The 72,089-nt window shown below is 37.0% G+C and overlaps 4 pseudogenes; 3 read left to right on the top strand and 1 right to left on the bottom strand.

Annotated features, from left to right (window-relative positions):
- Positions 1 to 25,107: 25,107 nt before the first annotated feature.
- Positions 25,108 to 26,839, bottom strand: LOC145117608 (UDP-glycosyltransferase 89B2 pseudogene; annotated as a pseudogene).
- Positions 26,840 to 32,241: 5,402 nt separating this feature from the next.
- LOC145114763 (flavonol 3-O-glucosyltransferase UGT89B1 pseudogene) lies at positions 32,242 to 33,713 on the top strand (annotated as a pseudogene).
- Positions 33,714 to 33,853: 140 nt separating this feature from the next.
- Positions 33,854 to 38,336, top strand: LOC145114764 (flavonol 3-O-glucosyltransferase UGT89B1-like; annotated as a pseudogene).
- A 1,263-nt stretch (positions 38,337 to 39,599) lies between these two features.
- LOC145114765 (uncharacterized) lies at positions 39,600 to 42,418 on the top strand (annotated as a pseudogene).
- The last annotated feature ends 29,671 nt before the right edge of the window (positions 42,419 to 72,089 follow it).

Raw genomic sequence — 72,089 nt, 5'->3', positions numbered from 1 at the left:
GAGATGCACTCCAGGTGCTCGATAAAATGCCTGAGAGAAGAGCAACTCCTACCTAATATGGGAGCAAACAATCACACCTTAGACTGAAATTCGTACCGGACAGTTGCATCTAACGATGCTTACGATCTAGTTTTGTATACTGGTTTAAGCATCTTAGCAAGTGAATGTATTGTGTTGAGCCATTTAATAAATACACATATATAAGGTAGGGAAGTAAAATGTAAATTGGTAAAAAGGTTCAATATTTGGCTTTGGTTGGGAGGCATGCGTACTGTATACAGAGTAGCAATAGAGAATTTAGTTAATTTTTTCTATATCTCTTTTGCATTCTTTGATTTCAATGATATCTTTGTGCATTTATTTAAAGAGTTTTACAATGATTATTTAAAGGGTTTTACAATGATGGTTATATAATTTGGAATGATGAGGACGGATATTAGGAGCATTTTCTTTTGTTGTGCATCATTAAATTATGATTTGTTATTGTAATGATGTTAGACATCCTGATATTATTTTAAATATTTCTTTTCGCATGACTTATCAATCTAATATTATGTATTCGCTCATTCTTGTTCAATCTAATGTTGTATATTTACACATTCTTGTTCTATTAAATGCAGCATGTCAGATAGAAGTGGTAAGGGCAAGGGAAAGGGTAAGGGTAAGGGACCAAACCGTAGCTCCGTGTTGTTCCTGTTCTTCATAGGCCATCCTCTGGCGATAGTGGAGCTCCACGACACCAAACTTCGCGTACACATGTCACACGAGAGAGAGGATCTGGAGTTTCAGACTCGAATAGAAGGAGTGTTATTAACCAACAAACAGGTGTGCCTGATCCAGTTGCGGATATGGTAGGGGTGATTCATAGCACACTCAACCCACATGGGGTTTCCATAATTGGAGGACAAGGCGAGGAGCACGCCGATTACTACTATGATCAGGACTTTGATGTCGACATGATGAGGCAATCCTCGCCACGTGTGCCGAATACACCGCATACGCCACATTCGACCGGTCATGGCTCTACCGTGGGTGCTTCACATGAGTCTACATTGCCATTTATCACCCGAAATGGCTACGCGTTAGTGATTTTATCTTTTATATTTATGATTATTGATGTTATGATTATACTTATATATATATATATATATATATATATATATATATATATGTATTGTAGGTTTGGTGATTCTCGTGTCCATAGGGCAATTATGAATATATTCTGGGAGAAACTAGATCACCCGTGGCCTGTCTTTTCAAAGATCCCATTGGAGTTACGCACACAGATGTTTGAGCGTTTCCGGGTAATATATTAAATATTTATTAATATATCTTATCCTCATTTGTTTTATTTTGGATATTTGACATAACATTTTTTTCTTCAGACTTTGTATCGGTCGTCTCCGATAGAACAGGAAAGAGGATCTACCAAGGCTTTGAGAATATTTTAGAGGAGCGGTACCGTGACCGGATAAGGGACAAAATTTGTATCGGTAATTACCAAAGAGTTTTATAGCGGAGTGGAAGACCTCTGACCTCTACAGCTTCGGCGTGAGTTCGAAACTCGCAAGCGCATTTTAATTGTGATTTTCTTGTTCCGTTTTTTTCATATACAAAGAATTTACAGATCAACCACTTAGCGTCTTTTTCCCCTTTGTGTCTCCCGCTACTGCCTTCGTCGAGACCCCCCTTTCTTCCTTTTTGACGATTGCCGGAGCCTTCTTCTCGGCGTTTCCGCCGTCGGCATTGGCGTAGGTCGCTGCCCTTCTTAGCTCCGGTCACCCACACTCCTTCTCGATTTGTTCTTCTCCAACTAAGGTAAACCCTAGATTTTTTTAATACAAATTGAAGCAAAGACGAGTATGAACATCAATAGCTCACTATATGATCTCGATTTCTCTACCCCTCTTAGTTCTTTGACCCTTTCTCTACATGCTGTTCCTTGTTTATTTAATTGGATGTACCATAATAAACATGCTGGTGAAAAAAGGAAGGAATGTGAGCGATGCACTCCAGGTGCTCGATAAAATGCCTGAGAGAAGAGCAACTCCTACCTAATATGGGAGCAAACAATCACAACTTAGACTGAAATTTGTACCGGACAGTTGCATTTTACGATGCTTATGATCTAGTTTTGTATACTGGTTTAAGCTTCTTAGCAAGGGAATGTATTGTGTTGAGCCATTTAATAAATACACATATATAAGGTAGGGAAGTAAAATGTAAATTGGTAAAAAGGTTCAATATTTGGCTTTGGTTGGGAGGCATGCGTACTGTATACACAGTAGCAATGGAGAATTTAGTTAATTTTTTCTATAACTCTTTTGCATTCTTTGATTTCAATGATGTCTTTGTGCACTTATTTAAAGGGTTTTACAATGATGGTTATATAATTTGGAATGATGAGGAAGGATATTAGGAGCAGTTTCTTTTTTTGTGCATCATTCAATTATGCTTTGTTGTTGTAATGATGTTAGACATCCTGATATTATTTTAAATATTTCTTTTCGCTTGACTTATCAATCTAATATTATGTATTTGCTCATTCTTGTTCAATCTAATGTTGTATGTTTACACATTCTTGTTCAATTAAATGCAGCATGTCAGATAGAAGTGGTAAGGGCAAGGGAAAGGGTATGGGTAAGGGGCCAAACCGTAGCTTCGTGCCTGTTCGTGTTCCTCGTAGGCCATCCTCTGGCGATAGTAGAGCTCCACGACACCAAACTTCACGTACACATGTCACACGAGAGATAGGATCTGGAGTTGCAGGCTTGAATAGAAGGAGTGCTATAAATCAACAAACAGGTGTGGCTGATCCACTTGCGGATATGGTAGGGGTGATTCATAGCACACTCAACCCACATGGGGTTTCCATTATTGGAGGACAAGGCGAGGAGCACGCCGATTACTATTATGATCAGGACTTTGATGTCGACATGATGAGGCAATCCTCGCCACGTGTGCCGAATACGCCGCATACGCCACATTCGACTGGTCATGGCTCTACCATGGGTGCTTCACATGAGTCTACATTGCCATTTATCACCTGAAACGACTACACGTAAGTGTTTTTATATTTTATATTTATGATTATTGATGTTATGATTATACTTATATATATATATATATATATATATATATATATATATATATATATATATATATATATATATATATATATATATTCTAGGTTTGGTGATTCTCGTGTCCATAGGGCAATTATGAATATATTCTGGGAGAAACTAGATCACCCGTGGCCTGTCTTTTCAAAGATTCCATTGGAGTTTACGCACACAGATGTTTGAGCGTTTCCGGGTAATATATTAAATATTTATTAATATATCTTATGCTCATTTATTTTATTTTGGATACTTGACTTAAGATTTTTTTCTTCAGACTTTGTATCGGTGGTCTCCGACAGAAGAGGAGAGGATCTACCAAGACTTTGAGAATATTTTGAAGGAGCGCTATCGTGACCGGATGAGGGACAGACTTTGTATAGGTAATTACTGACGTATTTCCGACGAACCTGTCTAACTTTCGACATTTCGAGCATCATACGTCGTTTTTTCCGCTTTGTTTTTCTCACACATATATTATACATCAATTACTATATATTTACAAGATTATAGCTAATATAAATATACGAATATCCGTGCACACTATCAGAGCCCCGCTAAAGATCTTATGCTTTAACATCTAATACATATTAATACATGGGATCCCGATGGTGTATACGGTTGTATGTACTAAATTTACTATAATTTGTTCAATGTGTATTAATTGGATTATAACAAATGTGTAAGAAAATATATAGCGATAAAAACCATGTTTGGTCCCCGAAAACTTGAAAATTAGAATTGAAACGACGGTCCCGAAGGTGTACATGAGTGTATGTATGTGTATCTTAGCTATAATTTATAAAATATGTAGTTATTGATCTAGTATATGTGTGTGAGAAAAAGAAAGCGGAAAAAACGACGTATGGTGCTCGAAATGTCGAAAATTAGAACAGTTTTGTCGGAAATCCGTCGGTAATTACCGACGGATTTGCGATGGCTGCTAATATTCCGTCGCTATTCCGTCGGTAATTACCCATGAATTTCCGACGGACCTGTCTAACTTTCGACATTTCGAGCACCATACATCGTTTTTTCCGCTTTGTTTTTCTCACAGATATATTATACATCAATTACTATATATTTACAAAATTATAGCTAATATACATATGCGAACATCCGTGCACACTATCGGAGCCCAGCTAAAGATCTTATGCTTTAAGATCTAATACATGGGATCCCGATGGTGTATACAGTTGTATGTACTAAATTTACTATAATTTGTTCAATGTGTATTAATTGGATTATAATAAATGTGTAAGAAAATATATAGCGATAAAAACCATGTTTGGTCCTCGAAAACTTGAAAATTAGAATTGAAACGCCGGTCCCGACGGTGTACATGGGTGTATGTATGTGTATCTTAGCTATAATTTATAAAATTTGTAGTTATTGATGTATTATATGTGTGTGATAAAAAGAAAGCGGAAAAAATGACGTATGGTGCTCGAAATGTCGGAAATTAGAACAGTTCTGTCGGAAATCCGTCGATAATTACCGACGGATTAGCGACTGTTGTTAATATTTCGTCGCTAATCCGTCGGTAATTACCGACGGATTTCCGACGGACTTGTCTAACTTTCGACATTTCGAACATCATACGTCGTTTTTTCCGCTTTGTTTTTCTCACACATATATTATACATCAATTACTACGTATTTCCGAAATAAAATAAAATATTATTAAATATAACTATGAAAAAAAGACAAATTTTTAGAAACTTTTTAAATATAACTACGAGAAATAAAATAAAATATTATTAATTAAAAGAATTTGAAATATAATTAAGAAATAAGATTTGAGAATATTTGAATTTTCATTTATTAGTGTTATGAATTAGAAAATATAATTAAGACAAAATATGATTCGATCGTTTTGTAATTATTAATTAATTTGCTAATGGAAACAATACCTGTGTATAAGATAACAAATATCTTAAAAGGAGAATGGTAAACCAAAGAGTCTTATAGTGGAGTGGTAGACCTTTGACCTCTATAGCTTTGGTGTGAGTTCGAAACTCGCAAGCGCGTTTTAATTGTGATTTTCTAGTTCCATTTTCTTCATATTCAAAGACTTCACAGATCAAACATTTAGCGTCTTTTTCCCCTTTGTGTCTCCCGCTACTGCCTTCGTCGACTGGAGACCCCCTTTCTTCCTTTTTAGCGATCGTCGGAGCTTTCTTCTCGGCGCTGCCGCCGTCGACATTGGCATAGGTCGCCGCCTTTCTTATTTCCGGTCACCCACACTCTTGCTCGATTTGTTATTCTCTAACGAAGGTAAACCCTAGATTTTTTTAATACAAATTGATATGTTTAGTTTTTTTTACTATTTCAGGTACTAATTGTCCAAATTAAAGTGGTGGTGCCTGCTAAACTAATTTTAGCTGGAATGATCATCACTGTTGATATGTAATGTGTTTAAAGCAAAAGATTGTTAAAAGGTTTGTAGGAAGCATAAAACATTACTCTATGGAGGGGAGACATCGATAAAGCAAGGAAGAGCTGAAAGTTACTAACGAGAAGCTAAAAAAACTGAAGAAAATATGCAAAAATCGCAAAGTTTATGATCTTGAAGTTCTTAGACTTTCAAAATGTACCCTGTCCTTCTGATGAAGATGAAGATCCTATATGTGAGGATAAGACGCATCTATCAGATCCCGATCCTTAGTCAAGATCTTTCTTTAAAGTTTGGTATTATTTTTCACATCTACTTTACTTATTAGTGATTTTATTGTTAGTCTATTATAATTAATCGTTTTAAGTTTTATGTATTCTAATGTATATACTGGTAGTTATAAAATCTACATGGGAAATAAAACTTGTTCCGTTTTCAACTATTATTATTGTCGAATATCAATCTTAGATATTAAATATTAGTCCTATAAATGACATATCAGAGACCAAACATATCAGTCATAGTAATGTTTTTCAGTCTCAAAAACATCATATCCGGGACTAAAGCACATTCTATCTGAGACTAATATTCTGTCCTTGATAATTCGGATCTAGATGAATTTTAACAGAGACTAATTGATATATCATCAAGGATTGATATCTAGTCCCTAAAGGATAGTATCAAGGACTAATATAACATAAAATGTGACCTGAAGGAAAGATGTTGGAAACAAATGGGATAATATCAAAGACTAATATTTAGTCCTTGAAAGATAGTATTAGGGATTGATATTTTATAAATGATGACCCAAAAGAAACATATTGGAGACTCAATAAGATTGTATAAGGGAGTGATGTTCAGTCCCTAAAAGATAACATCAAGGACTGATATTACATAAATCCAGGGACCCAAAGGAAATATATCAAAGACTGACCGAGATAGTATTAGAGGCTGATTTTCAGTCTCTGATACTAAGACGTATCAGGGACTTTCAGTCCTGGATACATAAAAGCTTGATTATCTAAGACTAGATCTCGGGGACTGGCTGGGGACTAGTGAAATCAGTCCCTGATGCGCATCAAAGACTGATTATTAATCAACAGAGACTGATTTTGTCAGTCTTTGATACCCTTTTTTCTTGTAGTGGGGTATGAACATCAATACCTCACTATATGATTCGATTTCTCAACCCCTCTTAGTTCTTTGACCCTTTCTCTACATGTTGTTCCTTGTTTATTTAATTGGATGTACCATAATAAACATGCTGGTGAAAAAAGGAAGGAATGTGAGCGATACACTCCAGGTGCTAGATAAAATGCCTGAGAGAAGAGCACCTTAGACTGAAATTCGTACCGGACAGTTGCATCTAACGATGCTTACGATCTAGTTTTGTATACTGGTTTAAGCTTCTTAGCAAGTGAATGTATTGTGTTGATCCATTTAATAAATACACATATATAAGGTAGGGAAGTAAAATGTAAACGAGTAAAAAGGTTCAATATTTGGCTTTGGTTGGGAGGCATGCGTAATGTATACACAGTAGCAATGGAGAATTTAGTTAATTTTTTCTATAACTCTTTTGCATTCTTTGATTTCAATGATGTCTTTGTGCACTTATTTAAAGGGTTTTACAATGATTATTGAAAGGGTTTTACAACGATGGTTATATAATTTGGAATGATGAGGACGGTAATTAGGAGCATTTTCTTTTGTTGTGCATCATTAAATTATGCTTTGTTGTTGTAATGATGTGCATCATTAAATTATGTTGTGTTGTTGTAATGATGTTAGACATCCTGATATTATTTTAAATATTTCTTTTCGCATGACTTATCAATCTAATATTATGTATTTGCTCATTCTTGTTCAATATAATGTTGTATATTTACACATTCTTGTTCTATTAAATGCAGCATGTCAGATAGAAGTGGTAATGGCAAGGGAAAGGGTATGGGTAAGGGACCAAACTGTAGCTCCGTGCCTGTTCCTTTTCCTCGTAGGCCATCCTCTGGCGATAGTGGAGCTCCACGACACAAAACTTCACGTACACATGTCACACGAGAGATAGGATCGGGAGTTGCAGGCTCGAATAGAAGGGGTGCTATTAACCAACAAACAAATATGGATGATCCACTTGCGGATATGGTAGGGGTGATTTATAGCACACTCAACCCACATGGGGTTTCCATTTTTGGAGGACAAGGCAAGGAGCACGCCGATTACTACTATGATCAAGACTTTGATGTCGACATTATGAGGAGATCCTCGCCACGTGTGCCGAATACGCTGCATACGCCACATTCGATGGCTCTACCGTGGGTGCTTCACATGAGTCTACATTGCCATTTATCACCCGAAACGGCTACGCGTAAGTGTTTTTATCTTTTATATTTATGATTATTGATGTTATGATTATATATATATATATATATATATATATATATATATATATATATATATATATATATATATATACGGCTACGCGTAAGTGTTTTTATCTTTTATATTTATGATTATTGATGTTATGATTATACTTTTATATATATATATATATATATATATATATATATATATATATATATATCAATATTGCAGGTTTGGTGATTTTCGTGTCCATAGGGCAATTATGAATATATTCTGGGAGAAACTAGATCACCCGTGGCCAGTTTTTTCAAAGATCCCATTGCAGTTACGCACACAGATGTTTGAGCGTTTCCGGGTAATATATTAAATATTTATTAATATATCTTATGCTCATTTGTTTTATTTTGGATATTTGAATTAACATTTTTTTCTTCAGACTTTGTATCGGTGGTATCCGACAGAAGAGGAGAGGATCTACCAAGGCTTTGAGAATATTTTGAAGAAGCGCGACCGTGACCGGATGAGGGACGTTAGGGATGTTTCATTCGTTTTAGCAGAACAAGGTGGCCACTAGATCGAATATGTGAATGAATCTTTTCACATCTTAGAAAATTCCATCCCGAATACATCCCAGAGAATATTTGGAAAAACTTTTGTGCTGTAAGGGATTCAATACATTATTTTTGTTTTTGTTGATTTTTATTCCTTGTTATATTATTATAGATATATTTTATTTACAGTATTGGAACACTCATAAGTGGAAAAACATATCTGCATGTGTGAAGAAAGACCACAACACTCCCGATGCTAATTGGAAAACTAGGAGGCATACAGGCGGGAGCATTGGAAATGTTGACCATTGCAGGAAACTGGTAAGTAATTGAAATTATAAAGCTTACTAATCTACTTTTCTTAACATTAACTACAATTATATTGTGTCATTTATGTAGAAAGTGTTATTTAGGTAAAAGTCTCCTTAACAGGAGACGTGTGTATTGCAGAAATATATATATGAAACAATATTACAAAGTTACAAGAGGGCCCCTAAAGTATAGAAAATATACAAAACAGCTATAACTAACACTCCCTTTCAGTTTGAGCATGGGGTTTATAAATGTTTAAAGTGTTCCGAAAATCTATAAATAACTGAGTAGGAAGACCCTTTGTAAATATATCTGCAAACTGGTGTGCTGAAGGCACGTGCAACACACGCACATGTCCGATAGCAACACGTTCCTTAACAAAATGTAAATCTATTTCAACATGCTTGGTGCGTTGATGTTGTACTGGGTTAGAAGATAAATACATGGCACTCACATTATCGCAGAACACAACCGTTGCTTTAGATAATAGGAAAGACAACTCAAGGAGAAGATTGCGAAGCCAAGAGGCTTCAGCAACCACATTAGCCACCCCACGGTACTCAGCTTCAGCTGAGGAGTGAGAGACAACATGTTGTCGTTTGGAGGACCAAGAAACGAGATTGTTACCAAGATAAACACAGAAACCAGAAGTAGACCGACGAGTATGAGGACATCCGGCCCAATCGGCATCAGAGTAAGACACCAAGCAATCAGTAGATGAAGGCTAGAGAAAGAGACCATGAGACAACATACCTTGAAGGTAATGAAGGATACGTTTCAGAGCAAGGAGGTGAGGTTCACGGGGATCATGCATGAAAAGACAGATTTGCTGAACAGCATAGGCTATATCAGGACGAGTGAACGTGAGATACTGAAGTGCTCCAGCAAGGCTCCGATAGAGAGTTGGATCCGAGACAGGAGTACCAGCAGGGGAAAGTTTGGATTTGGTGTCTGAAGGGGTGTTGGTCGGGTTGCAGTCGGACATGTCAGCATGAGAGAGAATATCCCTAGCAAAGGAGGACTGAGAGAGAAACAAGCCCTTGGAAGATCGAGTAGCAGAGATCCCGAAGAAAAAGGAGAGAGAACCTAAGTCAGACATTGGAAACTCAGAGGAAAGACGAGTGATGATACGAGAGATAAGAGCAGAAGAAGATGCAGTCAAAATAATATCATCAACATAAAGAAGAAGGTAGATCTGATCAGATCCTGAATGATAGGTAAAGAGTGAAGAGTCAGAGCGACTGCTGATAAAACCAAGGGAGGTGACGAAGACGGAAAAACGTTGGTACCAGGCTCGAGGAGCCTGTTTAAGACCATAAAGTGCTTTCCTTAAGCGACACACGTGATGCGGAAGAGAATGATGAACATAGCCAGGTGGTTGCTGATGGGTTTTGAGCATTCTAACACTTCTTAAGTGTACATGCAACCCTAATAACCTTGGATCTATGTTTGTCTAATAATCATGCAAAGTTGAATTCCAAGGTTATATTCCTATCTAGCATACATGGGGAACATTTTTAACTTGAATGAAAGATAGAATAACTTACCTTGTTGTTGATTATGATCCTTGAAACCTTGTGAGCCTAGCACCCCAAGTGTGATGCCTCAAATGCTTCACACAACACCAAATGCAAAGGAGTAAACTTTGAGAGAATCTTACACTTGCAAAATCGGCTCTAGCCCTCTTGTTTCTTAGTGTATCCGATTTTGGTGGAGAATAGGTTTCTTATATAGTGTTGACACATCTAGGGTTACACCATGTAAACCCTAATGTGTCATGACTCTTCATTTCAATGACCCATGGGTTTGTAACTCCCATGGAGCATCCTATGGGTGGAACCCAACTTGATAATCCATGGAGCCTCTTAGCCCACTATATAAGATATGGAAGATTTACATAATCTACCCATATATTTAATTAGTTATCTTTTGATCACTTAATTAATTCTAAATTAATTCTTGATCAAACTAATTAAATAATATTATTAATATATTAGAACTTATAATATATTAATAAACCATAAGTGTTATTTCTCTCATTTTAGTTTATCCAATTGCATGGTGCCATGCAACCCAAATGGACCATGTCGGGTCGGGTCAAGTACATACCAGAAATAGTTATGGACTTAGACACCTTATCCAACAGTCTCCCACTTGGATAAGTCTAATAACTATAACGACAACGGCGCCAAAAACTTGATGTGTGTAAAACCAACAAGTTTTAATCCTACTAACTTAAACACAAAGACGAACACACGAAAGGCAGTGTACCTATCGATTAGCAGTTTAGTTCAGGTAAGTAGGGTATCGAACACAGGGAACGGTAAACAATTAAAAGAAATGCTAATATTATCTAAATAAAACAAGTAATAGAAAGGGGGTTTCTCTAGTTTTGCAAGACTAGAAACTTAAACAACTAATACTTAGACTACTTAACTAAAAACTAGATAAGCAAAGATTCAACTAAATTCAATAACGAAGGGAACTTCTGTTTAGTTCAACTCAATTGATCCTATGGTTGATATTATGGTAATAGTGCAATGGATTAATTCTTCTATTGGCTACCGATTCAAGTGATTAGATTCACGTTCGCTGCACTAATCCTTAGAGAACAAACTAACTCAAACAGTGGCCAGTTGTCTAATTTAATTCAATTCACTAGGTTATTTATTCGGGTTAATTTAGACTTGTAATGGTTAACTAATTTGGTCCTTTAGTTAACCTCTTGTTGATGGTCATCACACAAGCTCATACATGAATTTACCTATTTTTCTATTAATTCTAGTTTCACAGTCGCTAATCTTAGTCATATAATAAAGTGGTCACATAAATTATATGAGGTAGCAATTAAGAGATGTTCATGCTTCTTAATTATCTTCCTACTAACAGAAAAACAGTTATCATTCACACATAAGGTTCTTTAACAAGCTAGAATCAACAAAATCACCAATATTAAATTAATCCTACCATAAAATCAAACCATAATCACAAAATCATCTATCCTAAACAGAAGTTATGAGTTTTTAGCTCATATCTACAGCAAATAACAAACTAAAAACATAATCTAATGATTGAAACATGGTTTATGCAAAAGATTAAGATAAAAGTAGTGTGTTATTGCCTTTGATCTTCTTCCAATTTGATATCTAGGTTGAAATCTCGAAAACCACAGCTTCTAAGACCCCTTCTGGCCTCCAAAAATCGTCCTAAACTTCCCCCATTCGTTAGGGTTCGAATGAGAAGCGTTTCTATATATATATTCTGAAAACAGGGGCTACTCGGCCAGTCCAGTGACCTACTCGCCGAGTCCATCACTTAAAATCCCGTGTACGGCAAGTCAGCGCGTCTTTATCTTCTCGAATCTTCGATGCGACTCACCGAGTAGTCGACCCTACTCGCCGAGTACCTTGTGTTTTTAGCATTTTCTCAAAACATGAAAGTCGTCCGAAATTGTGTCTAGTTTTCAGAACATTTTGAATCTTGTCAATCGGAGTTACGGTTCATGAAATATGGCCAAAACACTGATGAGGGGTCAAGCTGCCCAGCAACATCCTTCTTTCTTCAAAATCCAAGATCCAAGCTTCCAATCGCTAGTTCCGCTTCCTTTTCCACCCGAGCATGTCTTTTATTGCTGAAATTGAAATATTAAGCTAATTAAGTACCTTTTGTCCATAAAATGATATAAAATCAACAATAATTAATAAGATAATGAATGATTTCTATGACTAAATAAGCCCATATCATAGCTCTTTCAAGGTCTCTCGGAACTGAGAAGATGATGATAAGCCATTTAAGATAAGTGATCATATAATCCTCTGTTCTAGATATCAGCCGGACAAATACATGGAACAATGTCTTAATTATTGTCCAGCAGTTTGTTTCCCGATTTCCGATTTGTTTGACAAAGAACTTAATTGAACACATCAACTTAGTTCTGACCGGGCCCGGTACATAGGTCAAAACAAAATCATCGAGGGGCCCAGATATCAGCTTCTAATCCAAGAAGGAATAGATAAACTTCGACTCATATGTTTGTTCTACCACTCATTGAATTATACACAAAAGCACGTTTTATAACATCGAGTTACCAATGCGTTAACGTACAATCAATGCATAAGCAACTCATAAGTAACAAATCATATCTCTAGGTTTGAAGACTTATATGATATTACCGTCTCACGATCACTCGAGATAAATTCCATGAAGTGATTCCAGTGAGCGTGGGTTGATTCCAATGCTCAGAACTTATGAGCACTCATGAGTGTTGTAGCCATGTCCAACAACTTAGACCTCTGCAACCAATCATGACAGTCTTGATTCATACCTACTTCCGACATATGACCGACTGTGGAGGTTCGAATAATATGATATACCAAACATAATTATTCTGGAAGTCAAAACATGCAAAAGAAATATAGTAAACGATCGACAAGAGATAGCAACACTTTACTCATAAATAAAACACCTTTTTATTCATCATCTAATGTCGATTACACTTTACAAATTTCAAGGTTATCTAACTACTAAATATAATATTATCCTTCAGCCCTATGCTCCGAGCATGCTGGAGATGCTTAACCCGAGTCAGTCCCTTCGTGAGGGGATCTGCTGGATTCTCATCCGATGATACCCTCTTTGCCACGAGGAGTCCTTCTTCTATTCGATGTCTGATGAAATGGTATTTCCTGTCGATGTGTCTGGATCTCCCGTGATCTCTTGGTTCCTTGGCTAAGGCAACTGCACTTTCACTATCACAGAAAATTTCCATTGGCTCTTTAATAGCTGGTACAACTCCAAGGTCTCCAATGAAGTTCTTCAGCCATATCGCCTCCTTTGCTGCCTCGCTAGCTGCTATATACTCTGATTCGCAAGTTGAATCAGCCACTGTCTCTTGCTTGGAACTCTTCCAAGAAATTGCTCCTCCATTTAAGGTAAAGACCCAGCCTGACTGAGAGCGGAAATTATCCCTATCAGTCTGAAAGCTAGCATCATTCTACCCTACAACTCTCAAGTCTTCACTCCCACCGAGGGTAAGGACCCAGTCCTTAGTCCTCTGTAGGTACTTGAGGATATTCTTTACCGCAGTCCAGTGTGCCTTGCCAGGGTTCTCCTGATACCTGCTAACCATGCTCAAAGCAAAGGCTACATCAGGTCGAGTACACGTCATAGCATACATGATCGAGCCCACAGCCGAAGCATAAGGTATTCGACTCATTTCTGCTATCTCAACCTCAGTACTAGGACTTTGTGTCTTACTCAATCTGGCATTACTCTGGATAGGTAACTCTCCTTTCTTGGAGTCCTGCATGCCGAATCTCTTCAACACCTTATCCAAGTAAGTACTCTGACTAAGTCCAATTAGTCTTTTACTCCGGTCTCTTAAGATACTTATCCCTAGAATATAGGCAGCTTCTCCTAGGTCCTTCATAGAGAAACACTTCCCAAGCCAGGACTTAACTTCCTGCAGAGTTGGGATGTCATTTCCTATGAGTAGTATGTCATCCACATACAATACCAAAAAGCTAACTATACTCCCACTAGCCTTGACATATACACAAGATTCTTCTTCACTCCTAGAAAAGCCAAATTCCTTGACTTTCTCATCAAAGCAAAGATTCCATCTGCGAGGTGCTTGCTTTAACCCATAAATGGATTTCTCAAGCTTACACACTCTATTAGGGTACTCTGTGTTGACAAAACCCTCTGGCTGACTCATGTAAACATCCTCAGCCAACTTTCCATTAAGGAAAGCGGTTTTGACATCCATTTGCCATATTTCATAGTCATGAAATGCGGCTATGGCTAACAGAATCCTAATAGACTTAATCTTGGCCACTGGATAAAAGGTCTCATCATAATCAACTCCCGGAGTTTGTGAGAAACCTTTTGCAACCAGTCGTGCCTTATAAGTGTGTACATTACCATCCATGTCGGTCTTCTTCTTGAAGATCCATTTGCACCCTACAGTCTTACGACCTGGTACATTCTCAACCAAGTTCCAAACTTGATTGTCATACATGGACTGTATCTCGCTGTCCATTGCCTCTTTCCACTTGGCTGACTCAGGGCCTGCCATGGCTTCCGCGTAACTGTTAGGTTCATCCAGACCTATCAGTGTCTCATCACTGATAAGTGTATCACCTTCCGCAGTAATATGGAATCCATAGTAATGCTCAGGTGCATTCCTAACCCTTGTGGAACGCCTCAGAGGTACAGACTTGTCAATTGGCTCAACAGAAGTTTCCTCCTCAAGTTGAGTGCTAGGGTTTGAAGTTCCTTCACCACTTGACTCTTGAATTTCTTCAAGGTCAACTTGCCTCCCACTGTCTCCTTGGCTTATGAACTCTCTCTCTCGAAAGAACGCCCTCCTAGCTACAAAGACCACATTCTCACTAGGTCTGTAGAAGAGGTAACCAAAGGATTTCTGTGGGTAGCCGATGAAAATACACCTCTCACTTCGAGGTTCGAGCTTATCATGAGTCTCGCGTCTCACGAAAGCCTCGCAACCCTAAATCTTAATGTGGTCTAGTTTGGGTACTTTACCAGTCCACATCTCATGAGGAGTTTTGGCAACTTTCTTTGTGGGAACTAGATTAAGGATATGGGCGGCAGTCTCTAAGGCATACCCCCAAAATAAGATTGGTAGCGAAGCTCGACTCATCATGGAACGAACCATATCCAACAAGGTTCGATTACGCCTCTCAGCTACACCATTCAACTGCGGTGTCCTGGGAGGTGTCAATTGTGAGACAATCCCACATTCCCTAAGATAGTCGAGGAACTCTGAACTAAGATACTCACCACCTCGATCGGATCGAAGCATCTTAATGTTCCTGCCCAATTGATTCTCGACTTCCTGTTTAAACTCTTTAAACCTCTCAAAAGTCTCTGACTTATGCTTGATTAAGTAGACATATCCATATCTACTGTAATCATCAGTAAAAGTCAAATAATAACGATTAGCATCCCTTGTGGCATGTTTGAAGGGCCCACACACATCCGTGTGTATAAGATCCAACAAACCTTCACCCCTCTCACAAGAACCTGTGAAGGGTGACTTTGTCATTTTTCCAAGTAAGCATGATTCGCAACTATCATCTGACTTTAGGTCAAATGACTCCAAAACTCCATCCTTTTGGAGTTGGCCTATGCGTTTCTTGCTTATATGTCCAAGACGACAATGCCATAATGATGCTTTATCCAAGTTATTATCATTAATAGAATCAATACACAATACATTATTTCCTAAGTTATCAACCACAGATACAGTTTCATACACACCATCACAAGGTAATGCTTTAAAATAAAGAACATTATTAAAGAAAGCATTAATCGAACCAACTTCATTATCAAATGAAAAGGTGAAACCTTGTTTATACAATGCATGAAAGGAAATAATATTTCTTGCCATTTCTAGCGAATAACAACATTTATTCAAATCTAAACTAAACCCACTACTTAGCGATAAAGTATAAACTCTAATCTTGGTGACAGGTAAAGCTTTCCTATTCCCCATGATTAAGTTTATTCTTCCATGCTCCACATTCTCACTTCTTCATAGTCCCTGCAAATCAGAACAGATATGAATACCACAACCGGTATCAAGGACCCAAAAGTTAGAATGGGGTGAGTTATTAGATAAGATAGTGTAAATACCTGCATGGTTGGGTTTAACTTTCCCATCCTTCACATCTTGCTGGTACTTTGGGCAGTTCCGCTTCCAATGTGACTTTTCATGGCAATAGAAGCATTCAGCCTCTTTAGGGTCAGAAGAAGGAGTGACAAAACCTTTCTTGGTTCCACTTGAAGAAGAGCCATCAAGGGTCTAGCCTTGGTACCCTTCGAAGAGCTCTTCCTCTTCTTCCCTCTACCTTTCCCGATTGCCAAAACCGGGGCGGAGTTTGGAGTAGGAGTGTTAACAACCGACTTACCCTTAAGACCTGTTTCTGCGGTCTTGAGGAGTCCCTGAAGTTTGCTGAGTGTGACCTCTTCCTTATTCATGTGATATGTCATGCGGAATTGATCATATCACGATGGTAAGGAGTGCAAAATGATATCTATTGCAAGCTCCTCAGGGAAGTTCACATTAAGCTTCAGCAACCGATCCACATACCTTTGCATTTTCTGCATGTGGCTCGTGACGGATTCCCCGTCCTTCATCATGGTTGTTATGATAGAGCATATGATTTCATACCTCTCTTGTCGTGCACTTTGATGGTATCTTTCCATCAGATCTTGGTGCATTTCAAAATAGTAGAAGTCCTCATAGGACTTTTGGAGTTCCGCTGTCATGGTGGCCAACATGATGCATGCCACTTTTGTGGCATCCCTTTCATGTGCCCGGAAGTCAGCGATCTCCTGGGGAGTTGCAGTGGTCTCATCAATCTCCTTAAGCTCCTTGTCAAGGACATATTCTTTGCCCTCGTAGCGGGTAATCATCCTGATGTTTCTGATCCATTCATTGAAGTTGGATCCATCAAAAGTGACTTTCCCACACAAGTTCATAAGGGTAAAGGAGCCATTAGGATTAGAGCCAGAAGCAGCATTGTTTGAAGACATCTGAAAGAAGAGAACAAGATTAGTTTAGATATTAAGAGAGTCCTTAATAAAACACTCAAATGTAATATTAAGGCTAGGATCCAATCACAATATATTATAACTTAGAAGAGGTATGCCGTAATCCAAGCTATAACATATTTGAAAGGTAGGTGAATGACGATTCACCAATTTCCACCATGAAAAACGAAATATAAATATTAGGTTTTTAATTGGTTCTTAGAAATTCCTAGATTCTTTTGAGATTCAATGAACTTTTCAAAGGCATGTTTCAATCTCGAGTGTGCCCTCCAAGTTTTGTGACTGGGATACCGAGGATCACAAAACGAGGTGTGAAGTAACCATGCAAATCACTTGGTACCCTCAAGGTTTATCACTCAATCGATGTGCCGGTAAACCACACACGCTCCACCGATGCTATGGTAAACCTTAAGTCACCCTTTACCTACCTTGTTAAGTCCAAGTTAGTGTGCCGGTTAACCACACACGCTCCACCAACGACTTAAACAAAGTGTAAAGTGTAATTTCATGGATTAGCACCTTATTCACATTTTCCTAAAGTAACTAAGATTGGGAATTTAATAAAAGCATTTAGTTACTTTATAATATTCATCATACTTTTAATGAGAATTTATAAGTCCTTGTCTTACCCGTTCGGCTAACGACCCTCCACCGATCAAGGAAGCGGTGGGTGAGAGTGGACACCCATTAAGTTGCCATTTTATAGGCAACAACCTTATACCCCCCTTATAGACCGGCTTTGTGAATGAGGCGTACTAGCGGTAAGACGGCTTGTTGTTATACATATATATATTAGTAACTTATAATATTATAAAGTATAAGGGTTGAATTTTAACTTTTAAAATTCTAAGGGTTGGAACTAAAGTTTTAATCAAGACTTTACATGTTCCAAAACTTGAGGGCAAGTTTTGTAAACTTCCAAAACTTTTCATTTCTTATAACTTATGAATTAATTGAGTAATAAAAATGAAGACTCTTCATTTTTATAACTCTTGTGTTCTTTTAATGGCTTTAATAAAAGTGAGACTTTTGGTTTTCCATAACTTGAGGACAAGTTATGGACTCCATTAAAACACATTATGATCATGAATTAAACTACCATGAAGGTTACAAACAATTCCTATGATCATCTAATCTTCATAAGTTCAAGAACATGAATATGAACACTTTCAAGAATCAAAAATTACACTTAAAAAAAACTTGTAATTTAACGATTTTTTTTCAAGCTGTTTACACACAAAAAAAAAACAACAAACAAACCTAGGCTCTGATACCACTGATGGGTTTTGAGCATTCTAACACTTCTTAAGTGTACATGCAACCCTAATAACCTTGGATCTATGTTTGTCTAATAATCATGCAAAGTTGAATTCCAAGGTTATATTCCTATCTAGCATACATGGGGAACATTTTTAACTTGAATGAAAGATAGAATAACTTACCTTGTTGTTGATTATGATCCTTGAAACCTTGTGAGCCTAGCACCCCAAGTGTGATGCCTCAAATGCTTCACACAACACCAAATGCAAAGGAGTAAACTTTGAGAGAATCTTACACTTGCAAAATCGGCTCTAGCCCTCTTGTTTCTTAGTGTATCCGATTTTGGTGGAGAATGGGTATCTTATATAGTGTTGACACATCTAGGGTTACACCATGTAAACCCTAATGTGTCATGACTCTTCATTTCCATGACCCATGGGTTTGTAACTCCCATGGAGCATCCTATGGGTGGAACCCAACTTGATAATCCATGGAGCCTCTTAGCCCACTATATAAGATATGGAAGATTTACATAATCTACCCATATATTTAATTAGTTATCTTTTGATCACTTAATTAATTCTAAATTAATTCTTGATCAAACTAATTAAATAATATCATTAATATATTAGAACTTATAATATATTAATAAACCATAAGTGTTATTTCTCTCATTTTAGTTTATCCAATTGCATGGTGCCATGCAACCCAAATGGACCATGCCGGGTCGGGTCAAGTACATACCAGAAATAGTTATGGACTTAGACACCTTATCCAACAGTTGCTTCATATAAACTTCCTCAGATAAGTCACCATGAAGGAAGGCATTTTTAACATCGAGTTGGTGAATAGGCCAGTGTTTTGAGACAACAATACTGAGAACAGTACGGATGGTTGCAGGTTTGACAACGGGGCTAAAAGTGTCATCAAAGTCGAGACCAGGAAGTTGAGAGAATCCTTGTGCAACAAGGCGACCTTTGTAGCGATCAAGATGACCTTTACTGTCAAACTTGTGACGATATAGCCAACGACAACCAACAATGTTAGCATGAGGGGGATGAGGAACAAGATCCCAAGTGTGGTTGGCCATGAGAGCAGACATCTCAGAGTCCATGGCAGATTTCCAGTTCGGGTCACAAAGGGCCTGGGCAGTGGACCGAGGTATGGGAGATATGTCGGAAGTAGCCGAGAGATTGAAGATTTGTTTAGGTCTGAGAGAACCTGTACGCGAACGAGTAACCATGGGGTGAGTAGGAGGGGGTTGAGAAGAGGAAGGGTGAGGGGTGGGGGAGGTATCACCAACTAAGCCACTACTACTAGGAGAGTCGGAGGTGGACGGAGTCACAGAGGGTGATCCAGGGACAGACAGAGAGGGATCGGTGGCGGGAAGGTCTTCTGAAATGAAATGATCATAGTCAGATTCATCAGGCTTATTGTGAAAATCCGTAAAAAGGAAGTGATCTTCATCAAAGATGACATGACGAGAGATAAGGACACGTTGGGTGATGAGATCAAGGCAGCGATGACCACGATGATCGGGGGAGGGACCAAGATAAATATAGGCAGAAGAGCGAGGAGATAGTTTATGTTGGGACGTGGAGGAAAGATTTGGATAACAAATACATCTAAAAACACGGAGATGATCATAAGTTGGAAAAGATCCAAAGAGGAGCTCGAAGGGAGTCTTGAAAGAGAGAGTGGAGGTGGGAAGAAGATTGACCGTATGAACAGCCGTGAGAAGGGCCTCGACCCAGAATTTGGGAGGAAGAGAGGCTTGGAACAAGAAAGTGCGTACAATGTTGTTGATTGTGCGAATGACGCGTTCAACTTTTCCATTTTGTTGCGACGTATAAGGGCAAGAGAAACGCATTTTAATGCCATTAGAGGAAAAGAAGGAGAGTAAAGATTGATTGTTAAATTCACGACCATTATCACACTGAAAAAGTTTGATGACATATTGAAATTGAGTTTTGACATAAGCAAGAAATTTAGTAAAGACATCATACACATCAGATTTATCGCGTAAAGGAAAAACCCATAAGAAATGTGTAAAATCATCCAGAAACAATATATAATATTTGAAACCACTCATACTAGTTATTGGAGATGTCCATAAATCTGAATGAACTAATTCAAACATATGAGAAGTCTTAGTTGTGGAAGAAGAAAAAGGTAAGCGATAATGCTTCCCAAGCTGACAAGCATGACAGGTGGGAAGCTTATTATTACTACTAGTGATAAATTTACGAGAATGTAAAAAATTCAAAATGGAAGAGCCGGGATGTCCAAGACGACGATGCCAGGTAGGAAGAGAAACAGCGAGACAACTTGTAGCAGGAGATGGGGTGGGAAGCGGAGGAAGAATAGGACAAAGATCACCGACACTGTCACATCGTTGAATAAAGGTACCTGTTTTAAAGTCCTTCACACTGAAACCAAAAGGGTCAAATGTAACAGAAACAGAATTATCAGTAGTGAATTGACGAACAGAGACGAGGTTTTTAATAATTTTGTTTGAAACAAGAACATTATTTAAAGCCAGGCGATTGTGAGAATGCGGTAAAAAGTGTAACCAATGTGAGAAACAGGTAGTACATCACCATTTCCAACCATTATAGGTCTAGACCTACACGGTATTAGAGAAAGCATGTTACCGAAATTAAAGGACATGTGAGAGGTTGCCCCGGAGTCCATGTAGTAGTTGTTGTCAGAAGGAGGCTGAACAGACATTGCTTGAAACACCGAGGCTAGATCTGTGTACTGCTGAGGAGTAGACTGAGCATGGCCACTAAAGGAAGGAGCTCCAGGAGTTTGGTTCGGCTGATAGGCATTTAGCTGATGCTGAACAAATGGTTGCGGGGGCAGCTGATAGGGCTGCTGCTGGAGGCCGGAACCGAGTACAGAAGCAGCAGTTGGATGGCCAAGAGGCTGCTGAAAACCATGAAGCTGCGAAGGCAGCAAGCTCATGGGCGGGCCCTGCGCAAGGTGATGTTGCTGCAAAGAGGGGCTGAAATGTTGGGTGTTTGGCAGAGGTGGCTGAAGCAAAGTTGTGGAGCCAGCAAGACCGAAGGCAGCAGCTTGTTGTGAGGCCGGAAAGTGTCCAAGAACACCTGCAAAGTTAGTATTATCACGAGAGTTCCCGGGAGAGATTTGCTTCGAGTTGCTTTTTGCATTGTTACGGTTCTTTGTCCACCTATTTTTAGATTTGCCCGAGTTGTTGGAGGATGCATAAAGGGCGGAACTTTGAGACACCGAATGATTAATAAGGTGATCGGATGCCGCCTCACGAGATTCATGCAATAAGAGCATATTTTTAGCTTCAAGAAACGAGGGAAAAGGCTTCGTGTTTGTAATGACATCAACAATACTATGATATGAGGGCGGTAATTGCCTCAAAATTTGCATAACTAGTTCAATGTCAGTTATAGTAGAATCAACATCCTTGAGATCATCAGCAAGATTCTTGAGGGTGTGACAGAATTCGGTAATAGAACTGGAACCCTTCTTAGTATTGCGAAATTAATCTTGTAATTGCAACATACGTGACATCTTGTTGTTCCGAAAAAAACTCATCCAAATTGTCCCAAAGATCTTTAGCGGTACAATCATCGCTAGAGATAATCCGCAACAAACCGGGATCACAGGTGCTATAGAACCATGATTTGATACGAGCATCAACGGAATACCACTCTTCATCATCTTCACTTGTGGGAAGAGATTTTCCATTTATGTGACCATAACACAACGTACCCAGACACATATTGGAAAATATTTGACGCCAAAGTTTATATCTTGACCCATCAACATTAAGTTTGAAGCTAAATTGGTTGTACACATTTGTTAGAGTGCACACAAGACTTAATTTGGAGGGAGATGGGGTCGAAGATGAGGCCGGAATAGACATGGAACTAATACCTTAGGCAGCAAGGAAGAACCAAGATGGACTATTGCGAAGAGGGCAGGGACTGCCACGGTGCAGCAACCTGTCGACAGGAGGCAGAACAAGGGAGCCACAATCACACTGTAATCACCAAGAAGATCAGCAGCAACGTGTAGGAGACTTGAGATGTAATCAGTGTAGAACATTGATTTGGTTTGACAGGGAAGAAGCAATGCAGCGGAGAAGAGCGTGATTTCCCAGAAAAAAAAACGTTCACACGGTATGTGGGGAATGAAACCCTAGCTCTTATACCATGTTATTTAGGTAAAAGTCTCCTTAACAGGAGGCGTATGTATTGCAGAAATATATATATATATATATATATATATATATATATATATATATATATATGAAACAATATTACAAAGTTACAAGAGGGCCCCTAAAGTATAGAAAATATACAAAACAGCTATAACTAACAGAAAGAAGCAACAGGTAAAGATCCATCATGGTTGGATCTATTTATGAAGATCCGTCTTGATAAGGAATCGAAGTAAAGATATTTTGAAGGTGATCATTCCAATTTGCACTTTTGCTCAGAGACTGCACGTCAGACACATGTAAGTTAACTTTATCATTTCTATATTTTGACAGTCTCAATTTTTGTTATAATCACAATGATGTTATTTTGGTAAATTATAGGATGCATATATGAGGGGACTGATTGAGAAATATGGAGATGATCCCACAAAGCATGTGGACAATGTTGATGTATGGAACATGTCACAGTTGCACAGAAAGGGACCCACAAGGGTCGCATATATGGGATTGGGACTGCCGATAGTCAGTTTTTGTTTACGGGGGCTCACATTATGTGCAAAATGAAGAGGCATGTTGTTTTTATTAGTACATTACTTTAATGAATAAAAAGTATAGTATGTTATTATTAGTACATTGCTATAATGGATAAAAAGTGTAGTATGTTGTTATTATGAGTACTTTGATTACTATAATGGGTAAAAAGTCAAAGTATGTTGTTATTTTGTGTATTTTCTATAATGGACAAAAAGTATAGTATGTTGTTATTTTGAGTATTTGATTGCTATAAGGGGTAAAAAAGTCAAAGTATGTTGTTATTATGAATATGTTGCTATAATGGACAAAAAGTATAGTATGTTGTTAATATGGATTAAATTGATTGCTATAATGGATAAAAAAAACTCAAAGTAAGTTGTTATTATGAGTATGTTGCTATAATGGACAAAAAGTATAGCATGTTATAATGAGTACTTTGATTGCTATAATGGATAAAAAATGAAAATATGTTGTTATCATAAGTACATTGCTATAATGGTTTTATTAACTATTTATGTTTGTCTTACCATTTTTAGGTAGAAAGATTGCGCAATGAAATGGCTAGCATGCGTGAAGCTGAAGCACAAAAGGAAGCACGGGACGCACAAAGGGAATTGAAAATGGAGGAGATGTGAAAAAAGCATGCCTTGCTTGAAGCACAAATGACATAGTTTTTCAAGCAAAACAATTTCTCCGGAAATCCGCCACAAGGAAATTAGTTTATGTTTCTAATCTAAAAAATTGGTAATCGTATTTTGTGACACTTTTTAGTTATGTTCAGTAATCCCATCCGGAGTATGATGTTTAATTAGGTATTTTGGAATACTAATTAGTGTATTGTTACGGTTAATTAAATATGGTAATCGTATGTGGTGATCACATTTTGTGACAGTTTATCGTATTTCTTTTTTATGTATTCACTTTGGTTTACATTTTGCATTATGTGGAAAAAAATTTGGATTTTTTTTTATTTTTAATTATTTTTTATTTTTAAAAAATCATTTTACCGACGGAGTAGTGACGGTATAGTCACAAACGAAAAGGTAAGAAAATCCGTCAGTAATCCGTCAGTAACCCGTCACTTACAATTCCGTCGGTAATCCGTCACTTATGGTTCCGTCGGTAATCCGTGACTAAAATTATCCGTCGGTAATCCATTACAAAGAAGTTTCCATCGGTAATCCGTCACAAATAGTATCCGTCGGGACTCTGTCGGTATTGTGTCGTTAATTTGGTCAAAGAGGTCCGACAAATGGCCGTCGCTGTCCGTCGGAAATCCCGTCGGTATTCCATCACAAATAATTACCCATGAGGCTTTTTACGACAAACCGAGTTCCGTCGGAATTCCGTCGGAAATCTTGTAAAGCGACGGATTCCGACGGATATGGCCGTCGGAAATCGACCAGTTTTCTAGTAGTGATTTTGGTTATGGATTGGTGGATGTGACGCCATAGCTCCCTTATTTTTTCTCGTTCTCGATTGCTTTTGAAATACAAAAGGTAAAACCCTAATCCTACAAAGCGAGCACTAAATCGGATTATATTTTTGAAACACACACCCAGAGATGCTTCTTGTGAGATCTTTTTAATGCATATACTGATTGTAGCTTGTACTTTTATAATGTGAATTGTTATGAAAAGGGCGACATGATTCGGTGCAATATTGGCATCGGTGGTGTCGAGATTGTTTTTGTTTGTCATTTAGAAATTTATTTGTTCCGTCTCATATCAATAATGAAAGCTAACTTTACTTCTTTTTGGTTTGGATTATTGCTGTAAGTGATGTGTACAAGTGATTTGTATAAATTCCTGTTGAAAATTTATTAAAGGATTCGTTACACAACACTTGATCTGAAAGAGGTACTAATTAAATTTGTTTTGCCTCCCATTTATCCAGAGAGATGAAGCTTGACCGGGATTGGCATCATGTGCATGAAGGAATCTTGGAGAGATTTATACTATTGGGCTATTGGCTGTTCAGTCTTTTCCTAATGATATTAATGCTCACAAAGTTGGTTGATGAACATATCCAAATCCCTCATGGATGTTCCTTCTTTGACCGCCTTGATGCCTGCTTGGCTCAGTTTCTTAATTTTAACTCGTTCCCGTCTATCACAACTCAGTGACTCATCCAACAACTCAGCCAACTCGACCGAGTCAGGAACATTTTCGGGTCTACCCTCACAAACTCGTTTCCCAACACCCAACTGGTCTACCAATAGCTTCTCATTTGCAAATTGATCCGCACCCAGTGGCCACGTCAGCATCATGACACCTGCTGCAACCCCTTCCAATGTTGAGTTCCACCCGCAATGAGTTACAAACGACCCAACAGCTCGATGTCTGAGTATCACCAACTGTGGGGCCCAACCTTTGACTATCAACCCTCGACCACTCATCCGATCTTCAAATCCACTTGGGATAAACTTCAAATCACTTGTCTTTACACACAATATAAAGTCAACGTTACTGAGTTCAATCGCACTTGTCAATACACTCATTTCATTCTCACTTAATCTCTCTATGCTCCCAAAGCATATATATACAACAGAGTCGTCGGGCTTTTTGTCCAACCACATGAGCAAGTGATCAGGTGGCACTGCACTCGACCCGCCACGTCCCGCCGGGCCATCTTCGTCGGGGAGTAACGGGCCCACGGCCCAAACCCAATCATGCCCAATCTGTTTCTTCATGTGCTCAATATAAACCCCTTCCAAATCTTCAAAAGTGTTATACACAATTCCCCATGCGGTCATATTACCTATCACACCCTTCCTGAAAGATTCGAAATTCGGTTCTCCCTCTTTGTAACTACGCCACAGCGGTGACAACTGCCGCCAAGGAAATTCCGGCGAGTTGGGAATTTCCGGTAAAGAAAGCAAGAAGCTTTCATCTCTGTCACCATTGAGCGCGTTAATCTCCGGTAGATCTCGCCACAACATATGAAAAATGGAAGAACCTAACGCACCTGCAGGAGAAAACACCACACGTCGGATACCTAGGTGGGCGGCGAGTTCATTGGTCCACCCAAGAAAGAAGTCAGAGATGATGGCCACTGGCGGTGAAAGGTGGGATTGAAACCATCGGACGATGGGGTTAAACATTTGTTGGGTGGCAATTACTTTGGCGATAAGGGGATGAGGAGATGGGTGGTGGTCAGGGTCGGGGTCGGAGAAGAGAAGTTTGTGGAGGGAAGAGGGGTATGAAGAGATGAGAGGGTGGAGTAGAGGGAGGTTGGAGGAGGAGATGATGATGGTGATGGTGAGGCCATGGCGGAGGAGGTGGTGTGTGAAGTCGAGTAAGGGGATAATATGGCCGGATGCATTAAAAGGGTATATTAGTAAATGTGGGTTGTCGTTTGAGTCGTACATGTTTAAGGTTATGATAGATGGTATTGGTGTTAGAAAATGGGAAGTTTGATGTATTTATATAAGCTTAATAAAAAAACGAATGAAAGATGGTGGTTTGTTGACCTGGTAAAACTTGAAACCCTACGATATTAGTCGATTTTTTATGAACTCTTGAGGAGTCATGTTCATTATTTAAAATGTCTAGACTTTGTTTGGTTTTATATGGAGAGATGTTGGTAGAAATATGCTTGGAACTTGGAAGCCAAAAATATTATTTAACATGAAGTGACTTCATGGCTTACGTTGTTTTCGTTAAACGGTTATGGTTTATTTAGGATATAACAAATTATATGACTTGTTTGACATTAATTAATTAGCAACCATTATAAAAGGTTTGGTGACAATGATTTTGGACCATAGTTTAGTTTTTATTTTACTTTTGTATTTACAGGGCTATATAAGTATTTAAATATTCTTGAAAAAACTCTTTATATACCAAATCAAACACTATCTTCTTTTTAGGATAGAGAGGGTAAGCGTTTTAAATAAATAACAAGTTAACAAACATGTTATGTGGGTAACTAGACGGAATAGCCGTGGTGAATCATGAATTCTCTTTGTCCGAAACATTAGTGATCTGGCTGGCTACATGATTCATTGATTGTGTCGGGCAAAAATTACCGCATTCGAAGAAAATGTGTATTAGTATTTCACTATGAAATAAAAACATTTCACAATTAACTTATAGGTGAATATAACACTTTGTAAATTGGATCACTAAAGGAACATGACCCGGTAAGCCTTGAGTCCTTGTCCTTCCGTTCTCTCTTTTCCTTTTCGAATTATATGTATGGAGTGTCAAAATTAAAACAAAAAATAATGGGACTATCAAAATCAAAATTGAAAATTTTGTGTCTTTTGTGCCACTTTTTGTTAGAGTTTGAGACGTCATTAAGTCACGTCAACGTTACATAACCAAATAATGAATGTCAACATGTCATGTCATCATGCAACGTCAACGTCCCATGCCACGTCAACAGTGGCAACTAGATGACCGGGTAAAATGATCAATATTGCAACAAATCAAAAAACATAGTATTAAATTGCAATAAAAAAACAGAATGTCAAAATCGGAATAAATAAAAATATAACGATTTTTATGCAATTTACTCTTAATTTATTGAACTAAATAGTCAAATTTCAAACCATTCATAGTTTTAGCATAAACATAGACAATTAACTTCAAAATTCGAACAATCACATAACCAAGTCAATATTTGACAATATAATCAGTTAATTACAATAAACAATTACAAAAATAGGCATCAAACTTTAAATAACACAATTTCACAATTACATATAATTAAAATATATAATACACAAAGAAAAAAACAACAAAAGAAAAGAGAGGAGAGTAATATATGGACTCTAGATAGTAGATACTTCTATTTCCGATTTAAGAAAAAGGACATTTTTTGTTTTACTTTGTAGTTGATTTATTTTCTAGATGTGTCAAGTATTAAACCATCACAGATAAGATTTTTGAGGGTTATTTCCATAAAAAAAACCCTATATTTTGACTTTTTTTCTTTTTAGACCTAAAATTTTTTTCTTTTCCGAAAAAGACTCAACTTTTACATGTTACTTGTTATTTTAGACCCTAACAGGTCACCAAAAGGGAAATTAAGTATTTTTATTTCATAAAAGACCCTATATTTTGTATTTTTTTTTCCAGTTTAGACCTAAAATGTTTTTTATTTCAAGACTAGTTGTATAAAAACATGATTATATCCTTTTAATTTAAACATAGACATCGATTTAACAATATAATTATTATGCCTACATTTATTTATGATTGGACAATTCTTTGTCCACGTATATTTTTTAAAAAAAAAAAGTAGTTGTAAAAGCTATTTCTTCACTACACCAAGTTCATGTAGATTAATTTCGTCAGGGCATAAAAAACATAATTATATTCTTTTAGTTTAAATAATAGACAACGATTTAACTTTTGCATCTTTTGGCATCGTATTTATTTACGCATGAAACATTTTTTTTAAACTATTACACATACAACGATTTTTAACTTTTGCATCAATTTATGCTCAAATGGTTTCATTCCCATAATATAGTTTTATGTATTTATATGTGATGTTAACATTTTTTAAGAATGTCTTAAACTTGAATCTGATATATCTAAACAAAACTATTACGAATGTTTAGGATTAATATTTTTATGTATGTATCTGATATAATTATAAAATATTATTCAATATTGGCAGGACCGGTCCTAGAGATGTATATATCCTCAAATGCCCAGGGCGAGTCAGGGAAAAATGACTCCTATCGCTATTATAAGTTTTTTATTTTTAAATAAATGTATATATATAATATATATAATAAAAAAATTGGGTCATGTGCAGCTGCCCACTTTGCCCCCCTCACCAAATAAGTATAATAGACAAACTAAAAAAATTTATTTTGTATACAGTTTGTTAAATTACGTGGTATGTATTTTTTTTCTACAAATAAAAAAAGTTGTTATTATGCTAAAAAAATCTTCCTAGCCATGTATTATCCATGTTACCAAAAAATATCAAATTAACATCAAACTTTTTATTAGCGGTAATAATAACATTTTTTATAAACATTATATCAGGTTTAATGATATAATATATATCCAAGATAAAGTTTAATTATATCTTTTAAACAAAAATAAAATTTTGCAATTCTTCTAGGTTATATTCGCTCAAAAGATAATAGATTAGATAACATTTTTTAGTTTATACATGTATATTTTCTTTTTTCGGTGTAGTCAAGAAGTACCTTATATATTTTGTTTTGAAAATTATAACCAATTTTAAAGTTGAGTTTATTTAAAAAAAGAAACATTTTAGGTCTAAAATTGAAAAAACTATAAAATATAGGGTCTTTTATGAAAAAAAAATATCTAATTTACCTGTTGGTAACCTGCTAGGGTCTAAAACAGCAAGTAATAGGTAAAAATTGGGTCTTTTTCGGAAAATAAAAAAGTTATAGGTCTAAAAAGAAAAAAAGTCAAAATATAAGGTATTTTATGGAAATAACCCGATGTTTGATTGGTATGGACCGGAAAAGTATATAATTCTTTATAAAATATTTTTTTTGTTTAATAAATTAGTTGATTAACTAATAAAAAAATATGAGGCCTAACTACAAGTAGAGTATAGAGTATAGTGTAAAATCTTTTCTATAAAAAATATTTTTTTGGTTTATAAATTAGTTATTAATTTAATAAAAAGAATTTAATAAATATTTAGAATGACGTTTTGTTCTTCAATGGAAAATAATTTTTCAAAAGTTTATTGGAATAGTAAAAAAAAGATTTAGGTCATTTTGGTCATTTAACTTTTGATTTTGTGTTCATTTGGTCACTTAACTCATTTTAAGTTTTAAAAGATCACCAAACTTTTGGCTTTGTGCTAATTTAATCACCTAACTTTTGGTTTGGTCACTTAACATTCTGATTTGTGCTCATTTAGTCACTTAAAATCAGTTTTCCAAACCGATTATGTAGGATTGGATACCAAAAACCGGTTCAGAAGTCGGAACAAATACAAATTTAGCCAAAGCCAGTTTTTTTTTTTTTTTTTTTATTTTTTTTTTATTTTTATTTTTTTTTTTATAAGAGAAACTTAAGTAGTTTCAAATCCGGTCCATACCAATCAAAAATCTTAAGTTTTTATAAAATACGTGAACAAAATTCCCTTATAATATAGCCCAACCAAATTTATAATCTTGCTCGTTAAGTGAAAGCAATAATCCTAACACTTGTTGGTATATTTCTTATTCAAACTATTTTTACTAACCCGGTGTTACATTAAATGCAACCTGTTGGATTTTCCTTGTCAAGTTATTTGTGCACCTCTTTTTCTTAGTGAAAGGAGTAAAGTAAGCATCTGTGATATAAATATACGGAATTCACGTGTTAGTTGATGTATGCACGAAACCCCTGGATAGCAACATATGCACATGACTTACGACAAAAATTATTACCTTCAAACATTTTGAATCCTAATCTTTGATTTAACTAATCATTCAAATTTCAAAATGGCAATAACACTTCCTTAATTGACCGGCATGAAGTTTATAAATTAACCTCGTATAATGTATTTAATACATGATAAAAAAAAACGTTACGTTGTATACAACTATTCAAAAGTAATTAACCATGAATTTGGAGTTATGCTATCTAAAATACTTCTTAATATAAACGAAATGAAATATATAACCTCTCTCAAAGACCCAAACATTGGTTTTGGAAATAAAAAGGGTTAATTTCAAATTGGACAATGAACTATTTAAAATGTTCAAAAAAAACATCTGTGAATTAAAAAAATAGTATCATAAGGTCATGGAATATTTAAAGTGTTAAAAAAACAAAGTAACCTCATATAACAAGTTTAACAAGTCAAATTTTGGGTTAATGTTAAAATTGGTTAACAAACTATTTAAATTGTTCATGAAACATGTGAATAATTAAAAAGAACGTATATCAAGAAAGATTAATTGCTTGAGGATTTTGTTAAACCTCAAGCTAATTTGAAGTTTTGAGCTTTAGAATATGAAAAATGGTTCTTCTCGAATATGAACAATGTTATAATAAGGAAAAAAGTGACAGTATCATGCTCCAATTGTTATATATTTTTCAAATTAAAATATGTTATAACATAAATAAATGGAAGTAGGATACAAATTTTTTTTAACAACCAAAACATATAATACATAAATATATGAAAATACATTTTTATTTCTTTTATATACCGCTAGTAGTAATGATCTAAAAGACCAAAACATACATTCTACCGTTATGCTCAGGCCACCTGATAAAACTTCCATTTAATGTTCATAATGGATGAATTTTTTTTTTTCCTCAAGTAGAAGAAAAATGTTGATGGATCAACCCAATCTCTTGTGACCCACACCTGAAGTTTACCTTGTTTTATAAGACCGTGGCATTTTAACTTTGAAAATTAGAAAGATTTTGTATTACAGATAATGACAATTTCAACCCCTTTACCTATAAATGAGTCGATTGGGTTATAAATTAACTCCAATCGATGAAATGAGTTGGAAAGGTTAGACCCTAAGATCTAAATACAATATAAAAATGAGGTTTGAAGTTGTTTTACAGTTTTGGAAAACAGTCGACATGATCCAATTCCATAATATCGAAAAGACCAAAACCACGACACTGATGGACCCACAAGAGGAATTCAATGTCAACCCGTCGACTTGTTTCCTCCCCCTATCATTAACTCAAGTGATTATTTATAGAGAATAAACGTAAGCCCTGACGTCACTTCATTATTCATACCATTGTTTTGTTTGTTAGCTTCTAAATTAAATGTTTCCATTTTTTAAATAAAATAACAGTGAACACATTTACTAATTTTAAGTATTCAAACGAACGACACGAAGCATCTTCATTAACCAAGATTCCACGTTCTACCAATCTATCCAGATAGTCGGTAGTCGACACACGGTTTTAATCATAAATCCAATAATCCATTACGTTTGTTTTTTAAGCTTATAAATATCCAAGTTTCTCTATTCCCTGGACGGATCATCAAACATTTACTAAACATGACTCACTCAACACATTTACTGGTCTACCCCTTTTCTAGCTCCGGTCATATCATCCCCTTACTCGACCTCACCGACACCCTCCTCCGCCGTGGCCTAACCATCACCGTCGTCATCTCCCCTCTCAACCTCCCACTACTTGACCCTCTCCTTTCATCCCACCCCTCTTCTCTCTACAAGCTTCTCTCCCCTGATCCCGAAATCAACCTATCATCTCATCCCCTTATCAGCAAAGTAATTTCCACTCAGAAGCAGTTCGACCCCATCGTTAAATGGTTCAGATCCCACCCTTCGCCGCCGGTAGCCATCATCTCTGACTTCTTTCTCGGGTGGACTAGTGAACTCGCTTCCCAACTTGGCATCCGGCGCGTGGTGTTCAACCCTTCAGGTGTTTTTGGTATTTCCATTATTCAAACCATGTGGCGTGATGCGGCAGAGAATAACACCTATAATAGTGTCGACAAAGATGATAACTCCTTGGTTTCTTTCCCGGAAATCCCTAGCTCGCCGGAGTTTCAAATGTGGCAGTTGCCAACAGTCTCACGTAATTTTAAAAAAAGAGATCCGGATTATGAGTCTTTCAGGAAAGGAATGTTGGCTAATATGACTAGTTGGGGGTCTGTGTACAACACATTTGAAGACTTAGAGAAAACCTACATGGATCACATGAAGAAACAAATGGGTCATGATCGGGTTTGGGCCGTTGGCCCATTACTTCCTAAAGATGGTACCGCTCGTGGCGGGGCAAGTGCGGCGCCACCTCATGAGCTACTCACGTGGTTAGACAACAAACCAGATGAGTCTGTTGTCTATATATGTTTTGGAAGCCGAACCACATTAAACGAGAAGCAAATGAGTGCATTAACGGGTGCACTTGAGCTTAGCAATGTTAATTTTATTTTATGTGCAAAAGGAAGTGATTCGGCGTTTAAAGAACGGGTGGGTGATCGAGGGTTCATAGTCGAAGGGTGGGCCCCACAGTTGGCCATATTGAGACATCGGTCTGTAGGGTCATTTGTGACTCATTGTGGGTGGAATTCCACGTTGGAAGGAATTTCAGCGGGTGTGATGTTGCTGACGTGGCCAATGGGTGCTGACCAATATGCAGATGAGAAGTTATTGGTTGACGAGTTGGGTGTTGGGAAACGAGCTTGTGAGGGTGAACCCGATAATGTACCTGACTCGGTTGAGTTGGCTCGATTGTTGGATGAGTCGTTGAGTGGGGAGATATTGGAACGAGTTAAAGTAAAGGAGCTAAGTCAAGCAGCTAACAAGGCAGTCAACGGAGGAACGTCGATAAGGGATCTGGATATGTTCGTTAAGCTTATATGTGAGCTCTAAATTCTCGTAATTTAAGCAGCTAATTTAATAAAAAGATATATGATTGTTAATCATAATTTTAGATATGCACCCCTTTGTTTTACATACATGCACACCCCACATACACACATTTTTATTATAGATTAAAAAGTTAATATATAATTTAGATTATTAGTTCTACACGTGATAGTTTTTTATAAAGTATTAAAAACTGAAATAGTTGTATGATATGTTAGGTTCTTTAAGGTTGAACCCCCATATGTAGAGATTCTACCGGTTCATACCTACAATCAAACATAGGGTCATCAGTCTCAGGACTTCTAATCTAGCTCTACTAGTCGAATGGCTTTGGAGACTCAAGTCGGACCCTTCTCCCCATTGGGGGAAACTAGTCATATCTCTTCATAGAATGGACTGGACTTGGAAATTCTTCCCAGTTAGTTTAGAGGTATCTTGCATTTGGAAAAACATTCTGAGTATAACTAAAGACTTTGCCACAGTAATTATTAATATTGCTGAACTATTCAAAAAAGAATTAGGAAATGAGAATCTAACGGCATTTTGGCATGAAGATTGGAGTGGGGTTGGAATTCTAAAAGATATTTCTCCGCTGCTGTTTAAACTTGAATCGCAAAAGCAATGCATGGTCAAAGATCTCTATCATAAAATTAGGGACAGATTCGCATGGGTCTGGGTTTGGAAAAGAGTCTTTTAAATTTGTGCAGATGCCCCTCTCTTGGCACCCTCTTGAGCATCTTCTCTTATTTAAAGTATGCTCTAATGGATATATTTTTACCCAATTTTAGTTTTCACCATTAGATTTTTTTCATTTCCTTTGAAAAAATCATCAAAAACTCCATCTACTTTTATAACTCTTAAGAAACCACGTCAATTTGTTGCTTTCTTCCTGCTGCCACCATTGTCAAAGGAATGCTACAGTTGCCTGAGGGATCTCCGGCCATCGCCGTCGGAATGGACTATTTTTAGTTATAGAGTGGACCCCGGTTGATATTTATCCTGGATCCGCCACTGCCTACAACAGTGGAGGAAAAAATCGAATTTACTTGTTGCAATTTAGTGCTCTAGGAAGTCAGCCTTACTTGTTTAGTTGATAGGTGGAAGTGGACTGCAAACATCTCTGGATCTTTCGCGGTCAGCTCCTTGCGGCATTTGTGGGAGTCGGCATCAAAACCTCCCGTATAAACACCATTGGAACAACCGGGTCCCAATTAAAAATAATTTTTTTGGGTGGCATGCGGTACCTAATCGTTTCCCGTGTAAAGTGGCGATTTTAAAAAGAGGAGTGGCTCTCACATCTACAATGTGTTCACTATGTGGTGTGTCTGAAACCCATCTCTTTCTGCAGTGCCAAAATGTAATGGAGATTTGGGAGCTACACAGGAATTGGTGTGAATTGGATGTAGGGATGCAAACAGCCAAACTACTCGTGAGCTACTTGGGATCAGCTCGTTAAAAGATCGACTCGAAACCGATTTTAAACGAGCCCGAGCCAAGCTCAAGCTTAATATTAAGCTCGTTTATTAAACGAGCTCGAGTTCGATCCTATGTAGGTTTGATTAGGCTCGTGAGCCTAAACGAGCTTGTATATAATATAATTTATTATTATTTTTATATATTAAAATAAAAACATATTTGGGGAATTAAGGATAGAGGGTATTAGTAAACGAGCTTCTTACCAAGCTCGAACCGAGCCTAAGCTTATTAAGGCATGTTAGACAAAAAACGAGTCGAGATTGAACCATAGTCGAGCTTGTATAATTCTTTACGAGCTCGAGCCGAGCTCAATACAATGAAGCTCAAATCAAGTCGAGCTCGAGCTCGAGCCCCTTATAACTTAAACGAGCCCGAGCCAAGCCTGGTCAGGCTCGGGCTCGACTCGGCTCGTTTGCACCCTTAATTGGATGTAAGAAAATCTGGAACAATTGTTAGCACTCTCACATTGTTTTTGTCGTTCCCCAACACAAAAGAAAGTGATGCATGAGATTCTCTTGATTACTCTTTGGTTCATATGGAAGGCAAGAAATGACCGCACTTTCAACAATGTGGTAACATCCCTATCATGGATTTTGGAGGAAATTAAGTCAAATACGTTTCTCTGGCTAAAAAGTAGAAAGATAGATAGATATGTCGCCTGGTGTGTGTATCTCTTTCTTAAGATATGCATAAGTTACTGGTGTCAGTCGATTGTTTTCGGTTGGTTTAGTCGTAGGTTCAGCTGTCACAAATTGGTGCTCCCTTACAGTTGTCTAATATGGAGGCTTTTGACTCGATGGATATGTCACGAACATCTATGTCTTAACATAAGCTGCTGTGTTTTGGTTTCAATTTATTATTAGACTATCTGACCCTTCATGCGATCTGTTGCAAATGTCTAATGGTTTACATAAGTTGTTATGCACGAAATACTAATTAATACCTCTTTCATAATTCTAGACAATCTAAACAATGGGCATGACTCTTAACTCTTAAGAATTCATAAAAAAAATGCCAAAGTCAAGTTTTACCCTATCAATATTAAGCTTATAAATATCAACCTTAATAGCACAATTATCATCTATTAATGACTTAAACATGACTGACAACACACATTTACTCTTCTACCCTATTGATGGCTCCAACCATATTATCCCCTTACTCGACTTCATCCACCTCCTCCTCCGTCATGGCCTCACCATCATCATCATCATCTCCCCCTCCAACCTCACTCTACTCCACCCTTTCATCTCCTCATACAATGACGGTTTTACTATGGTGTCAGTAGTGGTACTGACAACGCCCGGTTTTTCGGACGTAATGTAACTTGATTTTTTTTCCTACTATCATGACAATACTAAAAATTTTCGTGAAACCCATACTATAAAATCCTGCGTCCACCCATGTCCTCATACCCCTCTCCCCTCCACAAACTCCTCTTCTATGAAACCGACCACCACTCATCCCCTTATCGCCAAAGTAATTGCCACCCAACAACTGTTTGACCCCATCGTCCAATGGTTTCAATCCCACCCTTCACCACCAGTGGCCATCATTTCCGATTTCTTTCTAGGGTGGAGCAATGAACTCGCCACCCACCTAGGTATCTAATGCGTGGTGTTTTCTCGTTCAGGTGCTCTCGGTTCTTCTATTTTTCATATGTTATGGTTGAATCAATCGGAAATTAATGTGCTCAATAGTGACGAAGATGAAAGAGAAAGCTTCTTGCTTTCTTTACCTGAAATTCCCAACTCGCGACTCCTTGGTGGCAGTGATCACCGCTGTGGCTAGGGATGGCAAAAAAGCCGGAACCCGACGGGGAAACCCGAAACCCGATCATTTCGGGTCGGGTAACGGGTCGTTATCGGGTTTTTTATCGGGTTCGGGGAAAGGAGTGGTTATCCTCGCCCCGACCCGCCCCGCCCCGATTATATATATATATATATATATATATATATATATATATATATATATATATATATATATATATATATATATATATATTGTTCGAAACCTTTTGATGTTAATTGCACGTGTTCAAAGATAAAATACTTATTGTGGACAATCTTTTTAGTTATTAACAATCTGGTGTGAATGATCATTTTTTTATGTTTTGACGTAATATGCTAAACTTAAATCAAATAATTTTTAATATAACGTGCAGTTTATTTTATTAAAGTGATGCATTATATTTTTAATTTAAAAGGGACGCTAGAACATTTTTTTTATAAGACATCGGGGTGCCCTAAAACGGAATAAAGATTTCATTATGAATTATTGTAAACCCGATAAGATACCTGAAACCCAATGAGGCGCCCCGATAAGGTACCCAAAAGATATCGGAGCGGGTTTGGGAAACCATGCCCCGCCCCGTACCCGCCCCGTTGCCATTCCTAGCTGTGGCGTGCTTACAAAAAGGGAGAACCAGATTAGGAATCTTTTACGAAGGGTATATTAGGTAATATGAGTAGCTGGGGAATTATGTTCAACACATTTGAAGATTTGGAAGTGTTTTATATTGAGCACATGAAGAAACAAATTGGACGTGATAGGGTATGGGTCGTGGGCCCATCACTCCCCTACGAAGATGGCCCGATGGCGGTGGTTACCATTGTACGTAGTGGGTCGAGTGCAGTGCCACCTGATGAGCTGCTCATGTGGTTGGACAAAAAGCCCAATGACTTTGTTGTTTATATATTCTTTGGGAGCCGAGGGACATTAAGTGAGAATGAAATGAGTGCGTTGACAAGTGCACTTGAACTTAGTAACGTTCACTTTATCTTGTGTATAAAGGCAAGCGATTCAAGCTTCATTCTAAGTGGATTTGAAGATTGGGTGGGGGTCGAGGGTTTATAGTCAAAGGTTAGGCCCCACGTTTGGTTATACTGAGACATCAGGCTATTGTGTCGTTTTTGAGTCATTGTGGGTGGAACTCGACGTTAGATGGAGTTGCAGCAGGTCTCGTGATGCTGGCGTGGCCATAAGGTGTAAACCAATATACAAATGAGAAGCTACTAGTTAATTAGTTGGGTGTTGGGAAACAAGTTTGTAAGGGAGGAAATGAGAGTATTCCTGACTCGGTTGAGTTGGCTCAGTTGTTGGATGAGACGTTGAGTTGTGATAGGCTAGAACGAGTTAAAATTAAGGAGTTACGCCAAGCAGCTACCAAGGTGGTGAAAGAAGGAACATCCATGACATATTTGGATATGTTCACCAAGCTTCTATCGGAGTTTTAAGATCTCAGTAGAGAAAAAGGATAAAACACAATAATGATGAGCACTGGATACTAAAATGTCACACGAATTCCTTCATTCGATCAATATAATATAAGCACTTTATGCATTTAAACTGATTACATTTTCTATAATATTTTAACACATAGAAAAACAAGTAAAATCAGTACCTAAAAATTGTTTTAGAGGATTTTTCCAACGACTTCTTCTTCAGTTTCGACCATCCAACAGACAAATGGACAACATTCAATTGTTAGGTACCAAACAAACTACACAGATGAAAACTCTCAAGAATCCATATCTAAAACAATCATGTATCAGAATATCAGAAAACGCTAAAGGGGTAATCATGTATTTTTACCTTTAAAGTGTATAAAAATCTGCTTATGGTGTACGTCATTTTTTAAGGTTGTGTATTTTATTTTTTTTTGCTTTCACAGGATGTATATGGTTCTCAACCTCATTGAATACAATGTACAACTGAGAGTACAATTGATCGCAAACGTTCCTCCCCATGGATATTTGCGACAAAAAAATGCACAATTAATTTTGTAAAAAACATTAGTAATGATAATTATAAATTAACGACATGGTACATTTTGAATTCATCAAGGTTGGATACCAATGCCAAAATCTTGTCTTTCAGAGGCTGACGAGGAAACCTTCCATTGAAACCCTTCTCTAACTGAGAGTACAATTAAACGCATATTGTCCCTCCCCACTGATAATTCATTAAGCAATCCTTCATGCACATCGACGCCAAGATTGGAATCAGAGCCACCAAAATATTCATCAAACTGGAAGCCGGTTACAAGACATAATTCTCTTTTCCCGAGAGTCAGCTCGTACCCCTCGATCTCAAAAATCATTTTACTTCCCTCTGAGGGTCTGTTACAACTTATATCCAAAACACGTAATGCAGAAGTAAATAATCCCCCTCTACCACCGTAGGAATATCTAACCACATACCAAAACAAGTCTTTCGAAACATAGCCTCGCGTGGCGGTCTGTCCCTGAGTCTTGCAAGAATATCCGTAGCAATGACGGGTTTTCAAGATAGTGTAATTGATGCACCAAAAATCTTGCCATGCTGCAAATAAAACTAAACAAATTAATTTTAAGGTAATTCAAAAATCTCGCGTGGCGGTCTGTCCCTGAGTCTTGCAACAAACCATCCTTATGAGTATGACACCTGTGACTGTTCTATCATAATTCATTTTTACATATTCCACTTTACTAGTTTTTATATGCTTTCAATATTTCATTATGTTACACGAATATACTACTATTGTAGTTACGGCTCGCCTTAAAATGAATAGACGAAAAAGAACATAGAAACTTGTTGCATTTAGTACATTGTGGATTGATATAATCAGTTTAGTAAATTGGTATTTTTAACTAGTGAATACTATTATTGCCATACATATATTCATGTGTCCACCTAGACCTCGCTACAAGATGTTATACCCGAAAAGAAACGAGTATATGAAAATGGTAGTATACGAAAGTGACGAGCCTTGTATACAACAAATAAGAATGAATTGGTCAACATTTGTTAAGTTGTGTCGTATGCTTGAGATTGATGGCAAGTTAAAGGCCTCTAGGTATCTCCAAATCTACGAACAAATGGAGATATTTTTGTATGTTTTGGCCCACCATGTGAAAAATCGTGTGGCGAATTTTTAGTTTCATAGATCAGGAGAGACCATTAATAAACATTTCAATAATGTACTCAATGTTGTTATTTGATTGGAAAAAGAATTGTTTAAGAAACCCGAGCCTATATCAGAAACTTCAACCGGTGAAAAATGGAAATGGTTCAAGGTACATGATTGTGTATATAGATTATTCTTGGTTAGTATTCTAATTTCATACATATTTAATTTTATATATAGGGATGTTTAGGAGCAATAGATGGGACACACATAAGTGTACATGTACTAGACGTAGACAAACCTAGATACAGAAACCGAAAAGGCGAAATAACAACGAATGTACTTGTTGCTTGCACTCTTGATGTGCAATTCATTTATGTATTACCAGGCTGGGAATAATTTGTTGCGGATGGTAGAATACTACGTAGTGCAATGCTTCGAGAAAATGGGATTACAAGTTAGTAAAGGTAGCTATTATCTTGTTGATGTCGGGTATACGAATGGAGAAGCATTCCTCGCACCATTTAGATGTCAAAGATATCATTTGAATACTTGGTTGAATGGTCATGAACCAGAAAAGGCTGAGGAATATTTTAACATGAAGCACTCGGCGGCAAGGAACGTCATAGAACGTTGCTTTGGGGTATTAAAAAAGATGGGCTATACTGTAACACCCCGACTCCCAGGTATAAGTTTTAAAACATGATATACATGTTTATGGACTTACTCGACGAGTTGGTTGCCCCAACTCGTCGTGTAGGGTTAGCCCGCGTGGATTATTGGATCTACTCAACGAGTCGGAGGACCCGGACTCGACGAGTAGGAGCTGGGAGATGAAACCCTAAATTTTAGGGTTTGCATCCTATTTTAAAGGACCTTAAGTCCTTACCTCCAGTCCCTTATCACCTCTTGACGGCCATAAGAAACCCTAATCACTATTAACCTTGTTCTTGAGTGTTGTGAGGCTTAAAGAGTGATTTTGGTGCATTTCGTGAAGAAGGTGTGAAGTATAAGAAGCTTGGAGCAAAGAGGAGCTTGTGGATCTGACTCTACTTCATCTTGGCATCATGTTGAAAGTAACAAGTCGTTACCTTGGCTTATCTTTAGCTAGATCTTTTCATGCTTAGGTTTAGGGCCATCTTTAGCATTTTTGGGAGTCATTTCGTGTATTGGGGTGATCTGAAGTTGTAACTTCAGATCTGGACTCTTCTTGGTCCCTATAGCCATAAAGTTATCTGATTTAGAAAGCTTGTGCCTTTCCCCTTGAGTTAAACCTTTCCCTTAGCTTGGTTTTGGTATTTAGGACCATGCATGCACGTAAAGTTTGCAACTTTACGTGGAAATCATGCCCTAGGAGGTTAGATCTGCATTATGGAGCTTTGGGGTGGCTTAAAAACGTCTGAATAAGAAATGGACTGCATGAACTCGACGAGTCGAATTATTCTATGGATCTTACATATACTTAAAAGTCCATCATTCTATCCTATTCAGACACAAAATAAAATTATCCTTGCGTGTTGCCTTCTACATAACTTTATACGGACGGAATTGCCTTATGATCCACATGACGATGATGAAATTATTGACACAAACAATGATGATGACGATGCATATCTTGGATCACAAGGCGAGCACATAACAACAATTAGAACATCGAATGAATGGACAACTTTTAGAGAAAACTTGGCTAACTCAATGTTTAATTCTTGGAGATCTAGGCATAACAGATTTATCATTATTGTATTAACTACATTGTGATACATTTTTATGAAATTTCAGTAATATTTTGTTTTCAGTTATTTTGTGGTTACTAGTGACTTCTTATATATTTAATAAATGTTATTGTAGTTGTTTACATATCATTATTGTTACTTTTCAAGGTATGGAGTCACAAGTTCATAGTGATAGGGCCCAAGAAAAAAATAAAAGGAAGTGGAATGACATAGAAGACGAGAAACTTGTTGAATCTATGTTTGATATATTAAATTTGGATTCTCACTTTAAATCTAAAAATGGTTTTAAGCCTGGGTTCTTTGGTGTGGTGGAAACCCGACTTGCAGTCTCACTTCCCAACTTTGGAATAAAAGCAAAGCCGCATATTGAATCATGCATAAAAACTTTGAAGAGTGATTGGTCCGCTGTGCGTTATATGACGTCATGAAACAACACAATTGGTTTTGGATGGGATTATGAAAATTTTATGCTTCAAGATCCTCAATCAGTTTAGCAAGCATATGCTCAGGTAATGTTTTTAATTGATGGTCCACAATTATTTTTGAGTGTAAATTATACGCATGGTCCCTATGGTTTTGGGTTGTTTGGACGCTTAATTCCTAACATATTTTTTAAAAGTCGGACGGTCCTTATTATGTATTTTGTTGGGCGTTTGGTCCCTATCAGAGTTAAAAAGACTTTATTGCCCCTGTTCAATTTTTTTCTTATTAATTTATTGTTTTTAAATATTTATTAATTAAAGAAATTGTTTAATTATAGTTAAAAAAAAATTGAAAAAACAATCAAAATAAGAGAAGAATATAGATGCACGTTGTCATCATCCCTTCATCCCCGTCATTTTTTCCCAAATTCCCTGATAATGTCATCGTCTCCATAGGGCATCACCTCATACCCAGCCACCGGAAATCACCTCTTCTGCTGGAAATTGTCACACCCCCAAACCAGACGGCGGAAACGTCCGGGGGTGGAGGACTTCATTTGTAGTATCACAACACATGCATTATAGTAATCAGAGTACAAACAACCACTATATTTAAAAAGTATAAGTATTTACATGTGTTTCATCATTGTATACTGAAACTAAATAGTTATACAAAAGAAGAAGAAAAGGCATAAATAGCTCCATCTTCTCAAAAGCTCGGAGTGTACCTGTCTACTGGTTCCCTGAGAATACAAGTAATTTGAAAAGAGAGTATCAACAAAAAGTTGAGTGAGTGCATAAGTATTTATGTTTTGAAATAATGTTTTCTGTTTCTTGAATATGTAAACTGTTCCAGAAAATCCTATTTTTTCTGCTGTATAATAAAAGTAGTTTTAGTTACATAAAACTGTTCTATTGTAAACCAATGTTCTGTATTTGTAATCCTTTTGTAAACTTGTATCTGAGAGTATGTCTGGTTTCATCAACTGCTATTGTAAATTGTAATTTAATACTGTAAACTGTATCTTGTAAACTAGTACTTTGAAAATGTACATAAGTTTAGTTAATTATACACTAACGTATTGTTAATATCTTTAATGAGTTATTATAACCATACTGACTAGATGGCCTGACCCAACGCTATGAATGCGCTGAAAGCTGTTGATAACAATTTGTCACTCACAGGCGTGTATGCCTGACTGTAGCTAGCAGTCCGAGTGCGGGGTTGTCAATCCCAATATAGATCTATACACACATTGTTTCGATCCCCCGCTGGAGATTCTGGTTATAATGTCTGGACTTTAACTATGTTGTTTAAAATGAATTTAACAACCTGTACTGCTTGACTCATAAAAGCATATAAACGTTACTTGTATAATAGTTATGAAAACCCAATCATTCTGAAATAAATGATTGATAGTATGTGTTGGGTTTTTGGTATAATACAACATCCTATGGTGCACATACAACCCTAAATACCTTGGATCTATGTTTTCACTAATTATACATGCAAATGGTTTCCAAGGCATTAAACCTATAACTAGCATACATTTGACATAAACCATATAAGATACTAGTTAGGATAACATACCTTTTGATGGAGATTGAAGTCTTGGTGTATTTGGCCTTAAAGAGCTTAGCCCCAATAGTGTGGAAGCCTCAAATGAAGTCACAACACATCATGGACAAAGGTAGAACTTGAGAGAGAATTCCATGCACCCAAAAACACCCATGAACTCCATGAATGACTCAAGTGGTGTTTTTGAGGCTAAGAGCATGTATTTATATGCGTGGATTCCAAGGGTCATGGGTATAACCCAAATCCATATCCATGGGTTTTATGATCCATGGTTCATGTGGCCCAACTATTTATGTATCCATACATAAACTTGGTCCAACATGGATCATAAGCCCAACACATATAAATATAACTAATCATCATAATTAGTCCGCATAGATTTAATTAGTCTCTTTTGATCACTAAATCCAAATTAATTCTAGATCAATACTAATTAAAACATATGATTTCATATTAATATATTATAACTTATAATATATTAACAAACCATAAATTACCTTCTCTCAAAAGTCCATCCTAACAAATTGTCCTGATGATATGCAACCCAAATGGACCATGTTACACTCGGGTCGAGTACATACCAATAATAGTTATGGCCTTAGACATCTAATCCAACAGTCTCCCACTTGGATAAGTCTAAAACTATTATTGCAAGTACGACTTCATAACCCGACTAGCAATCGTAGCTCTTAAAGTCGTTGTCGAACTATGAACAAATCAATGACGCGTCCATTAGAGAAGGGATCATATATTCCTCCATTCTAGATATCATATGGACTGAGACATGGATTATAATCATTCTCTCTGTCCATTTGTTGTTTCCCGATTTTCGATTTATGACGACTGACTGATTGAACAAATCAAATCAGTCCTGGCTTGGCCAAGCACTCACAAGTGTCATCATTAAATCATCGAGGGGCCCACAGATATCGCTTTTATCCCTTTAAGGGTAAAAGGAATGGATAAACTTCGACTCATATGGCTTGTTCTACTACTTGTTGAATCATACACAAAGGCACGTTTTATAACATCGAGTTACCAATGTGTTTTCGTGCAATCAATGTATAACCAACTCATAGTAACAACTCATATCTCTAGGTTTGAAGAATATAGGATATTATCGTCTCATGATCACTCGTGATAAAATCCATGAAGTGATTCAAATGAGCGTGGGTTGAATCCAATACTCAGAACTTATGAGTACTCATGAGTGTTGTAGCAACTCTTGCCATGTCCAACATCTTAGACATCTACAAGCCAACTCATGACATTCTTGATTTAATACCTACTTCCAATGTATTAACGATTGTGGATAGTTTGAATAACTTAGTCATTCGGGAAGAATGACCTAGTTATTCTGGAAGTCAAAACATGCAAAGTGAAACATAAGAATAATACTAATCCTATATGGCCCCAACACTTTGAGAGTAAATAAAACACCTTTTATCTAAGCACCATATTGATTACTCATTATTCAATGTTTCGATTTTATCAACTTTATACTTGAATTTAAAAAACACTAGTTGTTCCATGCTCCAAGCATGTACACTATGTTTTTCTAAACACCAGTTATGCCATACATAAAATATGCACACTATGTTTGTTTACGATCCTTACTTTGTGAAATAGATCGATTGAACATAATTCCAATGATTCTCATTTCACACTCCCAAATCCTTATCGAAAAATGTAAGAATTCCAAATTCCTGCCAGTTACCGAAATCTGTTAGATTTTAAACTTATATGCACTGATCCTCTGTAATGATTATGCACAAAGTCACAAAGACTTGTCACCAGACATTACAGAGTATTCCAATGGAGATCAACTCCATGGAAACGAAGTTTCATATTCAAAGTACATTGTTTGAACATCCTTCTTGCATTAAGTTTTCTAATCTTACACAGATTGAATAACTTCCACCTATGAGAATATTTCCATATTCCCGTTTTGACTATCACTTCTGAACAAGAGTTGCCTCTTTTCAGAATATGTCAATATGGTCCTTCCAAAATTAACACTATTAAACTGTCCTCGATAATTGTTTAATCATTTTAGTCATATCTTTGGTAAACCATAGATTGTCCCCGAGCAACCAATCTTTGGTAAACCTTAGATTGTCCTCGACAATTGTTTAATCATTTTAGTCATATCCAATTCTAGACATTTTCCCTTCTTAATGCCCCAGGCATTTGACAAATTTAGAAAGGATAAATATTATAGCACATGTAATCGATCCTATACCCGAAGCATATGGGACACGATTCATGCTATAAAATTTTTATTTGCCATATTCTCAAAATTTGACTATGAGGAGGGATGTCGTAATCATAATCGAATTTTGAGAACGAAATATATAGAATTTTCTTATGTTGAACCATTCCAACATAAAATCCACATATATATCCTTGACTAAAGGTGATTAAAATCTCAATCCAAGATTTTAGAATTGAAATGAAGTATATCCTCTCCCTTAATTATAGCAAAACAACTTTTCCAACCCCTGCAACTTCAAGAATTGAAACTTTGTTTTCTATAATTAACATTGCTAACTTGCAATACTTATCATAATTATCATGCTCCCACTAACATGATGATTATTAGCATAACATTTATGCTCGCACTAGTTTTGACATGTATCAGAAAACAGTTGGACTTCTAGAAGTCAATACTTTATTGACTTTCTTACTAAAGTTCAGATTTCTGATATGAGATTGCTTTGACAAGACTTAATCAAAATCATACACCTTTTCTTAGATAGCTCACATGTGTGTCTAAATAATTCCAGAACTATGAAAAGGGATGTCGTAATCATAGTCTCAATTGTTTAGACCTTTGCCATTTCTCATAAGTCCATGTTAGTGTGCTGGTTAACCACGCACGCTCCACTAACGACTTTGAGAATGCAAATATCACAATTGCTATCTACTTGAAATCTACTTAGTGAAAGCGTTTCCTCACCATCATTTTCATGAAGCGGAGAGAAACCTTATGACACTTAGATTTTTGATGGTGTAAGTGTTCCTATCCATGTGAATTTGTCATAACCTTAATCACAAGAATATGTCAACACAATAGGTTACAAACCTCAAGTTGTGTGCTAGTGATTAACAATAGGTTTACTCTTGATTAGTTCTTGAAACTATTCAAGATCTTTAAGACTCCCACTGTCCTCTTGACATATAAGATTCTTTTTGTCAAGAACCATTCCTTGACAAAACAAATATTCAAGAGTTAGTGCGGATTCTTATCAAGTTAAACACTTCTCACAATTGGTCTTAGTTGGTCTTTGTCTTATCCAAAACATCACAACTTACCAATTTCAAATATACTAGAGTAAGAAAACATTTTACTCTATATTTGACAAGTGTTTTAAACCTTTCTTAAGATTATGTCACTCAAGTTACAATCTTAGAGTATGAATCTAAGATTTGATTTTGGAACGAAGTACGATTTATCTTTTGATTTAACCATTTCAACAATTTATGATTCCTCTCCTTAGTCAAACAAATGCACTAAGGTGTCCTTAGAGAATCAATTGTGATATGGTTTCATAATCACTAAGATAGTCATAAAACAAGATACTCAAGTACTCTCCCATCTCTTCAGATTGGAGAAACTTTTATCTTTCTGCCTTATTTGATTTTTCTCATCTGTTCTGCCATACATTGAAACTTTTCCAATGTTTTAGAATTACACTTAAACTTGTAAGCATAACCATATTTACTAAACTTTAGTAAATCATAACGAATAATCGTATTGACCTTTGTGGTGAACCTAATCAGCGCACAACCAAGTGTACCCAATCCTTTAGTCCTTCACTCGACTCACACATACATGTGAACAAGGTCTTAGTCTTAATTTCCCAAAGCTGAAAATTCTCATTCATCACACAATACAACTTGCATGATTCCAAATTTCTATCCAACTGAAACTTGGGTGATGAGAATCTTTCCTTATTTGGTAAATTATGACACTACCATAAATGAAAGAATCAAATTTTACTTTCCAATATTGCTTACAATGGAAACATATAAACAACAATTTTTCACAAATGCCATTGTAAGGATACTTAAAATAAATAAATCAATTTTTTTTATTTTAAAACTTGCAGAAAAATCTTATCCTTACAATGCAAATACATATGAAAACTATGTTGATATCTATTCCTAAGCAATCTATCGTAACTCTTAAGCAGTTGCTCAAAATTCTGATCACCGAACCATTTTTGCGATCAGAATCAGCATACTCTTTCTTTAAGCTTCCTTTGATTTTCTAAAACATCAAAATGTAATTAGATTACATTATGTATTAAGAATCTCCAAAAGATACTTAATAGAGTTAGATAATGGACTTTACCTGAAGTAGAGTCAAACTTTTGACTTTACCAGATCTTTCAGGTAAATCTGGCAGCTTCGCAACCAATGCCCCTTCTTTTGGCAAAAGAAACATATGGACTCTTTGGAAATGGTACATGAGACTATCTCAGACTTATCCTTTCTCTTTACCATTAGGTCAAATGACTTGACCATGGCCGATCCCTTTCCATTGGGAAGAGAAAGCTTTTCTGGACTTCTAATGTTACCATTGTCAATGTCCATGGAAGTTTGGGAAGTTGATATTCCAATCAAATTTTGCTTTACCAGTGCCCCAAATCATTGCTGATTTAGCAGCATCAAGCAAATAAGTAAAATCATTAAGGGTCGTGTCTTGATCTGTCATTAGGGTGTGATTGAAGAACCAAGTCAACAGCCAGCTACCTCGAGACATCGACACCCGACTCTCCCAGTTGTCCAATAGGGATTGAGTGACCTTGAACTTTTCAAGTATGTGAACTTGTGGGATAGGGAGAATAATTGGAGGAGGTGGAGGAAGTGAAGCATGATTTTCATTCCCATTAATGCACAACAAAGGGAATAATCTTTCACCTTGATTGCCATGTGGGATATCATCTTCAATAGGAAAGCTTGTTCCTAAAGATTTGGGAAGACCATAGTTGTCTTAACTAGACATCTATAATGGGAGAAATTCAAGTTTAGTTGATTTAAAGTCCTTAATATAACACCCGATATGAAATATTAAGGCTAGGATCCAACAACCTATTTATAATCGGAAGAGGGATGCCGTAATCCAAGCTATAAAATAGTTAAAGGTAGGTAAATGACGATTTACCAATTTCCACCATGAAAACGAAATATAATTAAGTTTTAATTGGATTTGAAACTTCTAGATCTTTTGAGATACATTGAACTTTCAATGTCATGTTTGAATCTCGATTGTGCCCTCTCAAGTTTGTGACTAGGATGCCGAGGATCACAAACAAGGTGTGAATAACCATGCAAATTGACTTGGTACCCTCAACTTTATCACCTAATTGATGTGTCGGTTAACCACACACGCTCCACCAATCCATGATAAACTTAAGTTACCCTTCGCCACACATTGTCAGTCCCATGTTAGTGTGCCGGTTAACCACACACGCTCCACTAACGACTTAACAAAGGTGCAAAGTGTAATTTCATAGGTTAGCACCATTTCACATTTTCCTAAGTAACTAAGATTGGGAATTTATAAGTGTTTAGTTACTTATTATTTATCATTATACTTTTAATGAAGGGAGAAGTATAGTATTTATCCTACCCGTTCGGCTAACGACCCTCCACCAGTGAAGGAAGCGGTGGGTGAGAGTGGACACCCATTAAACTGCCATTTTATAGGCAATAACCTTATACCCCCCTTATAGACCGGCTTCGTGAATGAGGCCTACTAATGGTAAGATTGACTTTATCTTATACATATCTATATAATTAAAATTATAATAATAGTATAAGGGTTCAATTTTAAACTTTTAAAATTCTAGGGCTTGATTTGGAATTAAAGCATTCATAAGTAAATCTTTACAAATTCCAAAACTTGAGGGCAAGTTTTGAAACTATTCAAAACTCTTTGATTTTCATAACTTATGAGTTTAATTAAAGTTTTAGAGACTTAAATGAAGAGACTCTTGAACATCCATAACTTGAGGACAAGTTATGGAGTTCATAAATACTATTTATGAGAAAAAGACTCTTCATTTTGTAACCTATGACATTATTTATGAGTTTTAAGAATCATAAATGTGTCTTTTCATATAACTTGAGGACAAGTTACAAAAACACATTTTATGAACAATCTGTAGATTAATTTGGATTGAAAACTAACACAAAGTTTTTTCATTAATCTAAATTAACTCATAAAACAAGGTAACACAACAAAACTTTTGATAATCCATAACTTATGGAAGTTTCAAAACTCTTAAGATCATAACTTTTAAAAAAGACTTTTGAGTTCCAAAATTTTATGACAAAATTTGTAACTCCTTAAAAAATTTAGATCAAACTTTTAAAACAAATAAAATAATTATATCATTCTATCTTTTAATAAATTGACCTAATTCAACTCTTGTAGTAAAATGACTCAAATTTTACAAATAATTAGTTTTCCATAAAATCAAGTAATTATCTTAAAATTTGACAAACTTCATGTTTTTTTTCTTTTTGTTTTCAACTTTGAAAATCAAACATTTTCATCAAATATAATAGAAAACAACCCATGGCTCTGATACCACTGTTGGGTTTTTGGTATAATACAACATCCTGTGGTGCACATACAACCCTAAATACCTTGGATTTATGTTTTCACTAATTATACATGCAAATGGTTTCCAAGGAATTAAACCTATAACTAGCATACATTTGACATAATCCATATAAGATACTAGTTAGGATAACATACCTTTTGATGGAGATTGAAGTCTTGGTGTATTTGTCCTTAAAGAGCTTAGCCCCAATAGTGTGGAAGCCTCAAATGAAGTCACAACACATCATGGACAAAGGTAGAACTTGAGAGAGAATTCCATGCACCCAAAAACACCCATGAACTCCAAGAATGACTCAAGTCGTGTTTTTGAGGCTAAGAGCATGTATTTATATGTGTGGATTCCAAGGGTCATGGGTATAACCCAAATCCATATCCATGGGTTTTATGATCCATGGTTCATGTGGCCCAACTATTTATGTATCCATACATAAACTTGGTCCAACATGGATCATAAGCCCAACACATATAAATATAACTAATCATCATAATTAGTCCCCATAGATTTAATTAGTCTCTTTTGATCACTAAATTAATTCCAAATTAATTCTTGATCAATACTAATTAAAACATATGATTTCATATTAATATATTATAACTTATAATATATTAACAAACCATAAATTACCTTCTCTCAAAAGTCCATCCTAACAAATTGTCCTGATGATATGCAACCCAAATGGACCATGCTACACTCGGGTCGAGTACATACCAATAATAGTTATGGGCTTAGACATCTAATCCAACAGTATGTTCTTGAATTAGTATCCTTAACATGTATCTGAAAGAATGTATACCCTTGAATAGTTTTGAATCAAACCTTTGTTCTTGTAAAACAATGTACTTTAGTGTACTTGAATCGTGAATTAATGTTCTATGAATCATAAATTATACCTATTATAATTTATATGTACTTTCTGATTTGATAACGAGTATTCATGAATGTAAACCCTTGCTCAACATGTTACAAAGGGTAATTGAACTTAATGAACTAACTTTTATACTTGTCTACATATACAAATATATATAAGTAAAATTTAAATGACACTCGGACAAATAACTGATACTTGTAAACCCACATCCAAACAAGGAAAAGGAACCAAAGTGGGTTATCAGTCCTAAGCCTTTTAAATCTTATTTATATAAGTATATATATACTAGTATGATTTTTGGGAGAAATAAAAGTTTATAAAAACATTTAAAAGAAGTTTGATATTTTGAAATCCATTTTGGTGACTTGATGTCATTTTGAAACAATCATTTAAAACCATTTGATTTGATGATAACTGAAATCCATTTTGATAAGATATTTGAAATCACTTGTTTATAACACAAAAACTTGTGTTAGTCTTGTATTCCCCCCCCCCCTTTAAAACAGTAAAAACTATGAAAATACGGGGGTATGAACTCACCTGTTGTAAGTTATTCAAGTGTAAGATCGGTGTAGGATGCTAAGTGTCAAGTGAAGTCTTGAACACAACGGATCGTTTTGAAGCTTGAATGAGGTGTTCACGGTCTAAAGAATTAGTGTGTGTTCTTGGTGTTCTTGAAGATTTATTTGAAGATCAAGATGAAAACTCTTGATGATAGTTGAGAGAAAATCGAGTTTCTTGGGTTGAAAGTGTGAAAAATGGTGAAAAATGAAGGAAATCTATATATATGTGCGAGGGTTCACGGTCCGAGAGTTTACGGCCGTGAACCTCGTTTAAGGTCCGAGGTCGGCTAGAGTGTAATACTGTGAACAAGTTCCGATGCGATAAGGTTCGGTTTCCGAGAAGATAAGATCCGAAGAGTATACGGCCGAAGCCGTTTACGGCCTCGTTTACGACTGCGAGGATTTTATGGTCCGAGGAGTGTACGGCCGTAAACTCTTTGCGGTCCGAAGTGTTTGCGGTCCAAAGCGAATGAATTAGATGCGAAGTTTCTCGGTTTTCAAGCCTTTTCCTTTCCAATTTCAATTGTAGATATTTTAAGGATTTTAGCAAATAAAGGTTATTACCATAACCTAAATAAAAACCCAAACAATAAAAAAGACTTTAGTTGACCTTTGTTTGACTTTGGTTGACTAAATTTGACTTTACAAACAGAAAATAACGGGATGTTACAGAAAAATTGCCACCTTCGTTCCTCTTTGTCCCCAATGTGTAATAGATCTTCAAATCAGGCGACTTTTCCCTTTCATCTACACTTAACCCTACACCTGCGCTGATCAACAGATCCCACCACCGATTTGCACACACACTATGACCACAAAATCCTCCTAGTCCTGACAGTGACTATCGACTACATTCTTGTTCAATCGGTGTCATATCCCACCGTCACCGCCCACCCTTCCTCCATCTCTATTTTTCACAGTCACCTATATCCCCCCTCCGCTGATTACATATCAGAAGCAGAAACCTCTATTAGTTACATCTCAAGTACATTCGATTGAATCCAATTTTGCACACTATCTCCATCAATTACATCCCAGAAGAGGAGACCTCCGACAGTGGATGTGATGTGGGTTTCTGTTCATCGCGATTCAGTATGGTTTCACCGGTGAAATATTACCCATACGAATTGCCAATTTTAATGGAATAAGAGGTTGGGTGAATCATCAGTTTTAGGGGGTGCTTGGGAAAACCTTTTAAGGTTAAAAGTCTTTTTTGTAAAAGGACTTTTTGGCTAGTGAATTTTTCCAAAAGAAAATCTTTAAAAAGTGTTTGTATTTGCTTTTAGGGTAAAAGTTAACTTTTCAAGTTAAAAAGTCCCAAAAGTCACAAAAAGATAGGATTTGTGACTTATGAAACATTCTCTTTTCCTTCTATACAAAAAAATCATTTTAAAATATCTTTTTCAATTCCCAAACATCTTTTGGATCTTTTTTAACTTTTTGGAAAAGTTAAAAGCCAAAAGTTGTTTTAAAAGCAATACCAAATACCCTCTTAGTGGAAGGGATTGTCAGATGTTGAAAGTCCACTATATAATTAGTATATTTTCAATTGAACAGATCGACTAAATATGGTTGCAGATATTCATTGAAAATGCAGATTGAAGAAATAAATTATTTAAACGTTATCTGATGCAATCGGTGATTGCAGATGTCGTTTGAAGCAAGAAACGCCACCATATCCATCACCGCCTCTCCTTCTACCTTTGATTTTGAGTTTCCAGGTTTCCATTGAATGCTCTGATTTTTGTTGCTTGTATCTAGGTTTAAATTATATGTTGCCGACAGAACTAGTTAGGGATGGGAGGAATACGGTAGTGGAAAGAATGGTGGGTGGAAGTGGTGTCGGAAATAGTCGTTGCGTTGGAATCTATTGGGTGGCGAGGATATAAGATCTGTAGAGAAGGGGATGGAAAGTGATCGGAGAGGCTGGTGGGGGCGATGGAGTTCTTAAGGGAGATGATGACAAAATATTAGGATAAGTGGGACCCCCATGTCTTAAAAAAATCGTTTAATAAATAAGTTACTAATAAATAAATAGTTAAAATAATAATCTTCAAGGACCATTCGTGTTGACCAGGGACCAAAATCAAAACAAACACAAATATCAGGGACAATCCTAGTAAAAATTTCTTTACAGGCACCAATCGCGCATACTATCCCCAACCATAGTAATTTATTGTTTATTTATTTTTGGATTTTTTTTTCTAGGTACATAAGAACGCAACAAAATACAAAATAGAGAGGCAAAAAATTTCCTCATTACTAGGACCTATGTCTTGTATTTGGAAAGGATTGTGCTAATGGAATAGATACTCAAACAACAACGGATGTTATATCCGAGATAAATAACGAACAACACGAGCTTGATGATTGCATGTAGGGATGAACATTAGAACCACTAGAACCGGAACCGGCCCGGAACCGGAATCTCTAATTATAGCAAAAGCGGTCTCGGTTCCAAAATCGGTTCGATTCCACAAAAAAACTGGTTAAAAAACTGGAACCGATTTTTAAAATTTCGTAACTCACTCATATGAAGTCGGAATTACTTGATTTTTTTTCCATAATATAATTTAGTGTTTTTACTTCATTTTAGACTATAAAAAAACATATTTCGGTTAAATATTGAATCATATACAAACCCATAAAACAACATATCAATGCTGCGTTTTTTTTAATGTTTTAACATGTTTTTTTATTCTGTCTCGACTTTTAAAATACCGTAACTCACTAATATGAAGTCGGAATTACTTGATTTTTTGTCCAACATGTAATTTAGTGTTTGTACTTCATTTTAGACGGTAACAAATCATATTTTGGTTAAATATTGAATCATATACAAACCCCGGAAGACAGCGTATCAATGCTGCGTTTTTTTCATTTCAGCACGTTTTTTTTATTCTGTCCCGGTTTTTAAATACCGTAACTCACTCATATGAAGTCGAATTACTTGATTTTTCTTTCAACATGTAACTTAGTGTTTGTACTTCATTTTGGATTGTAAAAAAACATATTTTGGTTAAATATTGACTCATATACAAGCCCCGGAAGACAGCTTACCAATGCTGCATTTTTTTTACATGTTTTTTTTGTCTCGGTTTTTAAAATACTGTAGCTCACTCATATGAAATCGGAATTACTTCATTTTTTTCCAACATGTAATTTAATATTTGTATTTCATTCTAGAATGTAAAAAAGTCATAGTTGGTTAAATATTGAATCCGATACAAGTGTGGAAAGACAACATATCAATGCAGTGTTTTTTTTATTTTTTTTAATATGAAAGTTTAATAACCTTTTATTTTTTGGAAACCAACTAAACTACGTGTATATATTATGAATTGTATCATCGTTAGTTTCACCTTATTTATAACCGATTCTTGTTTGAAAAATAACCGAAAAATCGGGACCGGAACCGAAACCGACGGTCCGGTTCCCGGTTCTTATGATATCGCAATACCGGTTCCGGTTCTGGTTCGGTTCCAAAGCTCATTCCTAATTGCATGCAAGGAAAAGGAAATGGGTTAGAGGATATAAATATGGATGCTGTAGTGAATAGGCATACATATGCTTTGTCGAAAGAAGATTCAAGTACACAACGAAAGAGAAAAAGAAGAAATAGTTGGGATCCTTTGATGAATAGTTTGAAAATTCCGGCGGATATAATTGGTTCAAAGATTGATAATGCAACAAGTACCTTCAATGCAGGTTTTGGAATCGAGAGAGATAGGGAATAACTACATAAAAAACTTTATTCTGAGATGAAAAGGGTTGTTCGTATGCTTTCAAAGAATGACGAGTTGATGGTAATCTTCTTTACCGTTGAGGGTGAAAACAAATTTAGATGGGTAAATGACTTGTTTGATGATGATGCTCGACGTTATTTACATGATTTTTTTTGATATTGCGGTTTTTTAAGTTATAAACATTATGATCAATTTTTTTGTTAATGTTGGTTTGACTTTGATATGTTTTCATGAGATAAGAGTTTTTATTAATAAATCATTATGTTTATTTGATTTTTTTTTGTTATAAGTTCACTCTTTATTACACTAAAAGTTATAACTTTTGACTAGATAATCTTAAAATTTATTGAATTCTATGAATTTTATGTTGGAGGGTATTTTGTCATTGTAAATTATTTTCATTTCATTTCTTTTTTTTTGTACATACCAAACAACATGGATTAATGATTGGATCCATTCCATCAGAATAACCAAAAATGTCAATGAAATGGTAATGAACAATTTCATTACCTTGTCCATTCCATTACGTAGTCAATTCCATTCCTTTTTCATTCCATTCCACCCAACCAAACACAAGTTTCATTCATATTTCCAACAATAATGTCTAAAAGTGATGACTTGATAGCATATGTCGTTAGAGAAAGAAGACGTGAGGTTGTGTCTAATAGCGTGAACAAGATGAATGGGTAGGGCCATGGTTGTGTGTAAAGCATTGAAAGGCGATAAGAAAGAAAAAAAGGAGACATAAACATCCATCACGTTGGTGGTGGTTACCGCCTTAGCGGTTATAAAAATATATACAAGGCAAATTAGTTATTTATTTTAAAAAGTTATCAAACCAAAAAAAACTCAATTATCATATCTTTTGGAACAAAAAAACCAAAGAAAATGACATTTCATACGGACCATTTCAGCCGTTTAGTAATGTCAATTTGAAAAATAACCTAATATTACATATCACATATTATTATATAACTAGATTATGACCCGCGTTAAATGCGGGGAACATAAATTAAATACATATCACATTAATAGATGATATTGTCTTAGGTGAAATTTTAATAAAAAATGTTAGTTAGATTTATTTTTTGAGCTTTGAACCAAATTTGTTAAATACAAATATTAAATATTCATTTTAGAGCAATTTGGTTTTTTAGTACAGTAATTTTTAACATAAATGATCCACATGATCTTTGTTTTATCACGACATGATGTGACTCCTTGATTAAAACATGTTGTGTATTAACTTTATGAATTGACTATGTTTGGTGTACCAACCACCATGGAGGCTCATATGACTCTTTTCATATTGGCCTGGTAAAACCAAAAGCAACAATAAGTTGTTATATGTACCAGCAACCTTAAATTCTGCAAAAAAAAAAAAATCAATAAACATTACAATTAAAGTGCATTGTCATAACCATAAACATCAAATTCAGACATGTAATTTGGTCAATTTCTAAAGTATTTTTTTCCTTATAAGAATTAAAATATGAGTTTCAGGCTACGCCCAATCACATATACATATATTTCGATCAAAGAAATTATTACAAAAAAAAACATGTTATGAACAAAAATATAATATTAGTTTCATAATTTGTCAAAGGTCAAAACTAATAAATAATAATGAACTTTCACAAATCTTGCATTTTGGTCACCACATCCAACTAACAAATGAAATTCAGTTTAGTGGATTGATTCAAGAAGTGCATCCATGACTTATTGTAGCTGAATTTGGGGAAATGCTAAGACCTACTGAGATATGAGGGAGCGGTCTGTGAGGCTACGGTTGGTTTATGGAGGGCATTAAAAATTCAAAATCGTTAGCACATATCTTTCATACATGCTTCAATTATCAAATTTAGATCAAACTTGTCAAAATCAAATTACAAAAAAAAAAAAAAAACCCAGATATGTAACCTAGCAATCAAACAACATATTTTTCATAGAAATAAATATCACAAATCTACAATGTACACTTTATATAATATTCTTAAATTATATCTTACATTTTCATCTTTAATGGTCACTAACACCTCTTTCTGTGTAACACCCAAAAATTCAAACCAATTTAAACTTTTAAAAACATTCCAAACCATTAAAAATCATTACAACTTTGTTTTCAAAATGTATAATATCAGAGTTTTCCCATAAACATAGACAAAACATGAGGAGCTGTACAATCACGCCTTCGCCTTGCCGCGATCCCCTGATGTACCTGAACAATAAACTGAAACTGTAAGCCCGAGAGCTTAGTGAGTTCCCCCAAAATACCCATACCCGCAACAATACACATAGAATCATAACAACATACTATGGGTCCAATCAACCATCGGGGTGGAATACCCCACGCCCACAACCAACAAGTTGGATTGCCAACACACTATGGGTCCAATCAACCATCAGGTTGGAATACCCCAGGCCCACAACCAACCGGTTGGAATGCCCACATACTCTGAGTCCAATCATCCTCAGGATGGAATACTCACGGCCCACAACCGAAATTCGAACATAGAATACAAATCATGAATTTGGAAACTGGGTAAGGATAACGGGAAAAGTTTCGGGTTGTCACATCATCCCCCTGTTAGAGGGAATTTCGTACCGAAATTCGAACATAAAATACAAATCATGAATTTGGAAAGAGATGCGGATACTTCTGTTTCATCTGATTTCGCGCTCCCAAGTGAATTCAGGCCCCCGCTTGGCATTCCAACGAACCTTCACTATCGGGATGCGACTTTGTTTCGTTCGTTTGATTTCTCTATCCATGATTTCGACCAGTTCTTCCACAAAGTTTAGGTTCTCGTTGATTTCAATCTCCTCGAGAGGGATCACAAGGGTCTCGTCGGATAAACACTTTTTAAGGTTCGAGACGTGGAAGACAGGATGAATGTTGTTAAGTTCTCGGGGTAGACGAAGTTTGTAGGCTACGGGACCGATCCTAGCGAGGATCTCGAAGGGTCCTATGTATCTTGGATTTAGCTTTCCACGCTTTCCAAAGCATATCATGCCTTTCCAGGGCGAGACCTTTAGCAGGACACGATCTCCAACCTGGAATTCCAAGGGTTTTCGTCGTTTATCGGCGTAGCTCTTTTGTCTATCACGTGAGGCCTTCAGTCGTTCTCGGATTTATACGATCTTTTCGGTGGTTTCACAGATGATTTCTGGACCAGTGAGAGTGCTGTCAGGGACTTGCCCCTTGGCTAGCTGCATGTCGCCCACCTCAGCCCAGCACAACGGGGATCTGCACTTGCGGCCATAGAGGGCTTCGAAAGGCGCAACCTTGATGCTGGTATGGTAACTGTTGTTGTAGGAAAACTCGACCAAGGGAAAATGGGTGTCCCACGACTTACCGAAGTCAATGACACATGCTCTCAACATGTCTTCCAAGGTCTGGATGGTTCTCTCACTCTGCCCATCTGTCTGAGGATGGTAAGCTGTGCTCATATCCAGCTTAGTTCCAAGCGCTTTCTGCAGGGACTGCCAAAATCTCGAGGTGAACCTGCTATCTCGATCGGAGATAATGGACACAGGCACACCGTGCAGTCGGATTATCTCTTGGATGTAGATTCGCGTGAGTCTTTCCATCTTGAAAGTTTCTTTGATTGGCAGGAAGTGAGCGGATTTTGTCAATCGGTCGACAATTACCCAGATGGCGTCGTACCCACTCGGAGATTTGGGTAATTTGGTGATAAAATCGATAGTAATCCTTTCCCACTTCCACTCAGGTATATCCGGCTGGTGGAGTAGACCTGAGGGCTTCTGATATTCGATCTTCACCTTGGTGTAAGTCAGGCACTTGCCCACGAAGGTAGCGATCTCTGCTTTCATGTTTAGCCACCAATACAGTTTCTTGAGATCGAGGTACATCTTGTCCGAACCTGGATGAACGGAGTATCTAGTATTGTGAGCTTCGTTCATGACAAACTCTCTGTAACCACCGAACTTTGGGGTCCAGATCCGGTCCATGAAATAATAGACTCCGTCTCCCTTGATCTCTAGGTTCTTTTCCATTCCTCTCAAGGCTTCACCCGGCATGTTCTCTGGTTTTAAGGCTTCCAGCTGAGCCACCTTGATTTGCGCGGATAAATGGGAATGGATAGTCATGGTCATTGCCTTCACTCTACGACCTGAGTACTCTTTCCGGCTGAGGGCATCTGCCACCACATTGGCCTTGCCGGGATGGTAGCGTATTTCGCACTCGTAATCGCTGAGTAGTTCAACTCATCGCCGTTGGCTCATGTTCAATTCCTTCTGATCGAAAATATGCTGCAGGCTCTTATGGTCAGTGAAGATAGCGCACTTTGTTCCGTAGAGGTAATGTCTCCATATCTTTAATGCGAAGACCACTGCTCCCAATTCCAAGTCGTGCGTTGTGTAGTTGACTTCGTGTGCTTTCAGCTGTCTCGAGGCATAAGCAATAACTTTTCCTCGCTGCATGAGCTCACAGCCTAAGCCCTGATTGGATGCATCACAGTAGACAACGAAGTCCTCCGTCCCTTCGGGCAGAGACAAGATAGGTACGCTGCATAGGGCCTGCTTCAACGTTTGGAACGTTGTGTCTTGCTTTTCACTCCAACAAAAGGGTACACCTTTCTGAGTCAGAGTTGTTAAGGGCTTGGCAATTCTGGAAAAATTCTGGATAAATCTGCAATAATAGCCAGCGAGACCCAAGAATTGACAGATTTCTGTGGGCGTCTTCGGTGCTGACCAGTTCTCTATCGCCTTGATTTTTGAGGGGTCCACGTGTATGTCTTCCTCGCTTACCACGTGACCTAGGAAGGTTACTTTTCGAATCCAGAATTCGCACTTGGAGAATTTCGCGTAAAGCTTCTCCGCCCTTAGAGTTTCCAGCACTAATCTCAAGTGTTGTTTGTGATCTTCCTCGCTTCTGGAATAGACAAGTATATCGTTGATGAACACGATGACGAACTTGTCCAGGAAAGGACGGCACACCCGATTCATCAGGTCCATGAATATCGCCGGTGCATTGGTTAGACCGAAGGGCATTACTACAAATTCGTAGTGACCATATCGAGTCCGAAATGCTATCTTAGGAACATCACTCTCATGGACTCGCAGCTGATGATACCGTGATCTTAGGTCTATTTTGGAGAAGTAGCTGGCTCCTTGAAGTTGGTCGAAGAGATCATCGATTCGAGGAAGAGGGTAACGGTTTTTGACAGTGAGCTTGTTCAGTTCGCGGTAATCAATACACATCCGAAAGGATCTATCCTTCTTTTTCACGAACAATATCCGGGCTCCCCAGGGTGAGGAACTCGGTCTGATGAATCCTTTGCTGAGCAGCTCATTGAGCTGACTGGATAACTCCTGCATTTCTTCCGGCGCTAGGCGGTATGGGGATTTAGCTACTGGGGTAGCTCCGAGGATTAAGTCGATGCGAAACTCGACTTGGCGCTCGGGAGGAATTCCCGGAAGCTCTTCAGGAAAGACATCAGGAAAGTTGCAGACTTCGGGGATGCTCTCGAGGTCTTTAACTTCCTGTTTCTCATTTATGACGTGGGCTAGGAATGCATGGCACTACTTTCGTAGAAGTTTTTGGGCTTTGATGCACGAGATGATGCAGAGGTTCGAGCTGAGTTTATCGACATAAATCATGAGGGTTTCACCAGAAGGAAGATTGAGACGGATAGCTTTTTCGTAACAAAGGATATCAGCACGATTGGGGCTCAACCAATCCATGCCGATGATGACATCAAAGCTTTTTATGGAAACAGGCGTAAGATCGATCCAAAAAGAATGATCGTTTAGGGTAAGGGTACAGCCTACGAATATGTCGTTAGTGCTCTCTTTCTCACCGTTAGCCATCTCGACGGTAAATGTTTCGGTTCGTGTTTGGGGTTTATGTTTGAGAAGATATTTGAATGCATGGCTAACAAAACTTCTCTCCGCACCAGAATCGAAAAGAATGCATGCATAAGAGTTGTTGAGAAGGAACGTACCCGTAACAACGGTAGGGTCAACAACTGCCTCCTCTTTCCCCATCGCTAATACTCTCCCTGTGTTGCCAGTTGTGGTTGCTTTGAGACAGTTTCTCTTATAGTGTCCGACCTCACCACAGCCATAACAGGCTTGACCGACACCTCCTCCAGATGCCTGATTGGTTGGTTGGACTGGTGCCTTACAAGCTCGAGTTGTGTGCCCCTTTTTGCCACAGCTGGTGCAAAGCATTTCACGGCATGGGCTGGGATTATGATGGTAACTGCACTTATCGCACCGAGGAAGGGAACCAGCATATCTACTGGTAGGTACTTGAGTTGCAAAAGCAGCGGCAGGAGTAGTAGCAGCGTGGACTGCCACAGTTTGTTGTTTCTTGGAGGGCTCCTGCGAAGATTGGCCCTTTCGTTGCTTCCAGAACTTTCTTTTATCACCACTTCCTTTAGCTGGTTCAGGGGTGGCTGTCACTTCATCAAGATCGACTCCATGATCGACCAAAGTCTGCGCCAGACACTTGGCGCTATCAAATGTAGTTGGTCGAGCAGCCAAGACATTTCCTTTGGTTGGTTGTGTCAGCCCCCAAATGTATCTCTCAGTCTTTTTGCTTTCCGGGGTGACCATACCCGGACAAAGAAGTGCTAGGTCTTCAAACCTAGAAGTGTAGGCAGCAATGTCGGAACCCTTCATCTTCAGGTTCCAGAGTTCGTGCTCCAGTTTCTGCATTTCGCCTCGTGGGCAGTACTCAGCTAGCATGAGCTCCTTCAAGCTCTCCCAACCCATAGCATTTGCTATTTGCAGAGTTAAAGATTTGACCCGACCATTCCACCAGGTCAACGCTCTGTTGGTGAAAGTGAAAGCGGCAAATTTCACCTTGTTGGCTTCAGAACAGGAACAAATTTCGAAAATGGACTCGATCTTCTCGAACCATCGAGTCAGGGCAATAACACCTCCATTGCCGTCGAAAGATATGGGTTTTGCGTTCATGAAGTCCTTATAGGAGCACTCTTTCGGTGTCCCTGACTACCTTCATGAATTTGGGGATGAGTACCACCTCCCGGCCCGCCAGATCCACCAGGATTTATCTGTGACATCGCGGCAGCCACAACAGCAGTAACAGCTGCCTGAAACATAGCGGGATCGAACTGAGGAGGTGGCGGTGTCGGATCTGTTGGGGGATTGTTGTTCTTTTTGCTGGGTCTTTTCTTTGGAGGCATCTTGTTCTAAAAATAATCAGGAAGGAGAGGATGGTAAGTCCTCAGGAATCGAATCAAGAGATATGAAGCAAGATATATCTCAGTATGATAGCTAGAGTGTTCTACTAAGCGATAAACAAGGAAAAGATACCAATGCAAATAAGCTATCGCTAAAAAGGAATAAGTAGCAAGACTTGGAAGTGAATTTCTGCAATGAATTTGACTCTAGAAAAATACTCCTATAGTGTTTTAAGGTATCTGTTTTGTTCTATCGATGTCTTGTTGTATGGATGCTGGGTAAGTTTTAGGCCTGCTGTAACACCACAGTCACTCCCAAGCACATGTTGGTCATGTCTCGAATGAGTATAGTTGATCAGGCTATATTGACCCTAGACATGATTACATAACTGCCCAGGTTTAACCGCAGTGTTCAACATCCAAATACTTTTGTTTTGTTCTACTCATGATACTATTTCTGGTATGTAGGTATACTTGTATACTTTTTGTAAAAATACTTATATTTTAAAAGTATACTTTTAGTTCAGAGCACTTCAGCCCCTTTTTGTGTTTATAGTTGTATACCATGTAAGGTTCGGTATACTTAGTTCACTATAAACAATAGCTCTGATACCAATCTGTCACACCCCCGAACCGTCAGAACGGACGACGGAAACGTCCGGGGGCGCGTGACGTCATGCGTAGTTTCACAACAGTTGTATCATAGTAAGCAAAGTAAACACAACCATTACATTACAATATGATTATTTACATCTGTTTGAAAACATAGTTTGTAGATAAGAGTATATAACAAAAGTAAAAGACGTGACTCCAAAATGCTCCGTCTTCTCCAAAAGTTGGCAAGAGTACCTGTCTATTGTTGCCCTGAGAATACAAGCAGATTGAAAGAGTATCAGCATAAAGCTGGTGAGTTCATAAGTATTTAGTTCTGGTGAAAAAGTGTTTCTTTGTTCCTTTGAAAAGTGTTTCCCAAGAAAATCCTATATTTTCTTATGAAAGATGTTTGATTATCCATTAGTTATTTGTTAAACAGTCCGTTCATGAAAGGTTGAGTTATACCGGAAAAATCCTATATTTTCCCTAAAAGTTGATAGTTGGTTATCTGTTCTTGTCTGAGGTGTACAAGTATCTACCATACTTGTATCGTTAGACGTAGCTTTCTTGAAAAACCATGTTTGTTCCCTGTGAGGTGTATTAGCCTTATTACATAAATAAAACTAATAAATAAGTGGTGAACTAATCCTAAGGGTGTTATTAATACCCTCTAGTAATCGAATCAGTTATTACTTTGAGGTTAGTTCACTCGTTTCATTATTACAAATGTAAGTTACTGTTATCTAGGTTGCGAGTATCATAACCATACTTAGACTTGATATGGCACGTAGCGGGGCCAATATCTTTTTATGACTTTATCACCCGTAGACCTGCCGGTCCGACTGTAGCTAGCAGCGAGGTGCGGGATTGTCAGTCCCGTATATATCTATACACAATAGTCACGTTCTCCCTACAAGAGATTCTGGTTACAAGTGCTAATCCTACACCCAGTTTCTGTGGGGGTGTTACCAAGGACGTGTCTCCAACTTTAGACTAACAATTTGTATGTAATAATACTGATAATTCTGTTTAAGATTTGTATGAATCCTTTATAAAATAACACATTTTACGATATGATTCACGAGTTCGTTGCTTTAGTTTTGAAAACTGTTTCTACGAGTTGATTTCTTAATCGTTTGGTAAAACTGTTTTCTGTGTTAAAAGCAATTCTAAACATGTAGTTATCTTAAGCTAAATAATATATTTTGAGCACAAGTTTCCTTCTACTTTTGCTTGTATTCCCCCCTGAAAACATGGAAAAATCGGAAAAGCGTAGGGGTATGAACTCACAGTTTGACGTAAGATCCGAGCGTAAATTGCTAGGAATTGCTGAGTGTCAAATAAAGCCTCGGGCACAAACGGATCTTATTTAGCATGTAGAAGTACATATATGTATTAGGTGCGGGCATAACACTATTTGTTATGGAAAGAACCACCTTAGGGACTAGGAAACACTTAAAACTAAGTGTTAGAATCACATGTGATTGAAGAGGGGAGTTTGCGGCCGTAAACAGGAGTGTACGGTCATGGGTTTACGGTCCATGGGTTTACGGTTCCATGGGTTTACGGTCTAATGACCTTACGGTCATAGGGTTTACGGCCCATGAGTTTAGGGTCATTGAAGGGTGTACGGTCTATGAGTTTATGGTCTTTGAAGGGTGTACGGTCTAAGGAGATACACTAGACCGTAAACACCTTTTGTTCATGGAAAAGTGACGATATCAAGGCAAAACTCAAGAATTCTAACTAGATATAAGTATAAGAGGATGATACTTACCATTTGAAGGCAAAGAAAGGTGTTTTCGGTCCAAAACACTAAGATGTTCTTGAGGATTCTTGAAGATCTAGATAACAAGTGAAATCCATGGATGAATCAAGAGTGAATCATGGATATAGGAAAGATTAACACCCAAAGGAAGGAATCACTTACATTCTTGAGGATTTCTTGAGCAAACTCGAAAATTGTAGAGAGAAAAAGTCTTTGGAGTATTTAAAGTGTGAAATGAAAGCCAAATACCCTATATATAGGGTAGAGTTCTCGGTCAAGGGGGGTCCACCCGGCACCGACCGTAAACGGCTTTACGGTCTACACGAGTTTACGACCGTAAACTCGTCCTGAACGTGAACTCGGCGATTTTCGAGGAAGTTTCAAGTTTTTCGCGTGATTCCCGGTTTATTCCGAATCGTATAAAATACATATTATTTATTTAGAACTTAAGGTCCTTCCCAAATTAAGAAATTTTTACGGGACTAAATAAAAACCTAAATTTTATTAACGGAAACTTGGTAAGGATAACGAGAAAAGTTTCGGGTTGTTACAAGTATAGTGAGGAAAACTCACCTCGCAACTGTCGTCTGAAACTAGAAATCTCGACTCCCGGATCACCAACACGAACTCCACCACCTATAGTTACCATAAAACCCTTTTTCATAAATCTCCAAGTTACCAGAATACCCTCAGAAGTCAACTGGTCAACTATTGGTCAAAGTCAAAGTCCACAATCCAAGTCAACAGTCTATGTTGACTCGACTCGTCGAGTGCAGTTCACGGACTCGTCGAGTCCTTCCTGAACTCGAGAAGTCGTGAAATCCTTAATTGGCTCGTCGAGTTCCCCTTTAACTCGTCGAGTTCATATGTGTCCAAGAATTGGGAGAAACCCTAGCCGACTCGCCGAGTCTTCGAACGACTCGTCGAGTTCAAGGCAATCTTCAATGGACTCGCTGAGTTTGTTCATCAACTCGACGAGTTCACGACCATCTTCATATGACTCGCCGATTTGACTATGCAACTCGCCGAGTCCTTGCAGACCTTCATCCATGCAGACACTTTTTAAGCCATGCCAAGGTTCCAGATTACAGATCCAAGCTTCTAAGGCATGTTTAACACGTAAAATTGCAAACTTTACACACATGCAAAGCCCTAAAGGCTCTAAATGACCAATCTAAGCTTCTAATGGAGCTTTACACCAAAGGAGAGTCTCATCCTTGCAAAAGCTAGAAACTTTATGGGCTTAGGACTTAAAAGAGGTTCAGATCTAAAGTTTCAACTTCAGATCTAGCTCTCATACCAAAATCCCTTCATGAATAACTAAAGAAAGCCCTAGTTTTCACATATGAATGATTCTAGAAGAAAAAGAGGTTAAGGTAACAGTTGGTTACCTCCAAAACATGCCCAAACTGAAGTAGACTCTGGATCCACATGGAAATATTGATGCTAGCCTCTTGATCTACAAGTTTCCTTCACAAAAGTCACTCCCCAAAGCTCCAAAACACTCTCCAAGCTCTCACTCACAGCAATTAGGGTTTCTGGGTCTCAAGAGGGTGATAGAGGACAGTGGGAGGCGCTAATGGTCCAATATATAGGGTGCAAAAACCCTGAAAATTAGGGTTTCCACTGCCAGCTCCTACTCGTCGAGTCCCATGCCGACTCGACGAGTCAGTCATGTTGGATTAGTGTCTAAGTCCATAACTATAATTGGTATGTATTTGACCCGACTCGGCATGGTCCATTTGGGTTGCATGGCATCGGAACATTTGGATAGACCGTTTATGAGGAAAAGACATTTTGTGACATATTAATATATTATAAGTTCTAATATATTAATATGAAATCATGATATTTAATTAGTATTGATCAAGAATTAATTTGGACTTAATTTAGTGATCAAAAAGAGACTAATTAAATATATGGCGATTGATTGTGTAAATCATTCATTCTTATATATGTGGGCTTATGATCCAAGATTCCTTTATGTTGGGTTTAACCCATGTGGTGATCCATGGATACTCCATGGAGGTTAAAACCCATGGAGCATAAGGAATGGGTAAAGTCATGAGTTACATGGTGTAACCCTAATAGCCACACTATATAAGAACCCCTTTAGTTCAAGAAATTGGCACTAGTGATACATATTTTGAGGGCTAGCCAATTTGAACATGTATGTCTTCTTCTCATGGTTATTCCAAGAGTTCATGATGTTGTGTGAACCATTTGAGGTGTCACACTTGGGGCACTAGGCTCTCAAGCTTCATGGAGTCAAGCAACAACAACAAGGTATGTATTCTATCTATTTTATTATCCTAGTATCAAAGTTTTGGTATGCTAGTTAGGATAATACCTTGGATAATCATATTTGCATGTATAATAGAGAAAACATAGATCCAAGGTATTTAGGGTTGCATGTACACTTAGGAGTGTTAGAATGCTCAAAACCCAACAGTGGTATCAGAGCCTAGGCTTGTTTTGAGCATTCTAACACTCCTAAGTGTACATGCAATTATACTTGATGCAAATTGCTGGAAAATGCTGAAAAAGTCGAATTTCGGGCATTCTGGGCACTGTACTCGCCGAGTCCACTGATGAACTCGTCGAGTACATGAAGAAAATCATCCTACTCGGCGAGTAGGTTGATACACTCGACGAGTAGGAGCCCCAGACAGCATATTTTCGAGGTTTTTGGCTAGAAATGGACTAGGAACATTACCCTAAGCTGTTTTTGGACTTATAAACTTGTTTTTGATGTGGTAATGTTCATGCTAATCCAATTTCAAAGATAATTGTCAATAGATTCATGTTTTGTATTAGTTTAGTGATTAGGCTAATTACATGAAAAAGTTTGATTTGAATTATCTTGTTCTTATGAGTTGCTTAGATTAATAGAAAAGTTAATGGATTATGTGTTTTCAATCCATTTTAATCTAAGAGTTGATTCTAAAATGTGTTTTTGTAACTTGTCCTCAAGTTATATGAAAAGTCACATTTAAGTTTCATAAAACTCATAAAAGTTGGTAATGGTTACAAAAATGAAGAGTCTTGTCCTCAAGTTATGGAGGTTCAAGAGTCACTTCATTAAGTAATAAAATGTGTAACCTTAGTTAATTCCATAAATTACAAAATAAAGAAAAGTTACATTCTTTTATTAGTTTAAAGTCTTCCATAACTTGTCCTCAAGTTATGGAACTTGAAGAGTTTTTTAATTAAAACTAATTTAAACACATAAGTTATGGAATTAATTAGTTTTGAATAGTTTCAAAACTTGCCCTCAAGTTTTGGAATTTGAAAAGTTTCACTTATGAATACTTTAATTCCAAGTTAGCCCTTAGAATTTTAAAAGTTAAAATTCAAACCCTTATACTATTATTATAATTTTAATTATATAGATATGTATAAGATAAAGTCAATCTTACCGTTAGTAGGCCTCATTCACGAAGCCGGTCTATAAGGGGGGTATAAGGTTACTGCCTATAAAATGGCAGTTTAATGGGTGTCCACTCTCACCCACCGCTTCCTTGACTGGTGGAGGGTCGTTAGCCGAACGGGTAGGAAAGGACTATAATTCTCCCTTCATTAAAAGTATTAATGATAAATACTAAGTAACTAAACATTTATAAATTCCCAATTCTTAGTTACTTAGGAAAATGTGAAATTGGTGCTAGCCCATAAAATTACACTTTGTACCTTACCAAGTCGTTAGTGGAGCGTGTGTGGTTAACCGGCACACTAACATGGACTAGTAAGAGTGGCAAAGGGTAACTTAACTTTATTATAGATCGGTGGAGCGTGTGTGGTTAACCGGCACATCGATTAGGTAATATTGTTGAGGGTACCAAGTCAATTTGTATGGTTATTCACACCTTGTTTGTGATCCTCGGCATCCCAGTCACAAACTTGAGAGGGCACAATCGAGATTTAAACATGCCATTGAAAGTTCAATGTATCTCAAAAGATCTAGGAGTTTCAAATCCAATTAAAACTTAATTATATTTCGTTTTTCATGGTGGAAATTGGTAAATCGTCATTTACCTACCTTCAACTATTTTATAACTTGGATTACGACATCCCTCTTCCAGTTATAAATAGGTTGTTGGGTCCTAGCCTTAATATTTCATATTGGGTGTTATATTAAGGACTTTAAATCAACTATCTTGAATATCTCCCAAAAGATGATCTTCCCAAATCTCTTGAAACAAGCTTTCCTAAAATGAAGATGATGTCCCATGGAAATCATACTTCTTATCACCTCCTCCAATTATTCTCCCTAACCCACAAGTTCCTGAAAAGTTTAAGGTCACTCAAGCCCTATTGGTAAGCAAAGGTCTATATGTGATCACATCTTGGAGATGTAGTCAGATATTGACAAGCCGGGAGAGTTGGGTGTCAAAGTCTTGAGAAAGTTGGTGACTCAACTATTTTCTAAGTCACATAGTGAGTTCCTTTGGGACTCCTATGAAACAGACTATGACAAGACCCTTAATGATCTTATCTATTTGCTAAGTTCAACTTCCTAAAACTTTATGGACATTGACAATGATGACATTGGATATCCAGTAAAGCTCTCTCTTCCCAATGGAAAGGGATCGGCCATAGTCAACTCGGTTGACCAAATGGTAAAGAGAACGGCTAAGTCTGAGATAGTCCCATTATCAAGGGTCCATTGCCAAAGAAAGGGGCATTAGTTGCGAAGCTGCCAAGTTTACCTAAGGATGTTAAAGTCAATAAGTTTGACTCTACTTCAGGTAAAGTCCACTATCTAACTCTACTAAGTTTCTATTCTGAGATTCTTGATACATGATGTGACTGGGTCACATGTTGATGTTTTAAGAATCAAAGGAAAAGTGAAGAAACTTAAAGAAAGAATATGTTGAATCTGATGGCCTAGATGGATTTCTATCGCATAGTTTGAAGATCGGATTCTTGAGCTACTTCTTAAGAGTTATGATATATTGCTTAGGAATAAATAACAACAAAGTTTTCATGTGCTTTTGCATTGTAAGGATAGCTTTTTCGCAAAGTTTTTTAAAATAAAAGGAAAAATGATGATTTTATTTATTTATTTTAAAATATCCTTACAAATGGCATTTGTGAAAATTTTTGTTGCTTATAAGATTCCATTAAGAGCAAGAGTGGAAATATGAATTTGATTCTTTCATTTGTGGTAGTGTCTAAATTTACCAAATAAGGAAAGATTCTCATCACCTAAGTTTCAGTTGGATAGAAACTTGGAATCATGCAAGTTGTATAGCATGATGAATAAGAACTTTCAAGCATTGGAAAAATTAAGACTAACTACTTGTTCACATGGATGTGTGAGTCAAGTAACGGACTAAGGGATCGATTACACATTCTTGTGCACTGATTAAGTCCACCACAAAAGATCGATAAGACTATTCGTCATGATTTACTAAAGTTTAGTAAATATGGTTATACTTACAGGCTTAAGTATAATTCTGAAGCATTGAAAAAATTTCAATGTATGGCAGAGCGAATAAGAAGAGTCAACTTAGGCAGAAAGATAAAAGTTTCTCAAATCTGAAAAGATGGGAGAGTACTTTAGTATCATGTTATATAATCATCTTAATGATTAAAATACCTTATCACAATTCATCCTCTAAGTGCATTCTGGTAGCTAAGAAGAGGAGCTATGAATTGTTGAAGTGGTTAAATCAAGAAGATGATTTATACTTCGTTCCAAAAACAATTCTTAGAGTTATACTCTAAGATTGTAACTTGAGTGACATGTCTTAAAGAAGGTTTAAAACACTTGTCAAATGTAAGAGTAAAAGTTTTCTACTCTTGTACATTTGAAATTGGTAAGTTGTGATGTTTTGGATAAAACAAAGACCAACTAAGGCCAATTGTGTGAAGTGTTTGTCCTGATTAGAATCCACACTATCTCTTGAATATCTGACAAGAAAGTCTTATATGTCAAGAGGACAGTGGGAGTCTTAAAGGTCTTGAAAGTCTCAAGAACTAATCAAGAATAAAACCTGAAGTTCTTCACTAGCACACGACTTGAGGTTTATAACCTATCGTGTCGACATGTCTGTGCCTATTCAAGTTGGCTTTGCATAGGAGTTCTGAGAGTTCTCAATTGGTTGCACAGCTACTTGGAAGCAATGGCAGGCCCTTGAGCTGCCAAATGGCAAGAATTTAAGATTGCACAAGTTTAATCCATATAAGTGTGGATTTGTCAGTAACCTTGTCTTGTGATTATGGTTTTGACAAAATTCATATGGATAGGAACTCATACACCATAAAATCTAAGTGTCATAAGGTTTCTCTCCGATTCATGAAAATGATGGTGAGGAAACACTTTCACTAAGTAGATTTTAGCTAGATAGCAATTGTGATATTTGCAGTTCTCAAAATCGTTAGTGGAGCGTGCATGGTTAACCGGCACACTAACATGGACTTGTGAGAAGTGGCAAAGGTCTAAACAATTGAGACTATGATTACGGCATCCCTTTTCATAGTTCTTAAAATTGATTAGACACACATGTGAGCTATCTAAGATAAGGTGTATGATATTGATAAAGTTTTATCAAAGCAATCTAGTATCAGAAATCTGAACTTTGGTAAGAAAGTCGATAAAGTATTGATTTCTAGAAATCCAGCTGATTTCCGATTACATGTCAAAGCTAGTGGGAGCATAAGTGTTATGCTAATAATCATCATGTTAGTGGGAGCATGATAATGATAAAGGTTGCAAGTTAGCAATGTTAATTATAGAAAACAAAAGTTTCAATTCGTGAGGCTGCAGGGGTTGAAAAAGTTGTTTTGCTATAATTAAGGGAGAAGAAATTATACTTCATTTCAATTCTAAAAGCTTAGATTGAGATTTTAATCGTATTTAGTCAAGGATATATATATATATGAATTTCATGTTGGAATGGCTCAACATAAGGAAATTCTATATATGGGTCCATTATTTGCGTTCTAAAATTCGATTATGATTACGGCATCCCTTTTCATAATCTGAATTATGAGAACTTGGCAAATAGAAATG

The sequence above is a fragment of the Lactuca virosa genome, chromosome 5 (assembly GCF_052849685.1).
Source record: "Lactuca virosa cultivar CGN04683 chromosome 5, Lactuca_virosa_CGN04683_v6, whole genome shotgun sequence".
Taxonomy (NCBI): Eukaryota; Viridiplantae; Streptophyta; class Magnoliopsida; order Asterales; family Asteraceae; genus Lactuca; species Lactuca virosa.
This window is presented reverse-complemented; position numbering and strand designations above follow the sequence as displayed.